General features: G+C 35.5%; 2 protein-coding genes and 1 long non-coding RNA gene across 3 annotated transcripts; 2 read left to right on the top strand and 1 right to left on the bottom strand.

Annotated features, from left to right (window-relative positions):
- Window positions 1–19,786: 19,786 nt before the first annotated feature.
- LOC18427582 (protein PLASTID REDOX INSENSITIVE 2, chloroplastic) lies at window positions 19,787–41,808 on the top strand. Its single transcript, XM_011622599.3, has 3 exons — window positions 19,787–20,027; window positions 23,628–23,726; window positions 41,370–41,808. Exons 1-3 carry the CDS (start codon window positions 19,800–19,802, stop codon window positions 41,562–41,564), a joined length of 522 nt encoding a protein of 173 aa, XP_011620901.1. The 5' UTR covers window positions 19,787–19,799; the 3' UTR covers window positions 41,565–41,808.
- Window positions 20,040–22,181, top strand: LOC148780201 (uncharacterized). Its single transcript, XR_016042970.1, has 2 exons — window positions 20,040–21,359; window positions 21,886–22,181. It is a non-coding gene; the product is annotated as an uncharacterized LOC148780201 (long non-coding RNA).
- A 7,864-nt stretch (window positions 41,809–49,672) lies between the features above and the next one.
- On the bottom strand, window positions 49,673–55,089 carry LOC18427585 (nucleobase-ascorbate transporter 6). Its single transcript, XM_006836634.4, has 14 exons — window positions 54,916–55,089; window positions 54,700–54,797; window positions 54,406–54,585; window positions 54,026–54,126; window positions 53,869–53,944; window positions 53,568–53,627; window positions 53,284–53,465; window positions 53,077–53,173; window positions 52,745–52,831; window positions 52,580–52,638; window positions 52,383–52,474; window positions 50,934–51,011; window positions 50,607–50,767; window positions 49,673–50,301 (listed from the first exon to the last, which is right to left on the bottom strand). The coding sequence occupies exons 1-14, from the start codon at window positions 55,034–55,036 to the stop codon at window positions 50,083–50,085; spliced, it is 1,611 nt and encodes a 536-aa protein (XP_006836697.1). The 5' UTR covers window positions 55,037–55,089; the 3' UTR covers window positions 49,673–50,082.
- Window positions 55,090–72,089: the final 17,000 nt, after the last annotated feature.

The raw sequence follows: 72,089 nt of genomic DNA, 5'->3' as shown, positions 1-72,089 counted from the left end.
GGATCCGTGAGATAACTTGCACCTGTATATCTGAATATCCAAGCAGCTAAAAGATACGTGGGAGTGTAGCAGCTCCCACTCAATTATTGTGCATATATATATATATATATATATATATATATATATATATATATATATATATATATATATATATTCTCAACATTCTTATACATATTACATGAGGTAGCATAGCAAGTTTCATGCTATATGTAATTTAGTGCCTGTTGGTTCACAATATGGAAAACCTTCCTGAACCACAAAGGCTCAACCACACTAGTCGTCTTAGTAGTAAATCCATACAAACCAACTTATCTAATCAATACAACATGTGTTAAGGAAGCCTAACAAGATGACATTCCTTCAACATTTCCTATGGTTCAAGGTCTTAGGTAATCGAGGATTCTAAATAATTAGAAACATGGGTTAAGGCATATAGGTATTTAAAAAAAATAGTATATGATAGTTTTTCTCCCAATTTTATAAATACCTTCAAGACACAATGTTTTTCTCTTTAATAAAAAAAATTGACTTGATATATATATATATATATAGGGTGCAGTTTCTATAAGGTTGCAACCTTAAACAATCCAATTAAGACACGCCTTAAATTTTATCATAACATATAATTTTGTTGTAAAAAATTTCTTAGTATTATCTCAAAATCTATTTTCATACTTAATTAGAAAATTTTAAATTTTAAAAATGGTCAAAATCAAATGGATCTATAAATATATGAAAATCTTGAAAATGGACGGTCCAGATAATGTGTTGCAAGATGCGTTATTTCCAGGTTTCAAAAACTTTTTTTTTTCATATTCAAAGAACTCAATGTCCCGATGATTGATTAGAGAGAATTTTCAATAGTAAAACAACATTTTCGATAGGTTTTTTAAAAAAATTATTCACAGAGTTAGGTTTTTCTTAAATCATCTATTTTAATTTTAAAATATATGCTTAGCCTTCATAAATCTGTTTTCCGCATTCACCTTTAATTTCCTACCAAATCAAATTCATGGCCACAAAAAAACAAATCATAAATACCATCTTATAATTTTATCAAAAAAAAAAGCGTGACTAAAGAATGGTTATTAAAAGCCTTGACAAAATATTTCTTTTTTGGCAAATATGGAGATTTTATTAAGAGATTATCATCGCATATAATAAATCATATTATAGACATTATTAAGAGGATGGTCACTAAAATTGAGTTCCATCAGAACACGTCATTCCTGCTTACATATTTGAATGAGCTATACCCATCTCTCGTGTAGGCTTAAAACCCTCGATCAAACCATATCTCCATGTGTATCACTACCTTAAGTAGTTCATACTCAATCACAAGGAAGCACAAAAAATACAGGATCTTCATAACTAGCTCTTTCAAATTTGTTGGCACCTATCACTTAATGTCCATACACTCCATACATATTCATAAAACAATTAGCCAAAAACTAAATAAATATATGAAACTTAAAATAAAATGGTTACTGAATCCTCTTTTCTTATATAATCTTACCATGTAATATAGGATAAATTTCACATCTCAAAACCGTGTAATGTGGTACCTGGGCTTTTTTTATTCTTTGCTCTTACTTGCTTTTGCAATCTTGGATGAGCATGCAACTAATGGAAAATATATTGATTATCTGTTTCACATGTCACGAAGTGTCCATCTCTTCAGCACTTGGATTCTTTCATTCTCACACCTCGAAGAAATAATCTTCTTCAGCCCATCATTTCAAACATCACAATTCAATTCTCCTATTGATTTTCAGCGTTTTTTTTGCGACCACCAAGTCTCTCTGTATATCCATTCATCTCGAAAAAACCAATATGCTTTTATAGGTAATGTTTTTTTTTTTTTTTCCTTCTTCTTTATTATATTCCCGGATCGAATATTCTTCATATAAAATGTCATATCTCGGCAACTCTATATTATATCTCTCTGAAGTTTTACTATAATAAATCATACTCATAGAACATTATAAAAAAGTTTTGAATGAGCCCAAAAAAGTTATCCATAATTAGGAATCCAAAGATGTGCATTAACATGTCACATCTTTTAATTTACTGCATAATAGAACATGAGCATCCCATGATAATGATATGATATTTGTCAACTCATAAAAAGTTTATTTCCGAATCCTTTGAAGTATTGAAATAGAGTCAAAAATATAAAATAGTGCTAAGTTCTATTCCTAAATCATACCATTTAGTGAGTCTTCGTTTTAATGACATTTAGGTCATAATGCAATTTATTCAGCAGAAAATCAGGTTGAACACCTCTCAATTAAAACTTTGTTTCTCTCAATTCTCAAAGAATTTCTTCTTGAAATCATTAGTGTTGAAAACTAAACTCAAAATCAAATCACAACATCATAGTTTGAATCCCAAATAATATTTTTCTTCAAAGAAATATATAAGTGACATTCACTTCACAAAATAAATTATATTGCAAAATTCTAGAATGAATACTATATAGTAAAATTGTCTTTTCGCTCTGCTCTCATGGAGTTTCCATTTCAAACTAATTTTGTTTGAAATTAGACATATAATGATACCACATATTCCCACAAGCTTCATATGACTCTGTTAAGTAAGCTTGATAAATATAATTATTCATGTTTCAATGAAGAACATACTAAATTGCAGAAAAATCAGGATGACCTTTCTTCAATCCAAATTTTTATTCCTCTCTTCCCGTAGATATTTCTCTTTCAAATAAATTTTATTACAAAATAGACTCAGAATGGATGTTTAAAATTTTAGTGTGGACCATAAAACATTATGTTAGTATAGAAATAAAATCATGACTTCCAAATCATGGAAATAGTTTTCGTTGCAGAATACAACACTTGTGCATCTTTCAATAAATCGATTATATCTTTCAAACATTAAGGACTTTATTGATGAAATTTTTTTTGTTTGAAAGTAAACTCAATTTTATGAATCATATTCCAATTTTAGCTAGAAATAAAATCATATGATTGGTGAGAAAACTAATGGAACTCAATGGACAGTTCTTGGATTTTGCAGGGTCAGAACTGACACCCTTCATTGTTGAGTCCATAACTCTCAATTCCTAGTGGATCTCCCACTGAAATTTTGTAGGTAGATCATGCTCTTAAAGACACACAATATCACTGAAATATGTAATAGAAAAATACATCATTATCTTCTTCATATCACAACTCCAATATAGTCCAGAATACCTATTATGCAAAGTGCCTTTTCGCTGTTGGAATATTTCAATAATTCTTTATTGTGGGTGCATTTATTGACCACAAAGGTCATTAGCTTACTTATATCTCATTTCCAAGCTTGATCTAAACTCAATAAAGAGAAAAGATAAATAATGACATCAAATATCAATAGCTATGATACCAATGAAAGAAAGACTTATGCGATCTTTTACGGGGGAATAATATTATTATCTTTTTAATTTCACCCCTTTTATTTTGGAAAAGATCACTTACAGGTAGTCTTATTACAACAATATATATTTCAAAATAAAATCAACATAACAATAAAACCAATATCTTAAAACTTGATGTCATTGAAATAACTATGCACGATGCTTGAGACTAAAAGATAATATTACAAGAAATAAAAGAGAAGAGTGTCGGAGATAACATCAACCGGGCTTATTACACCCACACCAAGTCACCATCATCCGATGGCACAGGATCGACAAGTTTGCTTCAATCTTAAACTGAGAAAGCAAGTTTAGGCCAAACCACACAAATGGAACATAAACCCCTTTGATCACAAACTCAAACCCTAAGTGAATTCCCTTAGCAACCTAGTTTGAGAGAGATGTATTATCTTTTGCTAACCCTAAAACCCCTAGTCATAAATCCATAGTTGAAAGATGGGAGAGAGAAGAACTTCATAGCCTAAACCCTTAGCCCATTTTTACAATGTGGGAGAGAGAGATCAAACATGAGAGAGAAATTTTCTTAAGAGAGAGATAAACTTTTTTTTAAGAGTGATAGATAGAAAGATAAGGCGTAGAGATTTTGGGTAGAGACAATCCTTTTTTATAGGTTTAAACAAGATTAGGGTTTTTTAGGGTTTTTTTTGGCTTGCCGTTGCTTGTGAGATTGAACATGGATCGTCGATCAAGGGTGACTTGTGGGGTGAGAGATCTGAGTCATCCATTTCATAGATGGGTCATCAACATTATGGAAGGTGCATGAACCCTTATCCCCCTTTCCTAAACCATTTTATCATAAATAGAAAATAAGTTAAATTAATTTTAATTAAATATTGTGTATTTCATAAAACAACACATCTCTACACATATTTTCCATAAAATCTATCATTGATATATCAAGTCAATATCTATTTCCATATTAAGTAAATATATGGTCAATACATACTCAGTCCATAATTTGACCACATGTCACAATTTAAAGTTACTAAAACATAAGATCACATGGACAACAAAAGAAAACTTTTCATAAAGTAGTAAGAGGTGGGGCATGCCACCCATGGGAGGTATATGTGGGGCCCACCTTCTAGAAACATGGTGAGCCCATGTGCATAATGGGCCCCCATGATTTTTATTTTTTACGGATTTAAAATTAACAAAATAATTTCTAGTTAATGTTAAAACATGGGAAAAGTTTATATAAGGTTGCAACCTTAAAATGTAGAATTACAGATGCACCTCAAAAATCCATTGGATAATCTTGCTTTAATATTGAAAAACCCTCTAATTGATCATCTCGACATCGAGATGTATGAATATGAAAAAAAATAGATTTTGAGTCCCAAAAATAGTGCCTCTTGCAATACATTATCTAGACCGTCCATTTTCTTTTCATATTTTTATGGATCTGCTTGATTTTAACCATTTTTTGAGTTTAAAATTTTATAATTAGATATGAAAATAAATTTTCAGATAACTTAAAAAACTTTTATACCAAAAAGTACATGTTATGATAAAATTTAAAGGTACTTCTTAATTGCATTGTTTAAGGTTGAAACCTTATAGAAACCACACCCTTAAAACATTGTAAAATCAATATATTTAATTTTATAAATCCTAAAATTATAAAATATCCAAAGGTTCATAAAAATTCAAATAATAATTCTAAAATAATCATTATCATAAAACAAACACAATTAAATTAATTTGATAGGAAATAGGTCCATATAGTTTAGGAATTGAATCAACAATCACGGGGCACTCCTCCTTCAACTGTAGACTACATACCACACTTGCTTTATCAGACCGACTTAGTGTTTCCGATGTTTCCCATAACCCACAGTCCAAACAGGGGCTCATTAGTGGGTCACCAAAATCTGGCTGATGAGCCAAGAGGTCGCAATCCCAATATGTGGATTAAAGGTCCTCCCCTAGAGACGAGTCAATGTCACCAAGACCTGATGCGACCGCAGCACTATGGCGCATAGGGGGATCTCTCGCATATGTATACGCTTCACCCTAAAAAGTGGATTTCTGGCTTTCCCGAACGATCTATCGATATGCATGCCGTATGATGACACATGGATGAGGTTTTGGCTCCTGCATCTGTAGGTCACCTTCACACACAAGGGTCACACAGTCCCTCAGCTTACTCATCCGGGAATGTTCTCCGACCTCATCAAATGCTAACCCATGAACCATCATCCGTTTATTCTTCATGCCTAGGTAACATGGGTTTTTTCTAACCGATTGGCCTAGATCGTCAAGCACGGTCCGGTATCTACAAACATCGTTTGCATGATATGGTCCACGAGGGACCACACTCCTACTGAGTTCACGTTCTACTCTATCATTTCATTTCACAAGCACCCATCAGGCTTTTAAAAGCCACATAAACCCAACAGCTCTGGCGTGGGTAAATAGTATTGTCTATTCCATCGCTCAGCTTACACAAAATACTGTTTTGGATAACTCAATTTTTTCTTTGTTTTGTAACACCCATGTTTTGACCCTCTTTTTTGGTTAAAGAAAATAACACCCATGTTTTGACCCTCTTTTTTGGTTAAAGAAAATATGGTTATGTATCCAAAAAAATGACAAACATATTTTTATGTAAGATAACATGGTTATACAAAACATGATTTTGAATATCCTATGATCCAAACGAGGCCTTAGGGGTGTAAGCTCATGGTCCCTTTTCCTTCAGGTTCCAAGTTGTTAAGATAAACAACTAACGTTTTGCCGATGCATGATGAACTAAGCCACAACCAGGCTTGTAACTCATCATCCAAGTTAACTAATTAATAATATTTTTAAACTTCAAATTAACAAGTGCCTTATCCAAAAAAAGATCATTTGCCTTCCGCCCATACAAGTCCTATGAAAAGTTTTTCCACAAACATTCTTAGCATCCTTATTCAATACATGGTCGAATATTCTATCATCTAGCCTTTGTTGAACATTTGGAATTTTTTATTTTTTTTTCTAATTCGGACCAATCTTTCCCTGACATCCCTTGATTTCTTGGTTTTGCAACCAATGGGAGAATACAAGTCCGTATATGTGTGTGTATATATATAAAAGATGAAACAACATGTATGTCCTATTAGGGCTCATCATATAGAAAAGGTGGCTTGATGTAGAGAGACATGTAGGGGTCAAGCTTGGGCTAAGGCAGTAGTAGTTGGGTTTTATTAGCACTACATCTCAAGTTCCATTCCTACATATCATCGTTTAAAAAGGAGAGAAATGAGCTTCTTATAGAGAGAAACATTGCCATAGGTAATTCCTACAGAGTGAGAATCTTGTTTTTTTTAAGAAAAGTGATTCCAATTGAGATTTTGGATGATCGAGAGAACCTAAGTTGCTCTCAAACTTCTCTTCTTAAATAATTGTTTAATAGTTGAATACATATGTGAGATCAATGGGCGATCTCGGTTGGGAGAGCCAGACTAAAATTCGCTAGGTTTTGTTACTCTAAGTCCCAAAACCTATGATATTGAATCTTACTGATATAATTAGTGTTACAAATAACGAACTGGGAACATAGCCCAGTAACTTGCCCTAAGTGGACAGGTCCTGGCCAGGCTAAAAAGGTTAAAAGAATCTTTAAAAAAAACTCAAAAAAATATGAGAATTATGTTTAAAACAATATTTTAAAAATCAATGCCCGTTCTAAAATCGGGCGATTCCAACCCATCCCGAATCTGGCCAAAAACTAGGATTGGGCATTTTATCTATACAAAAACGGTGGGTGATGTCACAACTTGACGTGTATTGCTTGTCGATATGGCATCGGCGTGACATTAACTCAACGTGTATTGCTTGTCGACATGGCATCGGCGTGACATTAACTCAACGTGTATTGCTTGTCGACATGGCATCGGCGTGACATTAATTCAACGTGTATTGCTTGTCGACATGACATCGGCATGACATCAAGAATGGCGCATGACATCAGTATAACATCAAGAAAGAATCGGCGTCATGTCATGACATCAAGAAAGAATCGGCATCATGTCGACATGACATCGGCGTTCGGCGAGTCAAAGAGTGCGCTTGGAAATTGTGGCGAGTCGAGTCAGATAGTGCGCTTGGAAATTGTTGGAAGTCAAAAATTGTTTGAAGTCGGAAATTATATAAAATTGATGGGAACTGTTTGAAGTCGAAAATTATATAAAAATATTGTTGGAAGTCAAAAATTGTTTGAAGTCGGAAATTATATAAAATTGATGGGAACTGTTTGAAGTCAAAAATTATATAAAATTGATGGACCGGTACATACACGTCACACCATTAATGAGTCATTGCCATGTAGCTCAATATTTCTTTTTCAAGAACAATTGATGATATTCAACTAAAGAAAGTAGAATTTATACACGTTGTACCTTTCCTCCACTGTTGATGTGGGACAAATCCTTGCCTTTCCTCCACTGTTGATGTGGGACAAATCCTTGTCTTTCTTCTTCCATTACAATATTGCTTGTTGTGGGTAAAACAAAAAGAGGTGTGTCCTTGCCTTTCCTCCGCTGTTGATGTGGGACAAATCCTTGTCTTTCTTCTTCCATTATAATATTGCTTGATGTGGGTAAAATAAAAAGAGAGAAAATTACGTACGAAACTATCGAATAGTTTTCATTATTATCTGTTTGTTTGTTTTTTTATATTAAAATAATTTTTTTAAAAAAAACAATATTATCTTTTTTTCGGTTGTTTAACAATAAAAAATAAAATAATTTCGATTTTTCAACCACAAAAGATTCACAATTTTTAATCGTTGAAAAACCAAACGACAATTTTCAATAATACTGGCTTAACAGGTGTTTCAGAATAAGAGGAGGCCTAGTGGGCACAATACCAGAGGCCCCATGGTCCAGGCCTCCTGTATGCCAGGTAGCAGACCCTTGCTTAACAGCATTGACCCCAACGCTCGCTAGAAACCCCTCTGCAAAAGCCCCACCTTTAACCTCTAAAAACGCATCAGAAAAACCCTTTTGTCACCAGAAAAGATGTCATTCTTCTCCTTTGGAGTGTTCTCTTTTCGATGGGGCCAAAGGGAAGAGGGACTTCTCGTCTAATTTCAAAGGGCAAAGCTCTGGATCTCTAACAGGAGTCCTCGAACCAGGAAGTCCAAGCCTTAACTCTGTCTCTTTTAGGTTTAGGGAGTCTTCTTTCTCCTCTAAAGGCCATGTTATTAGAGAAGAGGCATCCGATAGTCCCGTGTTCTCTCAACCCAGAGTTGTTATTGCCGCGATTTTCTGAAGACGCTGACGATATGAGAGGGAGAACCCCTTTTCCCAATCCCTCCTCGAGATGGCGAAGAGGTGGAGACATCGAGTTTTGCTGATAATGTTATACCTCTTTATGTTGATATATAATTACTCAAAATCTTTTACTTCAAAATCAACGCCTGATAAATAAACAAACACCCAACAAAATTCTTAATAGAACCCAAAACCTTTATCAGTTCAGTTCCAGAGAGAAGTTCGTTCAGTTTCCGTGCACAAACGATACATGAAAAACCTGAGGACCCTATATTGTAGAGAGAGAAACAAACTCTGAAACCCCAAAACAGTCCCTCCCTCTCCTAGCAGTGGCAAAAAACCCACAGAGCTCACTCAAAGAAAGCCTTCGTCGTCCTTTACAGCAACAAAATGCTACTGGATCGAAAATTCTTAATAGAACCCAAAAGCCTTCATCGTGAAAATTTCTCGTTTTTCAACGATCGAAAATTAATTGTGAATTTTCAAAAGCTGAAAAATCGAAATTATCTCATTTTCGATGGTTGAAAAACCGAAAAATACATTTAATTCGGTTGTTCAATAATCGAAAAGGGTAAAATTATCTTTTTTTTTTTATTTTCGAAAAAAAACGGATAAACACCTAATAACAGAAACTTTATTCGATAGTTTCGTAATAACGGAAACTATAACGGATATGCATGTAATTTTTCCATTAAAAAATGACGACGTAGTATTGGTTGGTGTGGGTAAAATAGGAAGATGCAGATGATGAATCTAATAAAGAGAGAGGAGAAGAGGTGAAACTGTCGAACCTTCCACATTTTCTTACACCCGCATCACTTTTCATTCATTAATAATTTCTCGTTAAATGGTACAGTTTTTAGGGTAAAAATATCTTATGAATTTTTTTTAATATCATAACATTAAAATTTATAAGATGTATTATTTTTGTTTTTAATCATATGATGTGGAAGGTTTTTCTAATAAATTTTTTATCATTTTTATTGTGATATTATAATTAATAATTATACAGTGATAACCAAAGTTTATATTTTATTTATTTATATTATAAATTATATAATATATTATTTTTTTTATAGTTGTAAATAGAAATATTTAAATTAGATGATATTAAAAGACATTTTAGATTTTTTTTATTTATAAATATTTTATAAAATATAAACTAACAATTTCAATTTCAGTAAATAATATTGTACTTAGTTAGGTTGTAATAATTTTGGATGAGTTAATTTCACGTTATATGATAAATTATTTTTTTAGTCTTATAATATGAAAGTATTTTCTAATATTTTTAAAGTATTTTGATGTAATATTATAATAATATATTGTCATTAATAATTATACAGACATCCAGATAGAAAAACATCTTAGTATTCACCTATTTTTGTAAAGTAATGAAAGTACATGATGCACTACACCTAATTTATTTTTAAAACTAAAAGAATACTATTTTTAGGGATTTATAGTGATTTTTTGAAAAAAAATTTGGAACAAAATTTGCTGATTCGACTAATTCTCCAATCCGATCCACCGATCCAACAAAGGTATAGGTGTGAATGGTTCAAGTGACCGATTCGTTTTTTAAACATTGGTTTAAAGTGTAATTAAGCAAAGTATATCCAAATAAGATTAAAAAAGTAGTGAACAAATGGATTTTGAAAAATAAAATTTTCTAGGGATATTTAAGAAATAATATAAAAAATATAAAAATGTAAAAATAAGTATCTATGGAAAAAAAAAAATACTTCTCGATCATTTCCAAAACAATAAAAAACATTAAAAAGCCTATTACAAACAAATTTCTTATTTCTTAAAATTATTTTAGTTTTTTATGTTAAGGGTTGAGCACCCTAATAGGCCAAAACCAGCCATGGCTAATGGTCTGTTCCGAGTAGCCAAGCTGGGTCGGGGTTCACTCAGGCCAATTTTGCAAACAGGGGGTATGGTAGAGTTTAATTTTCCATGCTCGTGTGATGCATATGTTTTATATTTTATTTTCCATGCTCAAACCGCCTTTGAAATGATGTCTGATATATTGTGTATTGAATTGCTTTACGATTTATAAAATGAAATATAATAAAAAGCCGATTCGACATTTACAACATAGAACCGCAGGCAGAAATAGAATATCAAATGAAGAAAATTTACGACCTCGGCATAAAATTTTGAAACTATAAGACCATCCGATAATTCTGCAAATTATCTCTAGTCCGTGCTATTTTTGCCTTATCTTATTGAAAGAAAAGCTATAATAAATACTATCTAAACTTAATTTTTCAAAAGAATATTTACTAGAATTTTTCTATTCAAAATGGAAAATTATCATGATGCTAAGAAAGAGATTGTATACTACAAGACTATTGATCTTTGGTACAATGATATCACAATAACTCCTCCCCATTGGATATCAAATTGAACATCTTGGGGTGTATCTCAAACTCTCTTTTTTTTTTTTTTTTTTTTTGAACTTTGAGTCTATTTAATGACACTATTACAACTACTTGCTTTGAAATTTAATGGATAAATGTGATTGTAACATTATTGTACCAAAAATAAATGTAATCCTTATATACTTTTCTTATAAAAATATTTATATGCTAGACTAGTGGCAAGAAAACTCGTAAAAATACATGCAAAGAAAACTTGTATAAATTGTTAAGTATGGTATAAATCAGTGATTAAAAAAATGAAAAATGGTTTAATAGGGATACAGCTCTATCAAACTAAGTAAAGCCTCACCTAATAACTCATTGAAAATTCGAATTGGAAAACCTTTACATTGAACCAATGGTTTAAAAACCGGATCGGTGACCCGGATCGGGCTTTTCAAAAACCGATCCGGATCGGCGAATCGGGGATCCTGATCGGCGAATCGGCGATCCGGATCGGAATCGGGTGAATCGGTCAGAATAAAGCTTCAAAAAAACCGAAAAAATTATTAAAATTCATTATAAATATTGTTTTTTAGGAATTCAATAAAAAATGAGGGTACTCCATTAAGAATTTTCATGTTTTTGAATGAATATGCGAATATTGATATGTTCTTCCCCTGCATGAACCGCCAGTCAACATTTAATTTACATCACACAAAAGGATAAACATAGAATTATCATGGAATAAGTATATCAACATACATGGACTGCAATAAAGCATAAAATTAGTAACATACGATCTAAATTAAGATGTAAAAAGTTTAAATTAACCTGACAGTTCAAAAAGAAAAATAATCACCATATGTAATAATAATATGTTACGGTAGTTCATGTAGTCATATTCGTTGTTATTTGTTATTGCAAAAGGACAATAATATTTTCGTACATATCAATTACAAACATTTAGAATAATACAAAATGCAAGCTCCAAACATGGCTACAACTCAATTATCAAGAACATACATTTTTTGCATTAAAAAATTAATAATAAAAACAATTCTTCAAAGAGCCGGCTAACATCAGTCATTCCAACTAAAAAATCCATGAACAACAGATAAAAAAAATACAGTTTTGTATTGAAAATATAATAACATGCATTTTTTTGCATAAATAATCCATCAACATACAATTTTTTCAACAAAAACTTTAACAATAAAATTTTAAAATATGGTTTAATACCTCATGATAATTAAAACCTTGTCACGATTTTCACATCTTTTCGGAAAATCATCATTTTTAAAAAAATTCGATCATGGAAAAAAAAAAAAAAAATTTACAGCAAACTCAAACAATAAAAATTAAAAATTGGGTTTAAATGTTTAATACATCATGATAATCAAAACTTTATCACGATTTTCACATCTTTTCGAAAAATCATCATTTTTCAAAAAATTCGATCATGGATAAAAAGAAATAAAAAAAAAAAGTACAGCAAATTTTCAAAAAATTCAATCATAGATTAAAAAAAAAAATTAACAAATTTTCAAAAAGTTCGATCATGGATTAAAAAAAAAAAATCATAAATTTTCTAAAAATTCGATCATGGATTACAAAAAATTCGATCATGGATTACAAAAAATTCGCTCATGGATTACATAAAATTCGATCATGGATTACATAAAATTCGATCATGGATTACAAAAAAAAAAAAAAAACATAAAAAAACAAAAAATTCGATCGTGGATTACAAGAACAGAAAAAAACAATTCGATCATGGATTACAAAAAATTCAATCATGGGTTACAAAAAAAAAAAAAACACAAAAAATTCGATCATGGATTACAAGTAAAAAAAACAAACATTTCGATCATGGATTACAAAAAAGTCGATCATGGATTACAGAAAATTCTATCATGGATTACAAAAAATTCGATCATGGATTACATAAAATTCGATCATGGATTACAAAAAAGTCGATCATGGATTACAGAAAATTCTATCATGGATTACAAAAAATTCGTTCATGGATTACATAAAATTCGATCATGCATTACAAAAAAAAAAAACAAAAAATTCGATCGTGGATTACAAAAAAAGAAAAAAACAATTACATCATGGATAACAAAAAATTCAATCATTGATTACAAAAAACTCTATCATGGGTTACATAAAAAACAAAAAACAAAAAATTCGATCATGGATTACAAAAAAAAACAAACATTTCGATCATGGATTACAAAACATTCGATCATGGATTACAAAAAATTCTATCATGGGTTACAAAAATAAAAAATAAAAAATAAAATTCGATCATGGATTACAAGAAAAAAAAACAAACATTTTGATCATGGATTACAAAAAATTCGATCATAGATTACAAAAAATTCTATCATGGGCTACACAAAAAAAAAAAAAAAAAAATAAAAAAAAAAAAAATAAAAAATTGTTCTTCACAGAGTCGTTTTACATAAGCGATTTTAACTCAAAAATTCACCTCCAAGTGAATAAATTACATCCAATTGACTATATTTTCTGATAAACAACAATATAAGGAATCAAAAACCTAAATTTTTAACACATTATTTCAAATATATCATGAAAACAAAATCAAAAGGCGGAAAAAAAAAAAAAAAAAAGCGGAATTTGGTTCCGCAGGCATCTCACTGTTCATATCAATTTCTTGCTGTAATTGATCAGATTACGTAAAATTGAAAATTTTAAATCATACTAGACACAATAAAGATTAAAAACCCTAATTATTGAACTCATTTTGTTCAAAATATGCCGTGAAATAAATCAAATGGCGGAAAAAAAAAAAAAAACCCAAAGTTCTTACCTGTTTTTGTGAACCGAAGCCTTCAATCTCCAAAAAACTCTGTTTTTCTCAACGATTATCACAAATTAGTAACAAAAGCTTTTGATTCACAGCTTTAAGATCAATATGCCTACAAATTTTGAAAGATTCATGCCCTATTTGGCATGAAATTTCAGAAATGGCGGAAACCCTAAACCCCGAATTTTTCTTGATCCAAAAACAACCAATTTTTCCACCATTTAATCCTTGAAAAATCTGAATAAAGCTGTTTACAGCCTGCAAAACAGATCACATGCCGAAAAAAACAAAAAAAATGATCAAAAAATGACAAATTTGAAAAAATCCGTGAAGAACACTGTGCAACCCGTGTTCTTCACGGACTCGCCGATTCCGCACAGTGAATCGGCGAGTCACTGTGCGGAATCGTCCGGTTCTCTCTAGAACTGAACGATTCCCGGTTTTTTAACCGATCCGGTACCTTTTTCGTGAATTCCGAGTCGAACCGGGCGAGTCCGGTTCGACTCGGCGATTTTTTAAACGCTGCATTGAACATTTCGACTTGAACATTATGATTGTGAAAAAAAAAATTTGGATTTCAAACCTAAAAAATAATGTATATTTTAACAAGTTATCTAAATTGTCCATTTCTACTTAAAAATAAATGTTCAAATATCCGCAAGATTTATACGATTTATTGAGTTTCAATATTTATTGTCGATGTTAACCATCATGAATATTTCCGTTGCTGAAAATACTTTCCAGACAAAGATTTGAGTGAGGCTTTTATTTAATTTTTATAAAGCTTAGGTCTTATAGAAACTTCATCCTTTAAAAAAAAAAAAGACTTGTTGATTGAATTGGTCACCAATGGGTTCCAAGCTCAGTTAAAATTCCCCAACCCAAATTGCTTCTTATAAGGGGTTATTTTTAATAAAAAAAAAAATGATTGTGACCTCCATGTACAAAAGATAAAAAGTGTGGTTTGTATAGAGCCGAGGCTCTAAACAATCAAATTAGAGTCCACCTTCAAATAGTATCGAGAAATATGGTTTCAATGCTAGGCATTTTTGTAATAGCCTTGACATATATTTGTATATTTAATTATAAAATTTAAAGATTAAAAAATAGTGTAGATCAAGCAAATCTATGAAACTTGATAATCTTGAAAATTGACGGTCAAAAAATGCATTACAATATGTACTATTTTCAAAACTTGAAATCCATTTTTTTCCCATGCCCATCCATCTTGATGTCGAGATGATCAATTTGATGATTTTGAGCATCAAAACGACTCCTTCGGATGAAATGTTTGAGGGAAGTTCTAATTTGATTGTTTAGAGCCTAGGCTCTATATAAACTTTTCCAAAAGATAAATGGTCTTTTTGTAGAGAAAACTTAAAAAATAATAAGTCGGGGAATGATTTCATGCAATGTTTGTATAGTAGTACAATGTAACCATCTTCAAAAACCTTGTTAGAGGTATTTGTTTGACACAAATTTTAAAATGTACACTCTTTTCATTATGAAAAACAATCACAAAAAAGAAAATTTCGAAAAAACGTTCTAGGAAATCTTCACTCTAGCCCAATTAATATAAGCCGTCCATTTTATTGAGATGGTTAGATATAGGCCTCAGAAGGATTTTTTTATTCCCAAAAATTTTATATAGAGTTATCATCATTAGATTAATAATGCTAAAAAAGAAAAAAGCGATTTTGAATTCGTTAAGGTCTAGATCTTGACATTCACCTAATGGATTGTCGAGATTCATTGTTGGATGGGTACTAATTTTGAGGGTGCAAATTGAATTCTTTTTCATAAGATTGATTATGAGGATGAAGATAATGTGTGTGCAAAATTTGAGGTCATATACATACCAAAAATATGATTTTCTAGATGTGTGGTTATATTATACTACCATACAACTCCTGCATTAGATCATTTCCCTAATAAACTGGCAAGAACTAATAATAAAAGTTTGAGGCTGACCATTTCTCCACGAGTTTCAAGCCCGCTCGGCGATTTCTCAAACTCGGGACTGTTATCTCGAGTCTACTCATGTCCGCAGGGGCTCTCAAGCATGAAGCAATTATATCAGCCATCTATGGCTGTCAATGGATGGCAGATGCCAGGTGGAGTATCACGAAATATGCACTTCAAAGAATTCTACGCTTTACTATGTTTTATACCAGTGGTTTAAAACTCGGCGATTTTTTGTTAGGATCATCGATTTGGATGTTGGATGGAAATCACCAAGGACAACCGATTCTAGTACGCCCTGGCTCATTTTCTCCCTTAAACTCTTCTTATGTATTTCTTGTTGAAGCTTGTTGATATTTTCTTGGGTCCCTTCTATATCTTACCTTATAAATCTTTATTTTAAATTTTATTTTTATCTTAGTTGTTTTCAAATATCTTTGGGCTCCCAAATTGGGATGGATCTAGAAGCAATCTATAATGCCGATTGAGTCCAACATGGATACGTAGATGAACCAAAGTTTTAAAAATCGTCGATCGGCCAATTTCGATCTGGATTAGAAATTGATGGGTACAGTCCAGTTCCTAGCATATATCAGAAACCAACTAGTTCTCTGACAAAACTGATTCTTTGACAAAATTGTCAGGAACTGACCGATTCTGTCATAATAGAATTGGCCAACAGGCCCCACCTTTACGTTTTGATTGTTTCTTTGCTATTTTTTTAAAAAAAAATCTCTCAAGGTCCCACGCCATTCCTTTTAATCATAGGTGAGGTCTGTAGAAGGTATCAACCGTATACGATTGAACTAAGGTGCACCTCAAAACTATGTTGAAAACGCAGTTTCGGTGCCACAAAGCCATGTGATGATATGAAAATCTATTGTTGCCCCCAATTATGAAATGAGAAAGTATAGAATGAGACCATTTATTTTTAGTACAAGGTGAGGCATTAATCATGACCATTGGATGTGAAATTGGGAAGCTGCAATTATTCCATTGACCAAACTCAAACTTCAAAAGAATTTTTTTCGAATTTTGTAACGCATCCAACCTATCAAACTTCACATTTGATGGTTGTAAATAATTGTGACCATCTTATATCAAAGGTAAATAATCTCATTGTATAAAATCTCGAAATGTAATTTAAAGTTTCAAAATTTGTGATGATCAAACAGATCTATAACCATTTGAAAATCTTAAAAATGGATGGTCCAGATAACGTATTAGAAGATGAACTATATTTAGGACTAGAACTCCCTTTTTTCATGTCTATGAATCTCAAAGATCTTCTAGCAAATAACCCTTTTTTAGTTGATTTTTTAAGTGCACTTTACTCGTAAGGCATAAGGTTGACACTTTATATAAACTTTTTCCTTTAACCATTGCGTAGGCAGCCCACACCCAAATCGATGACTCCTGAAGGCCTACCCCACCTTGCTAAACCCTCGGCAAGGCCTTGTACTGCCCGTTGTGGGACTAATTTGCAATAGCTACACAGAGAGAGTGAGTAATACTTAAGCGATAGGCTTTTGGAAACTAATAGCTTGAGTGAGTAATACCTACGCGGCGCATATAGGAACGAATATTATACGGAAAAGTATTTACTTTTGGTACAAGGTGATCACAATTAATCTTGACTATTATATGTAAAATTAGGTGACGGCATTTATTGTATTGACTAAGCTCAAAGTTCAAATGAATTTGTTTCGAACTTTGTGATACACTTAAGCTATTAGATATCACATTAGATGGTCAAAAAATAATTGTGACCACCTTGTACCAAAAATAAATGATCTTATAGTATACAAACCCATATTAACTTTTGCAAGTTAATTTTACAAGCATAAATAGTATTAGTGAGTAGATGTTAAAACCCGTTGATTTAAAAACTGTTGGGTCAGTACAGAATCACCCAGTTCAACCTGAGAACTGGTCACTCTATTCCGGTTCTACGTATATATAGGATAACATGCAAGTTTAAAAGGGCATCGCCAGTTTCACACAATAGAATGACGATTCTCTACAATAGAACAACGATTCCTTACAATAAAACGACAATTCAGACCGTCGATTCACCGATCTGGACTGGATTTTTACCGGTTCACTATGTTTTCAAGTGTTTTTTCACCTATTCAATGTTTTTTTTGCATAGTAAAATGGCGATATGGACCGTCGATTCACCAATTTGAACTGGCTTTTGGGGTGCCCAATCCAGGTCACCCATCCGTTTTTTAATCATTGGCTAAAAAAAATGAATATTACATAGTTTTAGCAACCTATTTTTAGGTAGCTACGTAGCTTTGGGAACTAATATTAGCAAGTGAAAGCTACGTAAATAAGCTTATATGGTGTAAGGAAAATTTCGCCAATAAAGTAAATTAAGAGTACCAAAAATCTCAAAAATTACTTTCTTCTTTGTTTCTTCACTGAAAAGCACAAAATGAGCATCAAATGTATAAAAATCATTTCCTCCCGCGTTTCTTCACTAAAAATCACAAAATGAATATCAATTTTTTTATTTATAAAAGTATTGTATCAAAATTAGTATCAATAAACCCATAGATAAGGGAATGATGTTTCAATATTTACTTATTTTTATAAAATAATGAATTTACATAATGCACCACCCTCAAATTTTTTTTAGAACTAAACACTTGTATTTAGGGATTTTTAATTTTTTTTTAAACTTGAAACTGGTTGATCCTATCGATTTTTTTTGATCTAGATCACGATGTATCCATTCGACCCGATTTTCAGAGTGGTTGATCTAGATCACAAATCCAATTTTTAAAGAATGTGGTTTGTATAAGGCTAAAGCCCTAAACAACGTAAGTGCACCTTCAAATAGTACTAAAATATTTTATTTCAGTAGTGGAAATCTTTGTGTTGATTTGAAAATTTATTTTCATATATGATTATAAAATTTAAATCTTCAAAAAATAGTGTGGATCGAGTGGATCTATAAACACTTGATAATCTTGAAAATTGATAGTTTATAACATGCATTACAAGACGCATTATTTTTAATACTTAGAGATCCATTTTTTCTCATGTCCATACATCTTGGGTACGATGGTTGTTTGAAGATTTTGAAAAGGGAAAAGTTTACATAGAGCCTAGGCTCTAAACAATCAAATTAAACCTTACCTCAAAACTTTTCCTAGAAGATGTTGTTTTGATGCCCAAATATCATTAAAATGATCATTTCGACATCAAGAGGAATTGACATGAGAAAAAAATGGATTTCAAGTTTGGAAATAGTGCATCTTGTAACACATTTTTCAACCGTTAATTTTTAAGATTTTCGAATTTTCATAAATATGCTTGATATACATTATTTTTGAAGCTTTAAATTTATAACCAAAGATAAAGATATAATTTAAGGCTATCACAAAACTTTCCATCATTGAAATTATATTTTTCGATACTATTTGAAGATGGGCTCTAATTTGATTGTTTAGAGCCTCGGCTCTATACAAGAAAATCAAAACAACCTCTTCTAATAAATTTTTGAGATGCGTGATTGTTTAGGCCCCAAACCAATCTAAACTTTTTCTATTTTTAAAACATGGACCTAGTTTTTATGCGGCCAAGCCTGTAGAAATGTGGGCTTCTTAATAAATCTATTTTGACATGGATTTTAAGGCATAACTTTAAAAAACATGTAATCTCTACCGGAGATCATCAATATGAATAAATAAATAAATTAAAAATCTAAAAATATTAATTCTAACGAAAAAACATTTTACACATTCCATTGTTCTAACCCGCATAAGTAGAAATGCTGTCCAGCCCACATGAAACAATTTCCCTTAAGAACGTCGTGAAGAACAATCCCTCTCACCGACCCAAGTTTTGAAACACTACTGTAAACCTCAGTTTAAAAGGAGAGAAGGAAACATCAAACGCGTGGAGGTGAGGTGAGGTGAGGTGCGATGGCCGTGTGTGCTTGTAAGGACGCATTCTCTCTCTTTGCTCCTGCTTCTGCTCCTGCTCCTACTATTTGTGCCCCTCTCTCTTTCTCTCTTATATCTCCTCCTTCCACCCTTTTCCCCTCTCTCTCCTCTTCTGCCAAGATATTGAAGAAGCCTATTCTCGCTATCTCTCTCGCTGTGCCTCAAAAGTATGTATATCCCGACCCCATACCCGAATTTGCAGACAAGGTAACTCTCTCTCTCTCTCTCTTTGATGACGTATTACTTGTTTTCTATTTGTAACTCTCTTTCTCTCTCTAATGAGTTCTTGGGTTTCTCCTTGTTTCTCTTTCTCCCCAATTTATCCATTTGATATTTGTATCTCTCTCTTTCTCTCTCTAAATGATCCATTTGCTTGATCTTCTAGTGTTTTAAGTATCTCTCTCACATTACCCTTTTACTTGGTTCTCTAAATTATCTCTCTCGTTACTGTTGTGCACGGGAACTCTAAGCTCGATGGATTGATTTTTAATTTTTTTTAGGAAACTTATCAATATCAATTTCAATCCCACATAATATAGGATTTCTTTGTGTGAGTGATTTTGGATAGCACCAAATCCAACAATCTCTATATTGATATCAAAATCACCGGCTTATCATGTCAATATCTATTGGATAGCTTTATAAAGTATTCATATTTTGGCAAATAAATTTCTTCATCATGCAGAAAAATAGTGTTTGGCGTCAAATTTCTCCACCTCAAACCTATTGAAAACCCCAAAGGCTCTGATACCACTTGTTGTTGTGTACGAAAGTTCTAAACCCGATGGGTTATTTGCCAAACCCGATGGGTTATTTTTTTGGCAAATAAAGCATATACCACAAGAACATAATAAATTTACATGGTTCACCCCAATAGAGCGACATCTACGGGTGAAGACGATTGATGTTTTTCACTAAATAAAAATAAAATAAAATTACAAAGTACGTACTTGGTTCAACACGAAGCTGAATCTCCCCATCAAGCCTTCTTCTCTCTCAAAAAAAACCTCCAAAAGTTTCCCTCTAATTTTCTAGATCTTTCTCTCTCTAAAATAACCTATATAAAGAAAAGTAACCTCCCAATATCAAGTACGTAGGCTCCAACATCTAATTTTTTGGATCTTTTTGTCTCCAAAATAACCTATGTAAAGAAAGAGTAACCTCCCAATATCAAGTACCTGAGGCTCGAACTTTTTCCAAACTTTTAGACAGTTAACTTTACCTTTATCTACTTGTAGACCCATATGTCTATCCTTATCTATATGGACTTACCTACAACTCCAAAATAATAAACACTACCCAATTAAATGGGAAACAAAAAGATAAGGAAACTAATCTCATAAAATAGGGATTCAAGGCAAACCATTATCAACAAATCTTCATCTTGGCTTGAATTTTATAAGAGATTCCCATCGATCGTCTTCTTCACAAGTGCCCTCCATAGGCACTCACCTTGGCAACACGTTAGTCAAGTCCAAATATAACTTGAACTTCTGTAATGGAATTGACTTTATAAACATATTTGCAGCATTCTTTTTAGTGTTAATCTTTAGTAACAAGATATCACCTTCAGCTATTATCTCACGGATAAAATGGTACCTGACATCAATATGCTTTGTACGTGCATGATATATCTGGTTCTTCGCCAAATGTATTGCACACTGACTATCATAATAAATAATAGTCCATCCTGTTGTAAGCCCAAATTACTTACAATCCCTTTAAGCCAGATGGCTTCTTTCACTGCCTCAGTAACTACCATGTATTCTGCTTCAGTCATAGACAAGGCAACCACGGTTTTGAGCTCCGATTAGTTGGAGGTCGATGCTATAAACCGTAGTTACCTTGTCTACGATTGAAGCAGAATACATGGTAGTTACTGAGGCAATGAAAGAAGCCATTTGGCTCAGTGGGCTTATAAGTAATTTGTGCTTACAACAGGATGAGACTATTATTTATTGTGATAGTCAGAGTGCACTACATTTGGCGAAGAACCAGGTATATCATGCAAAGACGAAGCATATTGATGTCAGGTACCATTTTATTCGTAAGATAATAGCTGAAGGTGATATCTTTTACTAAAGATTGACACTAAGAAGAATGCTGCAGATATATTGACAATGACGGTCCATTACAGAAGTTCAAGCTATTCTTGGACCTAACTAATGTGTTGTCAAGGTGAGCGCGTGTGGAGAAGACGGTCGATGGAAATCTCTTTTAGAAATCAAGTCAAGGTGGAAATTTGTTGATAATGGTTTGCCTTAAATCGCTATTTTATTGGATTAGTTGCCTTATCTTTTTGTTTCCTATTTAATTGGGCAGTGGCTATTATTTAGGAGTTGTGGGTAAGTCCATATAGGTTACGATAGAAATATGGGTCTACAAGTAGATAAGGATAAAGTTAACTTTCTAAAAGTTAAGAAGAAGTTGGAGCTTTACGTACTTGATATTGGGAGGTTACTTTTCTTATATAGGTTATTTTAGAGAGAGAAAAAGATCTAGACAATTAGAGGGAGACTTTTGGAGGGTTTTGTAGAGAGAAGAAGGTTTGGTGGGAGATTGAGCTCTGTGTATCTGGTTCTCTCAAGTAAATGGTTTGTAATTTTCGTCTTTGATTTAGTGAAAAACATCGATTGTCTTTGCCCGTGGATGTAACCCTTTTGGGGTGAACCACGTAAATTCTTTGTGTTCTTGTGGTATGTGTTTCATACATTATTTCTCGTACTTTATTTGCCTAAAATCAACTCATCGCGTTTAGAGCTTCCGCGCATAACAAGTGGCATCAGAACCTGGTTTAGGGTTTTTGATTTGGCAGTAAAGGTTTCGATTGCAAGGTTCGAGGTGGAGAAATTTGATGGCAAACACTAGTTTTCAGCAAGAATGATGAAGAAATTTATTTTGCAAAAAATGAATTTATAAAGCTGTCCAATGGATGTTAGCATGTTAAGCAGGTGATTTTGATATCAAGGTGGAGATTGTTGGATTTGGTGCTATCTAAAATTACTCATATAAGGAAATCCCATATTATGTGGGATTGATATTGATAAGTTTCATATAGGAAATAGAAATCCAATAAGATTAGGACTCTTGTATATATCTCATGGTTTTTTGAGATATATGTAATATCTATAGGAAGTTTCCTATTTAGTGTGAATTCCTAACCTTATATATATGAGATGAAAGAGCAGAGAATTCGTATGCCCTAGTTAGAGAAAAGAGAGCTTCCTATGGAGAGAAACATTGTGATGGTGTCTCATATTGACTCCTGTGGGTTGAGTGTCTTGTTTCTTGTAGAGAAGCTGTTCCAATAGAGATTTTGGGTGGTTTCCTTTTTTATTTAGAGAGAAAGTCAGTTTCTCGTTGCTCCTGCGTCTCTATCTGGTGTTGTCGGTAATGCTTGCAAGAAGTAAAGAGATGGAAGGGAGAGTGGTTTAAAAGGGTTTATTTGATTAAGTTTGGTTGAGGCTAGAGAAGTAACTCTATGTCCCAAAATCTATAATGTAACTTTCATTGGTATAGTGGATTTCGGTTTATTGTGTCCGTAGATGTCGTCACATCTGTGACGAACCACATAAATCACGATGTTTTTTTTTTTCTATTATTTATTTTTTATTTTATTTTTCTTGCTTGTTGTTTGTTTTTTTCGATTATTTTTTCTTGTACTTTATTTGCCAAAAATCAATCTATTGGGTTTAGAGCTTTTGCGCACAACAATTACCCCTTTGCTTGGTTCTCTCTCTCTTTCTCAGGTACACTTATTGCCTGGTTCCCTCTTTTTAAGCTATCTAGGCCTCACAACGTCTGCAGGAAACACAAAAGTTCAAGGCTGAGCTCTTGAAGAAGCTATCCAAGGACAAGGATACTTTTGGCAATGACTGTGAGAAGGTGGTCAACATATGTGCAGAGGTAAGCTTTAAGCTTTGTGGTGGCTTGATTGCCAATGTAAATTAGGGTTGATTCTTCACAGATCAGCACCTTAATTTGTAGAAACTTTGATAGATGTCAAGCCTTAAAGGGAAAAATAAAGTACAGATAGAAGAAAAATCACAAAAGCAAAGAGAATCCACCTACCAAATTTTATGCACTTAAAAGTTCTTCAGAAAATAATAACTGATCTCCTCTAAACCTTTTCTATATAACTCAAAAACCTTAAAAGGATCCTAAACGTCCATTATTAACTTAAAAATAAATTACTAAATTTTTCCCTTACATAATAAAAATAACAGCTGAAATAACAAAATAACAATATTTTTAAGGTTGCAACCTTAAACAAACAAAGTAAGGCGTACCTCCAAACTTTATCAACAGATGCAATTTTGTTGTAAAAAATTTCCAGGATGGCCCAATAATGAATTTTCATCTCTAACTATAAAAGCTTAAACTTGAAAAATGGCTCAAATCAAGTAGATCGATATATACATGAATGCATGAAAATCTTGAAAATAGACGGTTTAGATAAATTTGTTTCAAGATGTACTTTTTTGGGACCTCTAAGACTGAAGAACAAAATACCCGCTGAGGATTAGACATGCACACCTGTTTATGTACATGTAAAATGTCCACAAAACTGATATGCCCCTTGTGCTATATCACTAATAAAGATTAGCATTTTGTATTATTCAGTAATAGTTTTCCCAATGAAGGAAAGTAATGCATACCAACAAGTCTATTTAATGAAATAATTTTCGTCCTATGTGCGCTTGTAGCCTGCTCATTTTTCATTTATAAACAAGTAAAGGACAACTCATATTGTACTTGTATTATTTATATTAGTAGGTAAGTACTAAAGAGAAAGTTAACTCTATCAGTTTGTGGGAGTAAGCTTTACGTTCTACCTACGAAATTGACATGGAAATAGTCCATTATTTTCAAAATTATCATTAAAAAAGATTGTTCCAATAGGAAACACAAACTTGCAGTCCCATCTCCAGTCATCTCGAAATCTGGCCATTTTGCATCAGTTTATGTCATAAGACTTGGTGATGTTAAACATGAATAGCACAATATAGGATCATATCCTGATGTGATTATTTAGAGAGTTGTGCATTTAATGATGAAACATATGCGTCTTGAGCATTATTTGGGTTTCTCACAAATTTCAGATCTTGTGTCCATAGGATACAGGAGTGGCTCTCCCATAAACTCAAATACTTTTTGTTTCAATAGGCTAAATTTCTCGAGGACTTATTTTTGGCCGTATGGATGTCCCACTTCCTTTTTATCTATGAGATGTTCATCTTCAATAGAAAGCATACATGTCCAGTGATAGTAATTGTTTTTTTAAGTTCTGAAGAAGCCGCTTTCTGTTCCTAGAAAATATAAAAAACGCTCCAAAGCGGTCATATGGAATGTCAAATGGATGTGATTTCAACTGATTGGTGCCAGCTTTGTGAGAAGTAAAGAAGGGATTGTCAATGTAGTACGTACCATCGTGATATTATTTCACAGTATGCGAAAAAACAATTGAAGGACTGGAAGAGCACTTTCTGTTTTATGGATTGATGAATGATTGGAAGAGAATTGCAACTGCTTCTAGGAATTAAAAATTTTCCAAGCCAACTCCATGAATCTTGTTTAGACTTTGGAGTTTCTTGAAGTTTGCATATGAATATCACATCCATAAGATCTGCCCAAGAAAATGCATTCCTCACATATGCTTTACAGTGGAAACATGCCCTGTAGTTTGTATCATTTTCGTGCATATGAAAGTTCTAAATCTCTTACTGTAGTACTCATAGTAATTTGTGATACTGCAACTTTATTATTGCATATCCTATCAATATTATGTAACTAGATCCTATTATAAATTTTGTCCCATCACTCGTATCTTTCAACATAAAGTCGCACCATGCGTGTGTGCATAGACAACTCCTTAAGGTTTTAGGTTAGGTACATCTATACATGAAACCATAGTTGTTGTAACCTTGTAGGAAAGGTCACGGACCCGCCTTGGAACCTCGATCCCACGATTCCAGCTAGGGATCGTGGATGGAACATAGATCCCTATATTGTGATCCTCGTTCCCAGCAGGTTTCAACCGCGGTTCTCAAGTGTATGATTCATTGCATATGATGTTTTCTCTATTCGGCGCTGATTCATATGCCCTGATTCAGGTTTGTACCCAGTGGTACTGTGAACCCACACATCATTTACTATTCCTTAAAACTTTCTATTGCGATTCCTTCCTCATGGAATGGCACTTCCTTGTGCCAAGGATCGCACTCCCTTCCTATAGGATCGTACAAATACCTATCCTAACCATAAGGAGCTTCTAGCAATCCATGGTTTTGCGGACCCGAGCTAGCTCCTGCTCTCGGGAAGGCACCCGCACCTGACAACTATGCATGAAACGTAGTTGTTTGGTAATACAATTATTGAGGAATATAATATGAAAGAGGTGTAAATAGTTACAAAGGTTTACTTACATGAGCATAATATGTGCGTTATTGTTGTTGCTAATGTCCTGGGAAAAATCTCAAGAATAAAGAAATCAAAGATCTAATGAATAGATTGAAATAAGGCAAAGCTTACAACCTTTGCCCTCCTTATCTTCATTATTAAATATTGGTGATTTACTCCTGAACTGAGTTTATTTTATGATGATGATTGTATTTCATGTAGGTGTTATTTATCAATATGTTATTTTCTCTATGGCTTGTAAAGCTCTCATCAGCTTTAAGGTTAGGACCTCTCAAATTGATTTCTTATCCAGTTTGCTCAATTGCCTCTGGTAATGCCATTTCATGCGCTGTGTTTTACATCCAAGTTGGATCTGGCCCTGATTGATTGCTTCTTAATCTTCAAGTCTCTTTCTGTAGAACCCATATATGGGCTACATTGCAAAACATCAGGCGCCCGTGCATTCAGCAACAGACTAGCCTTCACAATGAGCTTTTAGTATTTCACTATTCAATCCACTACATCCATATGATTTGTTCATAGAGCATGTATGTACTGTTTAACCACATTAACGGTTGGTTATAATATCTTGGCATCCCATAGTTAAGTAAAATAGTTTTTTAACTACTTGTTATTACCTTCCAACATCTTCAAGGGGTACACCAGATCTTCAGGGAGGTTAAGAATGAAGCACACCTATTGTCAAGGGAGGACCATAGGGATGACATGTGGTGTTTTATGGTAGCTAATTGATGTTGGCTTCCACCTTTCTTGTAAATCTTGTAGCTTTTTAGGTTCTCTTCTCCCCCATCTTTATATATGTCTCAGTTTGTTTGTACTCTCTGTACAACTTGATGTATGCATTATATCAGCAATGAATGACACCCACCTATGAAAAGAAAAAAGAATAAACATCGTCAAGTGGCTAAGTAATTTTAGAAACGGGTATGGGCTTCCATGAGTGACTCAATAGGTTCGGCAAGTTCTCCCATCTCCTGACGGAGATCTATAAGTTACTTTTTGTTTGACCTTGCTACTTCCATACCAGAGTTATCTTTCAAAGTCTTTTTCATCAGTTGCCTTCACACGTATGGCTCTGAACCTCCATTCGTCACCCATGAGAATGATATCATCAGCATCTACGAAGGGGATTGTGGTTTTGGCCCCTCTACTTGATGAACATGAACTAATCCCTTTACTCCTTTGGAATCCAAGACTTACACTGCTCAACTGAATTTCTGAAACCATGCATGTGGATTTGTTTCAAGCATTGAATAAATACTCTTTTTGAGAAGAAAAACTCACCTTAGTCGACTTATCAAGTGGATTAGTTTTGTGTATGAAAAACTTCAGGTAGCATTGGAGTTTTTCCTTTTATATAATTTAATTGTTAATTTGCCTAATTGAATGTCTCTTCTAATGTCTGGCCATATGGTATGACTTGGGTTAAGTGCTAGGTTTGATCCCATTACAGACGCAGTCGTTTTTTTAAGTTCTTCACATTAAAATTTGAAATACTCATCAAGTTTTTCTATGTTAACTCCGTGTCTCATAAAGTTCATTCAGTTTTGGCAGTCACCAAGTCAGCCACTTAGTTTATTTTTTGAGCACTAGACTCAATTCATATATTGACTGCTTCAATTTGCATAGTCTAGCGCCCAAGAAAAGTTATAGAGAGTTGTCGTGGCCATCAGGATACCTTTGAAAATACTCTACAAATGGAAAAAAATTTAGAAAAATGGGAGTGATTGTTAAAAGTGTGATTTCGATCCTTGGAAGATGCTAAGGGACTTATTAATGATGCTGTGCGTTTATGAGCTTGTATAAACACGTGGGAAATGGAGTGTTCCCTTCCCACCAGTGTTCAAAAGAACGAGTTGGACGGACTAGTCAGTCATGGCCCAACTCGATTAGTCGAACCAACTCTGACTTAGTTGGCCTATTAGTGCCAAGTTTATACTTCAAAATGAAATGGGGTAAAAAATCCCAAAAACATTATAAAAAATTGTAAAAAATATTTTAAATTTACATGTATTTTTTTATTTTATATTGTCACATAAAATAAGCAAAACAAAAAAATATTTTAGGCATAATTGGGTTTTGGAGAAAAGTTTTAGGCACCTGAAGCGATACTTTTTCAGTAAACTTGTAATTGAAGGAGATTACATATTACAAAATAGTAAAAAACACTGCTCAAAAGTAGTAAGATTGATGATGGGGTTCAAGATTTTCTTGAGTTTCGCTATCAGGGTTGATAGCGGGAAAAATCGTCGTGAAGCCTGGTGGAGTCTGTAGGGCAGCACAGTACCTCCTTGCCAATTAGGATTACTACTTTGTGAAGTTCCTAGGCTATAGTTATTAGACTTTGAAACTGTTCATGCTCCTCACCCCCTTGACCTGTGTTTTGCCTCTCATCGTCGTTTTTATCGCCCTGAATAATTAGCCTACAGTGCCCTCGACCTGTGCATCGCTGTCCAGGGGTGTAGCTGCTAGGCCTGGGGCTCTTGACTTCTTCTTGAACTAACCTAAGTCCCTCTTCTTCCACAGTGGAGGTCCTAGTACCTTGCGACACCTCACACTCTATGACTGTTGGCTCACGCCAATCATCTCGCATTTCCCCATCATCACCGTCGTCATCCTCATCGATGCCCTCGTCAAAGTCGTCATAGTCTTCCTCTATGGATTATGCAGCTTCTGGTATGCTCTCCTTGTTAGTTGCCGGAATATAATGATTGTCATTCATGTTTGCAACCGATTATTTTAAGAACTCTTGATCTAGTATTGGTACCTTCGGTGATACCCACTTGTCAGCAAGGTCTCTACAAAAGATGTAATCCAGGTTGATCGGGGTATAGTTTGAGGGAGACCTCTCTATCTGGTGTGACCTGAATTTGGGGTTATATTAGACATAAACGAGGTTGTGCAGTGTCTAAGTCTTCAACTTGTTCCTTTTGGGAGTTTCTCTCACAACTTGAGGAAGAACATGTTTGACTCATAATTCGAATGGCAAGCTTTTGAAGGTGCGGTGTTCGAATACATTGCATTAACCACCAATTATTTGATACACAAAAAATTAAAAAATATTTAATAACAAATAAGTTATAGTGCTTTATAAAGTATTTTGAAAGCTTAAAATAGCAATAGTTATGTAGGTCTAGAACTAACTCGGAGGTAATCGACCTTATCGCATTGTTAAATGCGAATTCACCCTCACGATCCATGTACATATTAAGCTACACATATCAAGATGTACATACAAAAAATGTTAGTACTTCAAAGTACTATAATTTCTTGTACTGATATGGACACCATTTAAGAAGATTTACCTCTACCATACACTGCACTTGAGCATTAGGATTAGGCTCGGGAGTGTAAATGCAATTCCTTATGCCCATACTTATATCGACATTTCGTATCATATCCATCGCATAAAAATACCTATATATGGTATATAAAAGTTATAAGAACTTAACAATCCAAGAATTTCTTGGCAGGAAATGTGCATTTGACACTGATGAGTTAGAAAATATGTTGAAATTTAAATCACCTGCCGCATGGATATCGTGGTGCATCTGATTCTGTAACGTGCTATCGACAATCGGCAAGATCGCATCGACGAAGATGCCACTACATGCAATAGCTTCTCGAGCCCATCTCATTGCGTCGTATAGGAAACCCATAGCTGGCTTGAGATCTACGTCAACTAGCCTCAATACATGGACGAGAGGTTTAGTGACTATAACGACCTCTCTGCATCTCGTCCAGAACCCTTGGCGCAATAGGATGTCCTTAACTTCCTTCCCTTGAGGACTCCTTGCTCCTCTGTCTACCTGCCACTCTGATGACATCACCATTGACCTTAGCCTTGCCCTCTGCTCCAGGATGGACTGTATGGTTAAGAAGGCTGTGGCAAACCTGGTGGCCGCCTCTCTAATTATCTGTTAACTACAGTGGGCCCTCGTTATGGAGTGGAAGTAACTCTGGTTGTATATAAATTTTCGACTACAATGGGCTCTCATAAGGAAAACCATCTTCCTCAACTTCCCAATATCTTTTAGCATTAGATTTAAATATTGCGCAACACAAGGAGTCCAATAGATAGTTGGTATCCTTTCCATGAGCAGTGTTCCTAACCTTTTATATGCACCTGCATTATCAGTAACCACTTGCAATACCCCTTCCTCTATGACCTTCTCAATGTGGTTACATAGAAGTTTTCTAGTCCTTATTTTGTTCGAGAGGTCTAGACTAGAATGGTAGACTATACCCTTCAGGCTATTGATCAGAAAATTTACAATATGCCAGTGGGCTTTATCTTTCTAGCCATCCGTCATGATGGTCACATCGGTCCTTGACAAACTCTTCTTAAAATCTGCAATGTGTCATTGACAACATCTTGTAAGACTTGACTTGCAAGGTCCATCACAATCGGTGCTTTGAAACCCAGACACGCAGTTGCTATGGCAAATACTATCGTAGGGTTATTCTGAACTAGCCGCATTAAATGGCATGGCATTTGCGAAGAACCTGCCGACCACCTTATGAGCCTATTCTTTGAGTTTCTGCCCCCACGAAAGATTGAGCTTAGTCTGATGATATTGCGTCCTGTGAGGGTCCAGAATGGAAGGGTCGTGTGGTGATGCATGTTGTGTTTGGGTGGATGGCTCAGGAGGGACAGTAGTAGAAGGCCGACTCGGCCCATGAGGACGGCTTGATAAAGTCCGCCTTAGTCTGGTAGATGTGGACCTCATCAACGAAGGCCCACATCCTCCTATACCTGGCGGTACAAGTTCTGGATTGATGTGTCTACCAGATGCTCCAGCGGCTCCACTACGTCTACCATACACCTCTTCGATATGTGCTTGTCTGTAACGGAGATCTGCTAGAGTGGCAAGCCTAGCATGCTCCATCTGAGCTTCAAATTGGCCTTCCTCGTCCTTCACATTTATTGAATTGTAATATTCTCTACCTATCTCCTCGACTTCTCTATGTCTTTGTACTTTTATTCTCTTTTCGTCTTGTAGTTGTTTTAAAATTTGTTCTTTAACATTCGTTGGAGTGCTGGGGCATAATCGGACATTCCTTGGTACTCTAGCGAGGTGTTGTTTTAGGCGATATACACCGCCGCAAAACTCACCCCCACAAAAATGACATCTACTTTTACCTTGATCTAATTTATTGGCATACTACCGAGCGATGACCTCCCTTGTCATATTTCGTTGAGTTTTTTGAAAAACACCTAAATATAAGAAACTATCATCATCATCATAGCTTTTTCCCAATTAATTGGAGTCGGCTACACGAATCTTGATCTGTTATTCTGCTCTATTAAAGGTCATACTCTCAGTGAGGCCATAAGTACCCATATCTTTTTAGATTGCTTCCAACCACGTCCTTTTGGCCTACCCCTTACCCTTTTCAGTCCTTCCACTTGAACTAACTCGCACCTCCTAATAGGTGTTGTACTTGGTCGGCACTACACATGGCCAGCCCACCTAAGTCTATTCTTTCTCATCTTATCGCCTATTGGTCCCACACCGAAATTTTCTCGAATGGATTCATTTTGAGTTCTATCCCTTATTGTCTTGCCACTCATGCATCTCAACATCCTCATCTCTGCTACACTCATTCGATGGGTATATTGTTTTTTGTCCACGCAACATTCCACCGCATAGAGCAAAGTTGGTCTCACAGCTGTCCTATACAATTTGCCATTCAGCTTCATTGGTATGCAGCGATCACATAAAATTTCAGTTGAACATCTCCACTTTGCCCACTCAGCTTTAATTTTGTGTGCGACATCTTCATCAATTTCGTCATTTTCTTGGATTATCGACCCAAGATATTGAAAGCGCGGTCTTTTTTGTACTTCTTTGTCGTCGATCTTAACTACTTACTCGTCTCTACTCCTATTATTACTGAACTTGCATTCCAAATATAAGAAACTATATTTAATTATTTTTAAAATAAAATACAAAAAAAGTTAATATACATACAAGACTTATATTCAGATGACACTTCTTCGAGAGTAATATTCATATAAAAAAAAAATTTATACTAAAAAGCTAGTTTTAGACACTGAGAGAGAGAGTGGGGCAGGGAGAAAGAGGTTGGAGCTGGCCCAGAGAGAGAGATAGAGAGATTGGGGCAGGCCCCTACCCCAACCGAGAGAGAGAGAAAGAGAGGTTAGGGCAGGCCTTGCCCCAATAGATAGAGAGACAGGTTTTGGAAGGCCCCTGCCCCACTGAGAAAGAGAGGTTGGGGCACGCAGCCCCAATCAGAGAGAGAGAGAGAGAGAGAGAGAGAGCTGGAGAGAGACTTATTGTGCAGAGGAGAGAAAGAGGGAGACTGGCCTGTTGTTGGTGCAGAGAGCTTGGGGGTCTTATAGACCCCGTACGACGTAAAAATCTCCATCTACATGATGGAGGTTCTTCTTATTGTCTCTTCCCAACATTGGGAAGAGAAAAAGGCCAATAATAGAGCCCAAAACATTGAGACAAGATAGTAGAGGCTTGAAGAAAAAAGATAATAGGGGTCTGCAAAACGCCTGCACTGTAACAGTGCATGAATCTATCGATCTTTACAACAAATCTTCAATTAGTGCACAAATCGGTCGATTAGTGCACTGTATGAAAATTGCTCAATACATAACCTATTGAATTAGGCAAACTTGGGAGTGGCCGGCGACCGACTCCGAGTTAAATCGGCCATTTTTTAAAATAGGCCGACTTTTTTAACATTGGTTGTTTGGTTCCCACCTACTTAATCACTCATTTCAAAGCTTTAAGAATTTCTAGGGTTGTTGATTTTGACCCAAAAAACGAGATTTTAATTTGCCAAATACTTTCAGAATTCCATTAGCAGTTTCGTCATCTTTTACCCTGTTCAGAGCTCAAGCTTTCATATAAATTTTTCAAAAATACTCTTTTCATTCCTGATGATAATGTTTTTAAAACTCTCCCTTGAATTTTAACTTGAACTAGATTTCAAGTTTCTTTCAATTTGAATTGTATTATCTATGGCTTTTGGGGATCCTTCTCATGTCTTAATATGAACTGTGATTTAACTGACTGGTCTCCTCTTGACGTACTTATTCATATGGTTGTTATAACAAAATACATAAGGAATTTTTAAGAAAAATCAAAACTTTTATTGATAGATTTCATATCATTGCCTAGGTGCCAGGCTTGAGAATTTCTCAGCTCAAATATAACCTCGTACTTTTAGTTTTGAGCAGTGTTAAAAAAGTCGGTCGAATTTTGAAAAATCGGCCGACTAACTCAAAGTTGGTTATCGGCGAATCCCGAGTTCCCCGATTCCATAGGTTACGTATTGGGAAATTTTCATACAGTGCACTAATTGGGCTATTACTGTAAAAATCGGCACTAATCTACCGATTTGTGCACTAATCGGTGATTTGTTGTAAAGATTAGTGGATTTATGCACCGTTAAAGTACAGGCTTCTACAATTTTTTCTCTACAAGCCTTTACTATCTTTTCTCAATGTTTTGGGGTCTATTATTGGCCATTTTTCTCTTCCCAATGTTGGGAAGAGACATTGAGGAAAATCTCCATCATGTAGATAGAGATTTTTGTGCCTTAGGGGTCTATAAGACCTCCAAGGTCTCTGCATCAGCAACAGGCCAGTCTCTCTCTCTTTCCTCGGCATAGTAAGTCTCTTTCTCTCTCTCTCTCTCTCGGGTTGGGGCAAAGAGCCCCATCTCTTTCTCTCTCTCTGGTTGGGGCCGCGTGCCCCAACCTCTCTCTCTGTCTCTCACTCTCTCTTTGTCTCTTTATATCTGTTGGGCAGGGGCCTGCCCCAACCTCTTGCGCTCTCTCTCTCTCTGTTGGGGTAGGGACCTGCCCCAACGTCTCTCTCTCTCGTTCTCTATGTTGGGGCAGGCGCCTGCCCCAACCTCTCTCTCTTTCTCTTGTTGTTGTGACCTGGCCAAACCTCTCTCTCTATTGGGGCCTTCCCCAACATCTCTCTCACTATCTGTTGAGGCAGGGTCCTGCCCCAACCTCTCCCTCTCTCTCTTGCACTGTTGAGGTAGGGACCTGCCTCAACATCTCTCTCTCTCTCTCTCTCTCTCTCTCTCTCTCTCTCTGTTAGGGGCCTACCCTACCCTCTCTCTATCTGTTGGGGCAAGGGCCTGCTCCAACCTCTCTCTCTCGCGCTGTCGATGCAGGGACCTGCCCCGACATCTCTCTCTCTTTGTTGGGGTCCTGCCCCAACCTCTTTCTCTCGTTCTCTCAGGTTGGGGCTACGTGCCTCAACCTCTTTCTCTCTCTCTCGGTTGGGGCAGGGGTCTGCCCCAACCTCTCTATCTCTCTCTGGGTCAGCCTCACTCTCTCTCTCTCTCTCAGTGTCTAAAATTAGCTTTTTATGATAATTTTTTTTTTGCATTTATATTGCTCTCAAAGAAGTGCGATGTGAATTTAAGTCTTGTATATATTAATTTGTTTTTGTATTTTTATCTTAAAAATAATTAAATATATTTTCTTATATTTAGGTGTTTTCTAGAAAAATCAAAGTGATATGACGAGGGAGGACATCGGTTAGCAGTACGCCAAAAAATTAGATCATGGTAAAAGTAGATGTTATTTTTATGGGGGTGAGTTTTGTGGCGGTGTTTATCGCCTAAAACAATACCTCACTAGAGTATCAGTCAATGTCCGGTTGTGCCCCAGCGCTCCAACGAATGTTAGAGAATAGATCTTAAAACAACTACAAGATGCAAAGGGAAAAAAAGTACAGAGGCGTAGAGAAGACGAGGAAATAGGGAGAGAATATTACAATTCAATAGATGTATAGGACGAGGAGGGCCAATTTGAAGCTCAAATGGAGCAGGCTAGGCTTGATAGTCTAGCAGATCTCCATTACAGACCGCAATATCATCAGACTAAGCTCAATCTTTTGTGGGGCCAGAAACTCAAAGAAAGGGCTCGTAAGGCGGTCGACAAGTTCTTCTTCGCGAATGTTGTGCCATTTAATGCGGCTAGTTCAAAATACTACTCTGCGATGGTATCTACCATAGCAGATGCAGGTCTGGGTTTCAAAGCACTGCCTACGGTGGACCTTGCAGGTTAAGTCTTACAAGATGCCATCCATGGACGCATTGCATACTTTAAGTCTTACAAGATGCCAACACAAGAAGCTGGCCAAGGACCGGTTTGACCATCATGACAAATGGTTGGAAAGATAAAGCCTACCGGCATAAAGACTATGAAGGGTATAAGTCTACCATTCTAGTCTAAACCTCGAGAACAAAATAAGGATTGAAAGCCTTTTATGTAACCACATTGAGAAGGTTGTAGAGGATGTTGGGGTAGAGAATGTAGTGTAAGTGGTTACTGATAATGGAAGTGTATATAAAAGGGCAGGGACTCTGCTCATGGCAAGGATACTAACTCTCTATTGGACTCCTTGTGTTGCGCATTGTTTAAATCTAATGCTGATAGATGTTGGGAAGTTGAGGAAGGTGGTTTTCCTTATGAAGAAGTGCAAGGTTGTAACAAAATTTATATAACCACAGTTGCATCCCTTTTATAATGAGGGCCCATTGTAGTCGAGAGATAGTTAGAGAGGTTGCCGCCAGGTTTGCCACTGCCTTCTTGACCATACAGCCAATCCTGGAGCAGAGGGCAGGGCTGAGATCAATGCAATGTCATCATAAGTGGTTAGCAAATAGAGGGGCAAGGAGTCCTCAAGGGAAGGAAGTTGAGGACATCCTATCACACTGACGGTTCTGGACGAGATGCAGAGAGGTCTCTACAGTCACTAAACCTCTCGTCCAGGTGTTGAGGCTGGTTGACGCAGATCTCAAGCCAGCTATGGGTTTCCTGTATGAGGTGATGGGCTCGGTAGGCTATTGCACGTAGAGGCATGTTCTTCAATGAGATCTTGCCATTTGTCGATCGCAGGTGGCAGAATTAGATGCATCACGATATCCATGCGGCAGGTAATTTAAATTTCAACATCTTTTCCGACTTATCAGTGTCAAATGCCCATTTCTTGCCAAGAAACTCTTGGATTGTGAACTTCTTATAACTTTCATATACCATAAACATGTTATTTATTGAACCTAGAGTATTTTTATGCGTCGGATGCGATACAAGATGCCAATATAATTATGGGCAGAAGGAATTGCATTTATACCCTCAAGCCTAATCTTGATGCTCAAGTGTAGTGTATGGTTGAGGTAAATCTTCATAAATGTGTGTCCATATCTATATAATAAATTATTGTACTTTGATGTACTAACTTTTTTGGTATGTACATCTTGATATGTGTACCTTAACATGTACATGGATCGTGAGGGTGAATTCGCATTTAACAATGCGATACGGGCGATCGGATCATTGCTTCCAGGTTAGTTCTAGAACTACTACATAACTATCAGTATTTTAAGATTTCAAGTTACTTTATAAAGCACTATAACTAGTTTGTTATTAAATATATTTTTATTTTTTTATATTTTTTTTAAACAGTTAACAACATCAAAAGAAAATATTTTTCTATTTTTCTATATCAGATAATTGGTGGCTGATGCATGGTATTCGAATTCTGCACCTTCCAAAGCTTGCCATTCGAATTTGAGTAAAAAATTTCCTGCCTCAGGTTGTGAGAGCAATTGGTGTACATTTAAGTGGATATACACTCCCAAGCGGAACAAGTTGAAGACTCAGACACTGCAAAACCTCGTTTGTGTCCATTATAACTGCAAACTAAGGTCGCACCAGATATAGAGGTCTTCTTCTGACTATACCTCGATCAACCTGGATTACATCTATTGTAGAGACCTTGCTGACGAATGGATATCACCGAAGGTACCAATACTAGATCAAGAGTTCTTAGAAGAATCGGTTGGGGGCATGAATGACAATGATTACATTTTGGCAACCTATGAGGGGAACGTGGCGGAAGCCATGGAGGAAGATGATGACGACTACGATGAGGACAATGATGGCGATGATGGGGAAATGCGAGATGATTGGCATGAGCCAACAGGCATAGAGTGTGAGGTGCCGCAAGGTACTAGGACCTCATGCGGAAGAAGAGGGACTTAGGTTAGTTCTGGAAGAAGTCGAGAATGCCAAGCATAACAGCTACACCCCTAGACAAACGCACAGGTCATGGGTGCCATAGGCTAATTAGTCAAGACAATGACAACGACGATGGGGGGCAAACCCTAGACAAACGCACAGGTCATGGGTGCCATAGGCTAATTAATCAGGACAATGACAACGACGATGGGGGGCAAAACACAGGCTAAGGAGTTGAGGAGCATGAACAGTTCAAAGCCTAGGTGTCTATGGGCTAGGAACTTCACAAGGTAGTATTCCTACTTGGTAAGGAGGTATTGTTGTTGCCCTACAGATTCCACTAGGCCCCACATCAATGTTTCCCCTTGTCAACCCTGATAGCGAAATTCAAGAAAATCCCAAACTTCATCATCGATCTTACTACTTTTGAGTAATTTTTTTATTAATCTCCTTCAATTTCTAGTTCACTGAAAAAGTATTGCTTCAGGTGCCAAAAACTTTTCTCTGAAACCCAATTATGCCTATAATATTTTTGTTTTGCATATTTTATGTGACAATATACAAAAAAATACATGTAAATTTTAGACATTTTTGACAATTTTTTATATTTATTTTGGGATTTTTTACCCCCATATCATTTTACAGTATAAACTCAGCACTGATCCGCGGACTAAGTCGAAGTCAGTTCGACTAATCGGGTCAAGCCACGATCGACTAGTCGGTCTGACTCGTTCTTTAACACTGGTGGGAACACAAGCGCTTGGAAGTTTCTCTTCTCTCTTATAAATTTGGAAGGGTTATGGTATGATATCCAGAAGGTGATTGAGAATTCAGGGTAGAGCTATTTATAGAGTTTTGGAGGGGTAATACTTGATTGAAAGAGATATTTTCTTGATTTAAGAAAAAACTGGTGAAACTTTGAATTGTGCCTCAGGGTGCCATTTAAAGTTGCATCCTAGAGTGGGCCATGCGAAAGTGGGTCCCATAAATAGTGAGACATGTTGGGATGAACTCTCAAATTGTCATGTGGTCTACCAGTCATATTAGTCATTGAACAATTGGACACAAGATGCATTAGTTCCCTTAAGAGTGCCATTTGATCTAGTGCCCACTTTTCCCTTGTGTCACAATGCAATTCTTGCGCCCCAGCCACTTGCTAGAAGGGGCCTTCAAATGCAAGTCATGGGTCCCATAACAGTCCATGTCATCTAAAATACAAACTTCAAACAGTGTTTTGTAGATGCTTGAGAAGAAATGGGCGTCATTTGGAATACCATTGTTTTCTTAAATGCACTAGAAAGATGGATGATGCTTTAAGAAGCATTCATTTTCTTCAATGCTGCAAAAAGATGGATGCTACTTCAAATAGCATACATCTTTCCAAATAGTGGAGGAAATTGTGCGCTACTTCAAATAGTGCCTAGTTTCTTAGGTTTCTATCCTCATTTTGCATGTCTAGTAACTTTGCCATTATTCTTTGTCAAATTGATGCAAACTTTAATTTGTTGGGAAGCTTTAAGAGTCTAAGTTTATAAGGATATAAATTTGAAAATTTTTGAAGTCCATTTTTCATATGGAATGTTGGATCTTTGGCAACATATGAATGGTTTCCCTTCCTTTCAATATATGAGTCTATTGAGAAATCAAACTCTTGTATAAATCTTTAGGGGAAAACTTTCTATGTGGAGGGCTACATATAAAAGATCTTAAACTTTTGTTTCACAGCCATCTAATCTCGTCACATCTTGATCAGGTTGGGAATACTTAAACTCTTGGAATTTTTTTATTCGTTTTTTTATAGAAATCAGATCAACATGAAATTTCGGATGTGTGTAACTAATAAGGACACACATGTAAAAAAACAGGAAAATTAATTTGGTAGAAATAAAAATGACCAAACTTCCCCTGCAAATTTCATGGCCATTTTTGTAATTTTATTTCTATCAAATTATTTGTTTTATTTTTTTTAAAGCTGTGTGATTCTGAGAAGGGTAGATATCCAAAATATGGGCTAAATCCGATGCATAGAAAACAATAAAATTAGAATAGTTTACAACTTCTCAACCATTTGATCGGACAACTGAGAAACAATAGTCATAGATCTTTTATGTGGCTTGCCACATAGACAGTTTGCTCGATATTTAGACCGTAATTTAGTTCTTAATTTATGTGACATTGGTAATATTAGTTTTTTGTGATATGTGCTGCATTGCTTCAAAAGTCATGTATCTACACATGGTAGGCTAGCTCTCTCCCTGTCCTAACAGACTTGAATGAATATGCATAAGGGTGACAATGGACCAGGCGGCCCGGTCCGTCCCAGCCCCAAAATGCCCTCCCGGGACCACCAAATTTGGCCCACGGACCATCCAGGCCTGAAATCTGCACCCCATGGCCAAGCTGGGCCTTGGCCTTTGCCATGGTGCCTAACCGGCTTGTATTTTTGTTTTTTGTTTATCATCATCATCATCATCATAGCCTTTTCCCGATTAATTGGATTCGGCTACACGAATCCCGGTACTCCATTTTACTCTATTAAAGGCCATACCTTCAGGGAAGCCATAAGTCCCCATATCTTGCCGAACTACTTCCAACCATGTGCTTTTGGGCCTATCCGTTGCCCTTTTAAGTCATTCCACTTAAAGTAACTCGCACCTCCTAACAGGTGTTGTACTTGGTCAGCACCACACATGGCCAGCCCACCTAAGTCTACTCTCTCTCATCTTATCGCCTATTGATGCCACACCTAAATTCTCCCGAATGGATTTATTTCGAATTATATCCCCTCTTGTTTTGCCATCTCATCTTATCGCCTATTTGTTTTCTTTTTTGATATTATTTTTATTTGATTTTTATTAGGTTGGCCCAGCCCAACCCATTAATAGGGCTGGCTGGCTGGCTTACCTAGCCCAAGAGTAGGGCCCAGCGTGGCTCGGCCCAGCCCTAGACTGGCCTGTTGCCACCCTATCTGCTTCCAAGTTCATCCTCTTCTTCCAAGGTTTATGTGAGGAATTTTTGATGGCCTGCTTAAATAAATGCCACTCGTAACTGGCTACAATGGAAGCTATAGCTCTCACTATAGTCATTTTGGAAGATGCAAGAGTTTCTTGCAACCCCATATTTTTTAGTGAACTTCTATTATGCGAGACCCTAGCCGACAGGGTTGATGACTATGTGAAAAACCAGAGGAAAAACAATAATGAACGGTATCAATCACGAAGCCAAAGCTAACACAATGAAAAAGAAAGAGTACAAGCAAAGACAATGAGTTGAGCATCACAGCTCCAAAAGGTACAAGATGGCCTCTCATGATACATGAAAAGTCCCTCTCTAAGCAACAAACGCATACAGAACTTATAGATTGTCTCAAACCCTAACTTAACCTCTAAGAACCAAATTCATATGTCAAAAATATCCCCATAAGAGTCCCAATTTTGAGTTGGGGACTCCCCCCTGAAACCTCACCAAAGGGATTTGTAGTCCCCCTAGACCAATTAAAGCTGGGGTGCAAGAGGGCCTGTGGTCAACATAGGATTGATAGTGGGTTACACCATAGATTCACAGCATAGTTGCACAGCAACACTTTGGTTGCATGCCCATCTTTGTACAGACCCATCTGTTCCATCTAAAATAGTTTCAACTTGTATAAGCCATCCGCTGTCAAGTGCTTTTTTTGTGTGGTAATGCTGTGAAGTCCATTGTGCTGTGTTTTTAGAGCTCAAATGTCCTCTGATAGCTAGGTGAGATGAAAATCAACTCGTTAAATATATATATAATACATTTAACTTTCGACACTGCATTAGGCAAATCAATGAAAGAAGATGGTAGAACTGGGGAAGGGGAAGTAGCACAAGAATAACTTCATTGGGTAGGTCCTTCATCGGTCAATATTAATGAAAGCTCCAATTCTTGAAACGGTCTAGAAACCAGATTATTCGTTTGCTGACCTATTTTTATACTTATATATAACTTTGTTAGCTTCTCGGGTATTCTAATTTTTTTCCATATTTTTTGTTTCATTGTCAATCCTGCTCCTTGGTTGTCTATGTTTTTCTTCTTAATACGTGACGATCCACTAACAAATCAGGTGAAATTCTGTGACAGATATTCAATGATTTCTTGCACAAGGAATATGGCGGTCCTGGCACCCTCTTGGTGGAACCCTTTACTGATATGCTGGTTGTCCTCAAAGAAAAGAAATTGCCTGGAGCACCAGTAGCTGCAAGAGCTGCTCTCTTATGGGCCCAAAATTATGTTGATAGAGACTGGGAAAATTGGACCTTACAACCTGATAAATGACTAGGCTCTTCTCATTCTGTTCTTTCTCACTCCTTGCTATTATTGTTGGGAGTGCATGACCAGATGCAGCTGATTAATACTATCATTGAGAGAATAAGTTGCCATCCTCTGCTCTCAAGGACAGGGCTCTGAATTTTTAAGAGAGAAACAGCAGTCACACACATTGAATAACATTGATATGATTCTGTATTTTGGATGGATGTAGTTTATGACGGGCTCAATCAATAGCATGTGCATTTTGTCATTGTTAAGAGTTATTTCAAGAGGTTGCTGTCTACGTTAACTTCCTGTGTCTAATACTGCTTAAAGGTAGTGATCGAGAAACACGGGGAGACTTTGGTGATATGATCTTTTAGATCCTTAGGTTTTTGAATTCTACTGCCCTTGCTGGATACAAAGACATTGAGCACCAGCTGTTGAAGGATATTTTCCATTTCAAAAGGAGGTGGCCTCATCTAAATTCTTTTGTTCAGGGAATCTATAAAGGGTTAGTTGGCCCACTATTTGATATTTGCAACCGCTGTTCACCACAATCATATGATGGGATGGTGACAAACTACAAAGTTAGCCCTTGGTTCCCTTGCCTAAATTAGAATTTTGAAACCTTATTAACATTTCATCAAAACAAGCATGAAAAAAAAGAAAAAAAGAAAGAAGATAAATAAATGTACATGCTCATATTTTGTCAATGAGTGGGTTTGTGTTGTGCTCCGGAGAAGGCGCATGCACGAAAACCCCGCTTTCCATGAAAACCGCCACCCACCTTCAATCTTGTGTGTTTGCATTAGTTTTATATGTGTGCATGTTCTCTCGTTTACATGGAAGACTGGTTGCACAATGACATTCTAGTTATTGGTGAAGCTTGAGAAAATTCATTCTCCTCTCATTGGATATATGATCCACCTCTTTTTAAAAATCTAATCCACTTAGAGACCTAGATTTGTTCAAAGTATCAAATAATTAGGGAGAGCCGGTTGGCCTAGTCAGCCTAGCCCTAAAAAACAAGGGCCTAGGCCAGGGCCGGGTTACCTTATTATTTTCGTTTGGTTTACTTTTGTTTTTGGCCCTGCCCAGCCTAGATAGTGAGTCAAGCTAGGGCCTCTTGGTCCTGTGAGAGCCGGGCCAAGCTAGGCTCGGGCCGGTTTGGTTGGTGGTATAAGACCAATGGGTTAGAAATGTAATTTTTAAAAAAATTTCCATTGTATTAAAACCCGAGGGTTTAAATATATGAATATCTTAATATAAAATTATAATATATATATTCCAGCTTATAAACATGGTTTATGCACATTTAAATAATAAAAATTTCACCCTAATAGGTCCTTTACAAATCTCTTACTAAAAAATACAATTAAACTCAACATAATATTCAAATACTTACAATGTACATCTCTACAAAGTATTGCATGATTTTCACTTGCAATTCTTCATTATATCAAAATTATATGATAATTTCATCTTCATTCTTTATCCTCATCATATATCATAATGTCTCATATACATCATACACTTGATCATAATAATTCAATGAGATTTCAATTCACATAAACAATAAATAATAGCATCAAAGCTCATACCACAAAATTAAATAACAACCTTAATATTCATATAACATACTCAATTTAACCAATTATGAATAACTTAATAAATATAAATGCATTAAATTAACATACAAGCATACATGGGAAAGCCATGGTTCGAACCCCTTGTGCCCAGGCTACGAAAGGGCTTTTTGATGACTTAATTTTATCTCATCGTCTAAGGCACATGCGATAATAATAACTAAATGAGATCAATCCAATGAGAAGCAAATGATCACTTTTATTTCACTTTATGGGGATTAAATCTTGAGAGAGACATGTATCAAAATAGCCCTTCAAAGTTTGAGAGATATACTACACAAAATAAAGAAGTTATGGTGAAACTACATCATGTGATCCATAAGGGACTACACAAACTTTTCAACATTAGAAAAGGAACTCAATGGACTATTTCATATGCTCAAATATGATGAAATAAACCTCTCATTAGTTGTATATTATCAGTAAAAATTTCAGAAAAATAAGATCAAGAAAATCAATGTGAAACTACTTAAGATCATGGAGAAAACAAGTCAATCTACACATACCATGTGTATGGACTACACTATTATTTTGAGACTCTTCAAATATCAATTTTTTATTACCAAAATAAAGAAAGCTACTGTAAATTAAAAATTACAACAAGCTTTGATAATGAAAATGATGTAGGAATTAAAATATAAGAAGAAAAATCAATACCTTAGTGAAACAATAATATCGGCTCGATCACACAAATGACTTACTACTCTATGTCAGGGTTTCAAATGAAAGCTCAAGGAAGAAGATAGTTTCATAGGTAGCAACCTATTTGTCAAGGAGGACTCTCTTTCTTACTTTGAAGTGAATACACAAATAAGGGTTATAATTGTTCTGATTACTTAGATAACAAAGGTAGATTCGATCTTGATCTTTGATGCCTTAGATCAATGGCACATGAGAGGCTTTTATCCAAGTCACTCATCCATATCTTATTACTAAGATCAATGGATAAGTTTTTGACATCCCTCACTCTTTAAAACCTAGGTTTATAGTCATTTTAGCTTAAAACTCTTCGCTCCATATTTTATTTCTCATTAAATCCAAATTTATGTTTACACTTATGCCCATGATTTTTTAATAATTTGTGAGAGTCAATAAAAAGACAAGGACATGGACATAAAGATAATATGGGATATCCACACATGTGAATAAAATATCTTATGACACTATCAATAGGATTTCAACAACAATAAAGTTTCACATGGATCAAGCCCATAAGGTGGTGCCACATAAGATATACCCACATGCCACAAAATCATATGTGGATAATAATATTAAATCAAATTAATTCTCAAAATCCCATAACTTCACACATATCAAATAAACCACATGTGTGAACAAAACATCATGTGACAAAATAACTCACTTAAGTCACAACATTGTGAAATATAATGTTTCAAATAAACATAATATAACTAAACAAAAAAAAAACAATTCCCCCCATAAATGGGCATGATGTCAGCGCCCAAGGGGTGTGGGGGTCCCACGTGGCATCCCAATGGCCACTTGGGACCCACGTGGCATCCCCATGACTCATCCTCGATTGTCGTTTTGGCCAAACAATTTCAATAAAATAATTTTTGGTGTTTTAAAAATTTCAAAAAAATCTCCAAATGATATTGCAACATTATTACACAATTTCTCATCAATATAAAATCGTTTATCATCACTTTTAGATTAATTTGGGCCAAAAGTAAATAATATCTCTAGACTTATAACGATAGTCGAAATCTTCAATTGGGCTAACCCGAATGATGTTCCACCGGTGTCTCAAGCCGACCTAATGGATATATGTTCCACAGTCTATGACAGTAACACATAATTGATCACATCAAAGTCGCTCAGCAGAGCTTCCCGTCATTAGGGTTCAATGGATTACTCGTGCACTCCTGTGAGACATGTTTCTACTTAATTACATGAGTCATCTCAAAGCACATGTACATTAGCTCTTCTATATCGGATAATACTATAGAATAGTAGCTTCCCCATATGATTGTAGGCACATGTTTTATGGAACGGTCCCATGTCAGGATATGGGCTCATGTCCCATTAGCCGGCCTTTCCATACAAGGCAAATACTTTTTTAAATACTCGAGTCATATTATTCTCACATGGATTCTCAAAGCTCTAGCTTATCGTATTAACTATGAGGCATTCTAATCAATATTGTTTTGACTCGGAGGTGACCTTAACACCTCCTCGAGAGACCACTCTCTTAAAACTCAAGCTTTCAATACCTCATAAAACTCGGTGTATATGAATCAGTACGTCAAGCACCCAAATTCAATCTCTCTCGCTAGCTACCACTGAGTGAAATACTCTTGGCTTTAAGGCCTTGAAATGTCACATAGCCAATAGGCCCTGTATGGACTAAGGCTAGCCCGACTCATTGCGACCCCTAAAATATTCGACCTTTGGTAGAAGTAGACATCCAGCAAAATATTTGGACAAACCGGTGTATTCATTATGAGTTCTTGGTAACCACTAATTGTGTGTTGAAAAATAAGGCCTTGTCATGTGAAAACTGTAATTTGGGTAAATTTGACAATCATTCGCTCCATCGTGGGGCCTGCAATCCTTGAAATTGATGCAACTTCTTCTGGTTGAACTTTGAAAAGGATCATGGTCCACGAATCTCTTGTTCAGCTTTTATTGGGAATTTTTCCGTGGTCTTTAAGTTGTGCAATGCTCCACTGTCCATACACATGTTCCATAAGTTCATCTTTTTATGAACCTGGAATATAATTGGTGGGAGGGGTATGGCTTTGGACAAAAGATTCCCCCTATCTTTTCTTATGAATTTTTTTGTCTTTACTTGTGTTTTGAGAATTGGACCGGCCATCAAACCATGATGGTGTAGTTCCAACAAACTACTCCGACTGTCGGTCCAACTAGTAGGAATAGATTTTAAAAATAATTGTAAATATGAAGAATCTTTTAAAAATATCAAATACATACATTAATTTTATTTAATCAATTTAACAGGTCAAAATCGGTCAATTCGGTTAGATAAAACCAGTCAAATGTTAGTTTTGACTAGCTTTATTTTACCAAATTTGAGTCTTACTTTGAACCGACCAACCAATACATAAGGTCTGACCAACTGAACCAATTCAGTCTTGATCACATTGGTAGGGGGATATTATTGTGGTGGTCAACCGGTACGACCTTTATTGTGATGAACTTTCGTTGAAATGAAAAATTCACTAGGTTCATTCACTTTTAACTACAAATTTTCTGATAAATAATTTAAGCATTACTCTTTTGTTTCTCTGAGAACATTGGATGGATCTAAAAAGATGGAAACATCAAGCTGTCCAAGCATAAGGACACAAGAAAACCTAGACCATTTGAGTAATAGACCATTGTAGTCAGCAGCAACAAGTATTTGGGCTATTATTTGAGTGAGAAAGTGTCGTTAGAGATAAAGGTATGGAAAGTTCCGTAACACCACTAACAACTTTGGGATCCCTAAAGCTGTAAAATCTTACTAAACAAATGGGTGCAGTCTGTTGTTTGTTAAGAAACCTTAGATCCATTGTTATTTACTTTTTACTATGAGAAATGGTTTGATAGGGCTGCAGAAATATACATAAAGTATTTACTTTTTGTTATTTACCTTTTACAATGAGAAATGGTTTGATAGGCCTGCAGAAATATTATACAAAAAGTACTTACTTTTTACCATGAGAAATGGTTTGATAGGGCTGCAGAAAAATACATATGGTTTGATAGGGCTGCAGAAAAATACATAAAGTTGTACCTCAAAACTTTTAAAAACTGTAGTTTTTTCATCGGAAAACCGTCCAATTGGTTATCTCAGCCTTGACCACTACAGCTGAGAAGAAAAATTAGGATCGACTTAAAAGTAGTGTATTGTAACACATTATATAGATCATCTATTTCATCCTCAAAATAAGTGGCAACAGATCTGCAAGATCCGTACTAATTTTTTAGCTTTAAGTTTCGTAGTTGGGATTAGAAATTGATCTTAGAGTCATCATGGAGATTTCTGATAACCAAAATGTTTTCTGGACAAGAAATTAAGGTAAGGTTTTACTTTGGTTTTGTAAAACCCAGGCTTTACTTTGTTTTCATTGTACTTTTTCATATTGGAAAACCTTTGCTTTTGGTAGTTGTGAAGTTATATTGGATGAAATGAGTATTGTGAAACTCTCTAGTGCAGACAAGGTAATTCTCTTCACATTTAATTGCATGAATCGCTACAATTTCCTTCTCTGTAAAAAATACAAGCTTCCTTTGTACTCCAACATGATAGATGGCAGTGTTTGGAAAGGCAGACTCAAGTAGAACCGCTCCTGAGTCACTAAGTTTGATTTGGGCCAGGGAACTTTAATGTAGTTCCAATAGATAATGAGGAACGCCCGGGACCAGGAATCACCTGAGTATCCATCTAACTCGGGCATTCCCTGAGTGAAAATTCTTTGATGACTGATACATCCAACCAATTTATTCCTGTATGCTCTGTGTTGCTACATTGATCTTGAATGTTGTCCTGAACTTTTTAAAACTCTTTCTCTAGCTCCATCTTTGGTTTTGGCCCCATGGGGTTGCTTGTATCTGAATGAATCTCTCTCTCTCTCTCTCTCTCTCTCTCTCTCTCATACAAATTCAATCACTATCCATTACCATGCATGCATAAAGGGTGAAACTGATCATATGGGGCTCTCCCACTTTGTACAAAATTAGAAAGCGTACACTTTATTATTTTCAAAGCCCTTGGTTTGATTATACAGTGATTACAATGCCATTGTTTAGATTTCAGACTAGGAAAATGGTTGATAGGGCTGCAGCACTATCAAAATAAGTAAATCTTCACCGCATAACTCATCGAAAATTGCAAGTCAAGCATTGGAAAACCTTTACATCAATCGTCTCGACTTGAACATTATGGTCGTGAAAAAAAATAGGATTTCAAACTTTAAAGATAATGTATATTGTAACAAATTATCTAGACCGTTCATTTAACTTTAAAAATAAATGTTCAAAGATCTGCAAGATCTGCATCATATTTTAAGTTTAGAGCCATTATAGAGATTTGGTCGCCATTATAGGAGCAGTACTTTCGGGTTTTAAATCTCCAGGGATAGCTTACTGGGCTTTGAAGCCGTTTGCAATTGATTTGGTCATGGTGGCAAGCCCGTGGGCTTAGAATGGGATGGCCCACAAGATAAAGGATATATGGGAATCCATCTTAAAGTTGTGGTCCAAAGTGACCCACTTTGCTTGAAGATAAAGGAAAAGACATATAACAGTTGTAGAAGAATCCTCCTCTATTTTAAATGGGGAAAAAGTTTGCACAGAGCCGAGGCTTTAAACAATCAAATTAGAACCCATCTCAAAAATCAATAGGTTGTTTTAATGCTTAAATATCCTCAAATTGAACATTTCGATATCAAGATGCATTGACATGAGAAAAAAATAGATTTTAAGTTTTAAAAATAGCACATCTTGCAACGTATTTTTGGACGGTCAATTTTTAAGTTTTCATAGATCCGCTCGATTTACACTATTTTTTAAGCTTTATATTTATAATTAAAGATGAAAATGTATTTTAAAGCTATCACAAAAATTTTCACTATTGAAACCATATTTCTCGATACCATTTGAAGGTGTGCATTACTTTGATTGTTTAGAGCCTCAGCCCTATACAAACCGCGCCCTTCAAAGGTTGTTACCAAAGTTCCATATTTCAGCACTCAAAAACTGACCCCACAAACTTGAAAAAAAATTGTAAGACCACAAAATGGGAACTATGTAAACCAGTTAAAAACCTGAAAACTCTCTCTAAAAACCCTAAAAACTCTCTCTCTTATAAAGTGGTCACTGGCAATTTGGTCAATGCGTCGTATTGGCAGGGTGTGAAAGGGGGGGCGGGGGGGACAAAGAACAAATAAAGAAATGTCAGTGAGTTGTAGTACTCTCTAATTGGAAATAATCCTCTTAGTCAAACCTCATAATTACGAATATTCACATGGTTATTTTTGTTTTACCAGTGTTCATGGTTTCAAATCCACCCTTTTTAAACATGGATTACCTTGAATTCAGAAAAAATTTCAGTCCTATGCCACAGATTTATAATGGCACGAAACTTAAAATGTCTCTGCAAATATGAAACCTTGCAGCCATCTCTCTCTCTATCTCAACACACAATGTGGTCCAATCTCATAAAAAATACAACAAAATATGAAAACCCCATCCTCATTCTTCTCTCTTTAAAATGCAGCAAAATATGAAAACCCATCCCTGATTCTCTCTCTCTCTCTCCAACACAATGTGGTCCAATCTCACAAAAATTACAGCAAAACATGAAACCCCATCCTGATTCTCTCCCTTAAAAATGCAGCAAAATATGAAAACCCCATCCCTGATTCTCTCTCTCTCAATGCAACATCACAATGTGGTCCAATGTCACAAAAAATACATCAAAATATGATAACATAAGCACATAATCACGTATCCAAAAGCTAGAAGAAAAAAAAAAATGATTGAACATCTCTTACATCACGAGTCCAAGGATATGCCATCTTTAAAGTTAACAAAGTGCAAATTCATGCAAAATTGCAGGCACAATTGGGTTATCCACTACAAGAAAAACACAAGAGAAGTTTCTCCAGACTCTAATCCTCTCACATTAATGATATACAGAACGAAGCAAATAAGACATGATTAACAGCACTAGAGTAGAGAAAGAGATGCCATAACTAACAACGTCATAGAGGAACAGAGAGGTTCTTTTTCCGCCTTTCATCAATCGGGGTAGAGAGGTTTTTATGAATTGCGTATTTCCATTCTTATGACTTACCTCAGAATTTATCTCACCTGCCGGGTGAAAGTTTAGCTCATTCTTTGAGCTGCCGCAAAGGTTCATGGCTTTCTCACACTGAAGGGAAGAACTTGTTAAGTCTAAATGGCAAGGCGTAGAACTCTTCACTCCTCGTGTCCCCTTTAAAGGACCGGAACTTGTCCCACCAATGAAGACCCCTATCTTTCCTTGTTGCAGTGTCTCTTGGTGGCAAAGTGATGTCCAAAAACATAGCCACAATACTCCCAACAAAGGCTTCGGAAGAGAATGGGACATTGATGATGTCATTGAACTGCAAGTCGAGAGCAAGTTTCAGTAAATTCATCACTACCCAACTATGTTATTTTTATAGTTTGTTAGATGGTGAATGTCATTAACTGCAAAAAAGACAGACAATCAGTTCATATCAGGCCCCATTTTTGTTTTTTTGATAATTAAGCACCTTAGTTGTTCATCAACTATAACTAAGAAAAAAAGTCTATTTCAAACAACCAATGAAGAGAGTATCAGTTCCTTTCTCTTTCCATATTTGACCACTGCCTCTCTTTTAATTTAGTTGTTTGATGGTCTAGACAAGAAACAGATGTAGGTACGTACCCATCTGGCGGGAGTATGAACAGGACCATAACGAGCAGACACCGTGTACTCCTTAAAGTACTGAGGAACTGAGAAGCCCAAGAAGAGAGAGAAACCAAGGATGAACTTTACTCTGAAACTGTTGAGGTTGCAAAACTGAAGGAAGGTAAGGCCTCCAGCGCCTGTTAATATAAGATAAAGCCAACATTAGAACTTCCGCCTGAGAAGAAGATAAAACAAGTTTGTTTCACCACTTCCGGTGAGAGACAGGTAATCCAAACAACTCTTTTTTTTCTCTTCTTTTTTTTCCCCCTGGGCAGTCCATGCATCTTCTCTACAATTACATACCCACATAGCCAAAGAACAGACAGTAGAGAGCAGCTACGATTGGTAGCGGGATAGAAGCAAATAGTGCCCCGAACTTCCCTGGAATACCAACAAAAAAATGTGTTCAATGCTCGCTTTACTAGAGGGAGGAGGAAAAACATAAAACAATTCATTTACTTAAGTTCTTTCATCAATAACATGGTACTTAATGAGAAGCGAGTTTTAAGGCCCACTTGTTTCAGTTAATTCTCTCCTTTCCAATGCACAAGCTGCTTCAAGGCTCCTAACAACTTAATCCAAGAAAAATGGTAGATAAAGCCAATGTTGAGTTTCTTATAAAACAGATTAGTACATTTATCACGGGGATAAGATTTCAAGACCATATTATATCCTTGATGTTGAACTGGTAACCCCACTTAAGCACTTATAGTAAGCCCTGAGACAAAATCTCCAGATGACAGAGCTAAAGAAAACAAATAAATTGATGACAAATAAAGCGTGACAATCATAATATACTGCTTGAAGATCAAGAAACCCCATGTAAGTTGGACATGATTCAGGGATGAGAAAGGTGTAGGAAACTATTGGATGTTACAAGTTTAAAACCAATGAAAATGATGCACGGAATTGCAGAATTAATGCATGAATTAACCTAAAAAAGTTAAGCCAATAAAGGAAAACAACTCATGGGAATCCAGAAAAAGAGTAAAGGAAACTTTGTGGCGGACAAAAGAGATATTGGGGAAAAGGCAGGAAAGGGAAACAGACAAAACTCAGAATCTCCAGATGAAAGTTTGTGGAAACAAAAGTTTGCCCAAGCAGATGAAACTCAGTGAGACAGAACGCATGTACCATATCAATACACAGAACGACCATATTTCAGGGGAAACAGGCCTAATAAGTATACACTAAAGTGTCATAAAATCTACCTTTAAACAATTAAGGGCGTGTTTGATTGGTGGAAGATGCGGGTTTGTCTTCCACTAAGTTCTGGAGTGGCAGCTTCAATGAGAGAGTATGGAAACCTCTACATCCATTATTCAATGCTATTACAGAAGCTTCCAAATGGCAGAGCACTTTCACTTTTCAAACACAGTAATTGCTACAGTTGAAGACACGGCCTTGGAAGCCACATCTTCCACAAATCAAACGTGCCCTCAGTGGTTATATGAAGGTCCATTTAAACCCAAGAATAACAAAATTCTATCCAATGCAAAATCTCAATAAAAAGTAATTCATTTCTTCCCCAGATAGCATGACTACCTAAGTTTTTGGTCATCTATCTGAGCCGACCTGATGCACGGGCCCATATGTCTCACATTATGCCAATTTTGCAACTAAGTTGGTTAGAGGTGTACATTCTATGAGAAACACGTAGAGGTAAATTTTTGTACATTAAATTAAAAGTATCAAGGAGACAAATATGATGACATACGGAAAGGACCAATCTGACAATATATGATTCCTTACCTAGAATTGAGAAGAAAATCATGAAGCCAGCTGATATTTGAACAACTGTTCTGCTCCCGATACATGTTACTCCTATTAAGCCAGCATTTTCACTGGAAAAGTATATATTAATGTTAAATTACAGAGATGATAGGTTTTAGTAATAGTTAAGGTCCAACTCCCTCATAGAAAGAAACATGACCAAAGGGATATCTCACACTGATACAGTTGATCCATTCGCTGTTCCAAACAAACCATCCATCAAAATACCAACTCCCTGACATAAAATTTAACCCATCAATAACAAGAACAACAATCTTTTCCAGTAAGCAATAAGAACAATAATAGCATAAGACGATTATGTTTCATAAAACATTCATTACCAGCCAACCGGCACCGCGGCTGAGAATAGCAGGTGGCATTGGGGTGGCACTTGAAAATCTTGATATGGCTATTAAAGTTCCAGTAGACTGCATTATCATTCATACTTGACGGTTAGAAAAACATAAATCCTTACACTTTAAATCTTGATTACTAATCATTAAATCAGTAATCAAGGCAATCTCCCACCACACACATAATATGTCACTAAACATTATTATGATATAAAAAAGTAGTGGCTAAAACCACTAAGCAAAGGTAGCCCCAGAAGAAATAATGACATATGATATAAGTCATATTGACAGTTGCATATTGGCTTCACCCATATGCATACCTCCACAAGAGCAACAAAGGAGGCAGCCATCATGGCAAAAGCTTCGCCTGCATCAAATGTGGGCGCCCCCCATTGAAATGGATATGGAACTCTGATCCTGAACATAAAAAAAAGTTCATTCAGAAAACCGGCGTAATATTTTTGACAATAAAACAAGAAATTACTCAAACCATTGTTTTGCTTTTCGATAAGCAAGATAGGAATTACCATGGAGCCGCACTTATGAGTCCAGCTCTATCAGTGCGACAATGGGTTTGAGTCAATGTCGGCGAGTGTTTATATGCACCACCCACAGTGAGAAGATGTGCATAAACCCATATGATCGCTACGGAAAATATTACTCCAAAGAGTTTGGAAGTCTTCCTTCCATTTAAGGCATGCGGAACATACTGTAAATAAGAGTGCCCCAATAATGAATCAGATCAATATTCACAACAATTGCTAAAAATAATAAAATATAATAAACCTGGGGCAATAGGACCTTCACTTACTTGGGTGAAGAAGACCACTAGAAGCAATTGGGGAAGTCCAATTTCAATACATTTAGCCACCTGCAGCACCGGTAGACAATAAGAATAACATCTCTCTCTCTCTCTCTCTCTACACACACACACACATACACAAACAAATGAAATTAGATCCAACATAAGCATTTAAGAGATGCATTTCCAAGCGAAATTAACAAGAACGACATATGGCATTATCACGGAAACAAAAAGAAATCTCATGTATTTCAAAAAAAAAAAAACAAATCAGAGCAGATTTGACCCTATAGGAATAACAAATGCTTACCCCAGGGAACCCAAGCTGATAAAGTCCTAGACCAACCAGAGTTACAAGAGGAACAGCTGAAAGCGGGCTCAGAAACCTGAACCATCCAAACACCACAAAATGGAATCAAATAATGAAAACTATAAGAAATTCTCAAAGTGAGTAGCTAAAGGCCTACCTTGCAACATTGCGCCAAAGGCCACTGAACCCAATAATGATTTGGAGGGTCGAAGCCACAATTAGCGCCCCCTGAGTTCCCCGCATGGTTCGCTTAAATCTCTATATAGAAAAAAAAAAAGAGACTAAAAGTGAGAATAAAACACCAAAAAAACCAGAATTGTGTAAAGAGGAATCCACCCCATTACTCGACCACCGCTGAATCACACACAGAGAGAGAATAGCCCACTCCATTATATAACAGTTAATGAACCAGAGAGAGAGAGAGAGCACTCCATTATATAAGATAGCCACAGGTAGAGAAAGACAGAGTACTCTAGAATTAAAAAGCAAACAACACTCTGCATTATATGAAACAGTGAATGAATTACAGAAAGAGACCTCATGAGGATCAAGGTTGATGTCACTGTATCTACTAGCGAGAATTATCGAGATCGTGGGCACGACAAAGGTGTAAGAACCACCAACAACAGCAGGCAATCTTGTTCCAAAGGAGGTCTGGAAGAGGGTGTTCAAACCAGCAACAAAAAGAAGGGTCTGAATAACCCTAACTTTCTCTTCCTGCAACCATAACCATAGCCAGAAAAACACATTACTCCCCTGTTTATGTAACCAGATACTAGACCAAACCCAAAAAAATCAAAAACCAAGTATTGGGTCTTTCTCTCTCCTCACATTTCCACCGCCCATCTGAGGAACCAGAGCTGTTGGAATAATAACCGTGGTTCCAAGCATAACCAAATAGTGCTGGAAACCGAGTAGAATCGCCTCCGCTGCAAAACAAAAAAGCAAAGAAGAGAAGAACCCAAGTGAGAGAAACACCCAACAATGGTAAAATTGACGAGCGAGAGAGATAAAAACAGCGTTTCTCTCTCTAAAAACGGAACTTACGCCAATAAGGGCAACTGGCAACACAGTAATCAACGCCTGGAAGTTGGTCCTTTGATGGATGTGGCTGAGGCTCGTCTTGCTTTGGAGCAGGCCCCGCTCCCCCACCGCCACCACCCGCCATTACTGTTCCTTAAAACCTTGAGAGAAAGAGGAATAAGAAATAGGAAGGCCTGTAGACGAAGACGGGGAATGAACCTGAGTTTTATTCAAGGGGGGACTCTGGAGAGAGAAGGATTTAAAGAGAGAGAGAGAGAGAGGAATGTAGAGAGAGAAAAAGGTCGAGTTTTTACAGCGAAAACCCAGAAGAAGAGAGAGAAAAGCAAAGTTAGAGAGAGAAAGTGAAAGAGGAAAGGTTTCTCCACCGCCTGCAAAAAGGGAATCGATGTTGGGCGTCACAGTGAGAGAGTGGACAAAAGCGCTGCAACGCCCATTTTCTCTCTACACTGTAATTTCCAGATCTACCCCCCCTCATTGCGATGAGCGGCTCCTCCACAACAGACTGAACCGTAGGGGTGGAATCGGAATAAAAAATATTTCCCTCGCTTTTTTCTTTTCAAGAAGGTGTATGACTGAAATACCCCCAAACTTTAATTAAAATGACAGATGTATAAAAAATGACCGAATTACCCCTGGGGTTTGGTAAGATTTGCAGGGCGGGGGGCGTATCTTTCGGTGAAATCCCTGTTTAACTTGGCCCACTGCTCAGTTGAAATTTACTTTTGCATCCTCCTTCCATTCTTTTTGTTTGCCCCAACTAGGAGGTAATCACTGCCTTGAATCAACCAATCACCGACACCCACGTTTTTTTTGGCCTTTTTCGTTATTCTTCTAATTTTTTGCTTGCTTCCTTAGTCCCGAAGGACCTTGGGAACCTCTCTCTCCTCTCTTTCTCTCTCAAAACTTTGGGTAGCCTGTGTCTTCTCTAACTTTCTCTCTCTAAATATTTGGGAAATCTCTCTCCTCTCTCTCTAAAACCGAAACTTCATTCCTTAGCCTGTAAGTCCTTAAGGAGCTTTCTATGCACTCCCTATGTCTCTCTCTCTCTAAAATGTGTTGTCTCTCTCTCTCTAAAATGTGTTGCCTCTCTCTCTCTCACTCACTTTTTCCCTCAATGTTATGTTATCTTTCTCTATGTGTCGATAAGTATTTAAAGAATTAGTAATCCAAGAATCGTCGGTTTAAATCGAGAATTATTAAAAATTATTATATTTTTCTACATAGCTGAGAATCAATCTATTTACAGGTGTCACTTGGCCACACAAGTCTGTTAGGGAACTATTATAATTTTTAATTATTTTTATCATTTTTAATTTTTTAAAATATAAAAATATCACCAAAATTTCTTTTACCGATTCCTATACCAAAGAATCGGTCCAACATGGTCAAAGTCGACGATCCAGATTAACTCATCGGGTGGCTGGTCCAACTATCGAATCTAGTTTTTAAAACATTGATTTTGACATACATGCGAATAAACTTTTTCTCAAAAAAACTCACTTTTTTTTCTTTTTTAACATTAGAAACTGACTTTTTCCTTTTTCATGAAATTTTAATGGGGAACGGTTTGAGGCTCCCCTTTCTATGCGTATGCTCTACACGTCCATATAGGAATGCAGAGAGTATTAAAGCACAAGAGAGAGGGCCGTTGATCACTCGCTGGTTACAAAGCAAAGAAAGCATGAGATGGGGGTCCAACTTGGGGATCTTAAAAAGAAAAATTTTTAATTTTAATTTTTAAAAAATTAAAAAAATATATTTATAACATATTTATTTATTATGTTCAAATATTGAAAAATATTTTGACCATAAATACTTATTTTTACGGTTTCACGTAAGCTTGTGAAAATATGTCAGGTCACAAATTCATTTTTAAAATTTTCTCGACTGGGGCATGAGAGTAGTTGATCCGAGTCGACTTTTCTAACACTGAACGTACCCTCGATTCGTACTCACGGTCAAATTTGTAAGACCCCTAAATTTAGAGATGTAAACTCCTCGAGTTAGCCATCATTCTCATACAAAAGAAAAAAATGAATATAGAATGACCTCAGCAATCCATGCCCAAGTCGGTGTGATTTCGTACAAGAAAAGAGGTGATTTTGTGGATCACTCAAAGAAGGTTGAAGTCGACAAAACGAATAGCCTTGTTTTGTGGTTTTGACCCTTCAATTCATGCTTATCAGTAATGGTGGCAACGGGCAAGTTGTCCCAGGCCCGATTAGGACCGGTCCAACAAATAACAAAAAAAACAAAAGAAAAACAAGGGTACAAAAGAGAGCCAGATTAGGACCGATCCCTTGATCCACCGCTCATAATCTTAGTAGACATGGCAATGGGGCTGGGTCGTGTCTGAGTCCGATAGGATCCAAACCAAGACCCAAAATTTTTTCATGGAACCCAGAATCGTACCCGAAGTTGTCATACCCAGACCTAAGTGGACCAAAACCAAAAATAATTTATAAATATAAATTTAAATATATTTAAATATTATATTAAATATATACATGTATTATTTAAATATTATAACTAAATTATATAATTATAATTATTTAAATATTATATATTATGTAAATATTAACATTATTTGGGACGGGTCTAGGTCTGTTCTACGTAGACTCAAACCCAATCCGAATAGTATTTTTGCTCTAAGTTTTGGACCCCGACTCGACCCGTAAGTCTGATTTTTGGACCTATATCCAAATCCAAGTCAGGTCCGGGTCGAGGTCCAAATCCATTGCCATCCTGATAATCTAAGCCCAACTTTTCTAGGGCAGGCTGAACGGGCTGGACCATTGCCAGCCCTAATCAAACGCTATTTTTGTATGTCATGGAAGCCGCAAATGGTACGAAGGACGCATTACACGCTAAAACAACATATGTCCCCTAGAGAGAAAGTGACACATTTCAATGTCAACATTGTAAGGCTACTTTTATCAATTGTAGAGAGAGAAAATACATTTAAAAATTTTTTAGAGAAAAAAAATATAGTTAGCAACTCTTTAGAGAGAGAGAGAGAGAAATAATTTAGTGGCAGAGAGAGGAAGCGAAATGTGGGGACCAATTCAAGGTTTATAGCTGTGATGGTCCCATAGGAATTCAAGTTAAGAGGGGAAAGGAAGCTTTTTTTATTGTATATAATATTAACAAAATGAATAAATAGGGGACAAGGGATTGAATGATTGATTGCAATATTTCCATTACTCTACCCAATTCTTGTCCTTACTCTTTACTATAAAATCTTCTCTCTCTACAATTTTTTTTTTTTTTCTCTCTCTCTCTAGATCTTTCCCCTTATCTTAACCGAAATCTTGGTTTGCTTTTTTGTGTCTCTGTAACCCAAACCTAATCGCATACTCTATCTAGTACATGCATTTGGTTTTCTTTCATTGTCCAAAATCTAAATCAAATATGTGCACCTTTCTAATTGGTTTTCTCTCTCTATCTCTAATCTCTCTCCAATGAAATGAAGCCACCTATGGGTGAGACTAATGAAATGAAGCCACCTATTTATGAGTGACGTTAATGAAATGAATCCACCTGTTTATGGGTGAGGTTTGTATACAGCAGCGATTCAAAGAGCGGATAGGGACCTGAATTGGGCACCTCAAAAATCGATCGGTGACTCGGTAGTTCAGATGTTATTTTATTCTGTGAAAAAAATAATCGACTGTTGAAAAACAGTGAACTGGCGAAATATCAGTTTGGATTGATGAATTGGTAATTCGAATCGTCGTTTTACCATAGAAAATTGCTGTTGAACTGTACGGAGCCACCAGTTTCATTCTAGACTTGGTTATTTTCCTATATATACGTAGAACCACAACGGAGTGATCGGTTCCAAAATCGAACTGGGCGATTCCATGCCAACCATCCCAATGTTTTTTAAAATCAAATATAGTCACGCCTCAAAATTGTGCTGAAAAATATAGTATGTTGTATATATATATATATATATATATATATATATATATATATATATATATATATATATATATATATATATATATATATATATATGGGAAAGTATATAATGAAATTAAATAGGTTGCTAAAACATTTCTTAACAACATTTTTGGCGAAGTTTTAACAATTGTGTAAATTGGTATCGTTTGAATTTGCTGTAATTTTTGAAATTTGTTTTTTCTCTATTGTAAGGGGCAATTGGCTATCATGATGTAATTTGCCAAAAGATGATGTAATTTGCCAAAAGATGCAATAAAATTGTTATTTTTGCTAAAAAAGCATTTCTGAACTACAAATGTTAATGATTGAATAGATTAGAAACAAGGATAGCGAAATTAAGGTTCTAGTCTTTGACATACAGGTTGGAATCTCACAATTGACCAATAAAATAAAATAAAATAAAATAGTATCATTTATAATCTAAATAAAGAGGAAATAAAAATGTGAACAATTCGAAATTGGCTGCATTTTTATTGGGGGAAGGAAGGGTATTTTGGTTCTTAGAGTAATTAAATGGTACATGGCGGTTTAGAAAGAAGGGCATTTATATAAAAGTCTGGGGCATTTTGGTAAGAAGAAGGGTGGGGCATAGCAATGAATGGTCGAGGTTTCGATCCCGATGAACGGATGGTTCACAATTCCAGCACATATTTCCCGGCACTTCATGATATCTTTGGACCTTGGGGTATATAATATACAATGTATGATATACATCATTATTTCAGCTTGTGTGAACATTTTTAGGGTTTGTATGGATGATGCTTAATCTGTTAATCAAGAAAGAGATTATCTTATTTAAAATTTAATTTACTTTGTATTAATTGTTAGGCAAGCTTTTTATGTTTTTTCTACTGCATAAAATTTATATACAACCCTTTAAACCGTCTATTCTGAATGGAGGGTTAATATTGTCCCAATCACAATGTCACGTCTTTACACTATTTTATTTTTAATTTTTTTTTCTATAAATTATTTTGACATAAAATTTTGGACGTCCGATCCTCTATTAGATTTGCACTAGTGAAAAATATAAAAAAAAATATTTTCAATAAATAAAATGATCAAAATACCCTTGAAAGCTTCAAGGGGTATTTTAGTTATTATATTTTATCGAAAAATTATTTTTAATATTTTTTATAGGTGCGTCCCAATGAGAAAATCGCACGTACCAAATTTCATATTCATACAATTTCTATAAAAAAACTAAAAATAAAATACTTTAGACGTCGGATCTAAGATCAAACGGTGAGTGGCTCGCTTGATCAAAATTGGACGGTTGGATGGTAGGGGGAGGATAGTTCTTTTATGCTGTAGGGGAAGTATAGAAACCTTTCCCTTAATTGTTTAGTTAGTTGTCTGACAAATATTTTGTGTTATATATATTATTATTTAAATATATGATTTTCAGTAATTGTTTTGAATAAAGTAAAAATAGCATCTCAAAATGATGAAAAGTAGATATACCTATAAGTTTTTATCAGGTAATCTCATGAGAAACATTGCCGAAAAAAATTATTTATTATCAAGATGGTTAATTTTATTGAGACAGAGAATTATCAGCGATAACGAGTATATTCAAACAAACCTCAAGAATATTGAGTGACTACTGGTGTTTTTTACACACATACGGTTCTAAAAGGCTGCCTAGATGACCCATAATTGTTCAACTCGAAACCAGTGTGGGGTAATCCAATAGGGAACACTTGAATCACCCATTTTCCTGGTTATTCAAATTTTTTCTATTGTACTTGCACACCAATTCAACTCAGGAATATGGCGAATCGGAACAGTTCTGTCGCGATTCAAGGCCCGATTCTACAGTTTTAATTCTTGTTTCGATTTTCAAATTTCAATATGTGGAGTGAGTGAGAGGATTTGAGGTTAGGTGCTTGTAATAGTAGTACCAAGTATCCCATATTGACTCGAAGAAGAGAGATAGAGATTGTACTCTAGAACTAGGGTGACCTTGTGAAACAAGGACCTATGAATGGTGATAATTTGGGCTCTAATATTCACAAGTACTTTGGGTTTAGGAGGTTAAGATTGCATCTTGAAATCTCAACCGTCCATCCTAGTTCTAATCCACACATCCATGGCAGTAAAAATTGCAATGCTTTCTTGGAAGAGAGAATATAGTGACATAAGACTACTTCTGAGAGCACTTACTGCCACTTCCATTGTCCAAAGAGCTTTGAAAGAAGGGTTCAAGATGAAATAATTATTTTAGGGTTGCTTATACTCTACTTTACTGGGTTTTCATTTTTTTTAGACCTTGGATATTGACCTTCGACGAAGGTATGAAGTCTTTTTAAGTAATTGATTATTTGGTGCCCTCCTTTCTTGGGGAAAATTTTCCCAAAAGTTACTATTGTTTTATTGCATTTCTCACTATTTTATCATGCAAAAGGAACAGCCCCACACAGCCCATGTGCACAATTATTGATGGGAAACTTTATGAAAGAGATAGACATGCATCATGCATGCATTGTTGAAAAGTTGTTGATGAAATGGTTGAAAGAGAGGGTGTTCAAATTCTTTTGAGTGCCTAAAGTTGGTACTCATGTCTTGAAATATAAAATTATGGAGATTCCTGTTTGCCATTATTTTGCTAATTGACCTATGTTGTCCTTGAGGAGGATAAGGTCTAATGACATTTTTATATGAGAAAATGAATGTGTTGGGCATGTATTTTAAGGGTGGGGTTAGCATAAGGCATAAAAATGTAGTTTGAAAATTGAAAAATACAGCTGGAAAATAAAATTTTGGTATTGGCTACAAACACCTATAATGACTTGAAAATACAATCCTCTCGTAATTATGAAGTACGAATTTTTTAAAAAAAGGTGTGGTTTGCACAAGGTGACAACCTAAAACAATCAAAATAAGGTGCACCTCTAAATTATGCTTTAAGATGTAATTCTTGCATCAGAAACCCGTGTAATGGCAAAGTCCATTTTCATTACTGGCCTTTATAAACTCAAAATCAAAATTTTTCTTTTTTAACATTGTTAATCTAATAATAATAAAATTATCTAAAGAAATTGGAGAGGAAATATATCCTTCTAAGGCCTAGATCTATGCAACTCATCAAAATGGATGGCCTATGTTAATTGGGCTAAAAAAAACACTTTCTAGATTGTGTTTTCAAGTTTTTCTTTTTTGTGATTGTTTAGAAGAATGAAGATAATGTATATTTTAAAATTTGGGTCAAACAAATGACCCTAATATGATTTTTGAAATCGTTTCGTTATATTACTATAGAACCGTTGCATGAAATATATATATATGTATATATATAATACATGACTAGTAAAAGGCCCTAATATGGGTCTTATATGTGCATTTACTTATATTTTAGGCATCTATAAGTGAGAGTGAATGCAAATATCCTCGTTTTTTTTCTGTTCTTTTTTTTTTTTAAATGATAACTGGATGCAAACATCATAGAGGTATTTCATAGGCCATGCAACTTTTGAAAGAAATACTACTAATTTTTCACATATGCCACTGCCTCTTTGATACAGGGACTTAATTCCATGTAAATTTAACTTTAAGAAATCACAATATTACTTATGTCAATACGATGCAAAATTAATATCTCGTAACAACGGTCCTTGTGTTTTAAAAACTAATTAAAGGGGATAAAAGTTATGCTTATTAGTGGTAATTTGACGATTTCGAATCATACAAACACAATCATTTGCACTTCAGTCAAACTCAGATGATGAATATCCAGATTACATTTCTAATTATCGCTCCATCTCCATCTCAATTCTCAATCGGGAAAAGTTTATATAAGGTTGCAACCTTAAAATGTAGAACTACGGATGCACCTAAAAAATCCATTAGTAAAGGTTCTTTTAATGGTGAAAAACCTTCTAATTGATCATCTCGACATCGAGATGTATGACCATAAAAAAAAAAAGATTTTGAGTCTCAGAAATGGTGCATCTTACAACACATTATCTAGACCGCCCATTTTCAAGAGTTTCATATATTTATAGATCTACTTGATTTTAATCATTTTTGGAGTTTAAAATTTTATAATTAGATTTGAATATAGGTTTTGAGATAATCTTAAGAATATTTTACATCAAAATTATATGTTATGATAAAATTTGAAGGCGTGCCTTAAATGGATTGTTTAAGGTTGCAATCTTATGGAAACCACACCCTTCTCAATCAAGGTGTTGGTCTTCTACTGTGAAACTCATTGGGTTTTTTTACTGTGCTATCAAAATAAGTAAATCCTTACTTCATGGCCCATCGAAAATTGCAAGTCAAGCATTGGAAAACCTTTACCTCAATCGTCTCGATTTGAACATTATGGTTGTGAAAAGAAATTAAGATTTTAAGCTATTTAAAAAAAAATATTGCAACAAATTATCTAGATCATCGATTTTGCCTTAAAAATTAGTGTTCATGGATCCACATGATCTGTACCATTTTTTGAGTTTCAAATTTTATTATTGGTATTGAAAATTGATTTTAGAAACGCCAAAAATACTTTCCGGATCAGGATATAAGGTGAGGCTTTATTTTGTTTTTGTGAAGTCTAAGCCTTATAGAAACGTCATCCTTACTTTTAATACAAAAAGGCCACCATCAATGGTCCATCTTCAAATTAAGTGGAGTGTGTCATTGATTAGCTTCAAAATTTGAAAGAAAATTAATTCGCGAAATTTGTGTACCCCTAACCATGGAATTTGGCATCTAATGTCTCGAAAAAGTTTTGACCTCCTTGTAATAAAAATAAATAGTCTCATTGTCAACAATTCCTAAATATCATATATATATTATTGACCTAATTTATACGGTACTAGCCATGGGCCCAAAACTCCTGAACAAGTGCATGTATAAAAAGATTCAGAAATATAATTCCTCTTGAGAATATAGAAAATGTGGTGAAAACACTGTCCATTGTAGAAGACGAAAAAACATGTTAGATTTGATATTTCAAGGGGTTTTGTTTGGCCCTTCTACATGTTCTCAAGATAATGAACAATTTAAAGTAAAAAAAAATTTGAATTTGAGCTTTCAAAGGCTTATAAAGTGGAAGACCTATGTTCTCCGGATTTTCTATCTTAAGGAAATTAATTATCTAGGCTTTTTTTTTTGGGAAATTATCGCTAATATACCTTAATTTTAACAAGATTGAAAAAAAAATTTCAAACTTCCCAAAACATCGCCCACACCTTTGCTCTCAATTTTCATGATTTTTTGGACAAAAATGACCTTTACATTAGTCTTTTTACCATAATGAGCATTAAGGTACTCTTAGTACCGTAATGGTTATTAAGACCATTACGGTCATAAAAAGACCGTAATGGTTCAAAGTCTACTGAAATTCCAACGAACTTTGGACCATTACGGTCTTTTTATGATCGTAAAGAAGTTTAAGAACATTACAGTACTAAGAGTACTGTAATGAGAGAACCTCAGTAAATTTCTGGCCAATTGCATAAATTTGGTTGGATTTTGTTAGATATAGGGTTTTTGGGCCGGATTTTGAAAGGACCTTAACCGGTTTTATTTGAGGTCTGGTTCGTTTGTGCCGGAATTTGGTTGGAATTTGAAGCGGTTTTTGCTGAAAAAGGTTTTTTTTTTTTTTTTGTTGGATTTGAGGCAGAAATGGGATTCATTTCATTCGCAGGGAGAGTTTTGCTCCCGTCAATTTTTATACTTGCTGCATGGCAAAGGTTCAATGAATTCGGTGATGACGGTGGAGCTGCTGTAAAGCTATTGGAACCCAAATATGCGCTCTTAAAAAGTCATGTGACATCTTCCCTTGGGTTTCAAGTGCCAGAAATTGAGATTAAGCATTTGGTTGCTGCAGAAATTGGTTTGAAGGGAATTGTTGATCGCTGTGTTGACGGGAATTGTTGATCGCTCTGTTGAATCTGTGTACACAGAGTTGCCTCCGTTTTGACGGGAATTGTTGATGGCTCTGTTGAATATGCCGCTATGGGAGGAGGAAAAGAAAGTGTCGAGCGGAAGACTCTAAAGAGTCATTCGCTCGACTCTCTTGCAGTTAAATCCCTCAAATCTCAACACAAGCATACACCCCAAATCTCATGCATACATGTGTGTGCGTAGTGGATGCATACACCCCGATAAATATTAGAATTAAAAAAAAAAAAAAAAAACAAAAAAATTTGAGTAAGTTCTATTCTACGCTCAAATCCCACTCTCTGTGGTTTCATTTTACTCCTCTTTGGCAGGTCCAAAGTCTGGATTGCGCTCTTTATTTTATTGCTTTAAATTAGAAAGCAGGCCATTGAATATTTGAATCTGATTGGGGTGGTCAAATCACTATTTCACTACACCTATTATATCGTTTGTGGTTCTGGCATCGAACCTCCAAACCCCCCACACTTGTCTTTTAGGGTAATTCGGTTATTTTATTTTTAAAATTATTTATTTTGTAATTTTAACGAGTACTCATGGTTAAAGTATGGATGTCCAAAATTGAGCTTAACTTGATTTATAAAAAAAATAAGACTAAAATACAATACGTTAATGTCTAGTAAAAAATGCGCGACTAATTTTTTTTGTTTTGTTTTGTTTTTCAGTTCTTGCAGTGAAAAAGCGCCCCAAACATCCATAATCTGACCTGCTTATTAAAGTTAATAATAAAAAGCAAGTGTGTGGATGGTTAAGACATTAGATGTATAAACCGCCAATACTTGTCATTATGTTAGGTGAAGTGAGGTTCATAACTACTCTTCACACTTTAGATGTCTACACTGTAGGAAAATCGGACTGGAATGGTTAACCGCACATGGGGAAGGAAGCGGTTAGATCGGAACCGGGCTAGCTGGACGGTTAACGGAACCGGTAGAACTTTTTTTATGATAAAAAATCCCAAAAAAAAAATAATATATAGATTAAGTGTATATTATCTTATTACCTACATTTATCTTAAAATAAAAAAATTTAAACAACTTATTATATAAATTAATATATGGAAACTATGGATATATGCAAGATAACTTAGAATTTGATATCAGTTCAATTGAGGGACGTACAAAATCGAATTAATAATGGCTAACAGTAATGAGGTAGTGGTGGTAGCTTCTCCACACCTAGTTTCCACATCATGGTATCCAATCCTACCTCTAACACCCTCAATTAATACTTTCAAAATGTAACTCCTCAATCTATTGAAAAAACAGGTAGGGGCCTATCTTCCTCTCTTAATTACCAAAAAAAGAAATAGTAATGAAAGTGGCGACGGGGTCAGGATGTTGTTGGGTCTTACTATTAGGATTCATTGGGTGAAAATTTTGAGTAAGCCCTGGTGGAGTCTGTAGTGCTTCAACTATGTCGCCTCCCCAGTCAGGAACATTTCCCATGGTACCCCTTTGGCCAAAGTTTCTTAGTTTCGTCGAACCTTTGTGGTCTCATCCACCCTTCTTTGGCCAAAGTTTCCTAGTTTCGTCTAGCCTTTGTAGTCTCTTCCACCCTGTTTTGTGTTATGGCCCTCAACAACTTCCACATTGTCGTCATAAAAAACAACCTGGTTACGGTACTGGCTACAACTTCGTCTCTTCCTTGTCGAGTAACTGCTATGCCATGATGTCTAGACTTCTCTTGCTAAGTAGCTGCCATGCCACGATGTCTGGACTTGCAAACTAAATTTTCTTTGAATTTGGATAAACTAATGCACCCGTGTCAGTTCAGTTATTCATTGGAACTGCATTACTTGCTTTAAGTCACAAAATATAATCTAAAGTTTATGTATAATAATCATAGGCCCCATGTAAGCAAGTGATACATAGAGATGAATAGTCAACATGCCATGATCATGTGAGAACTAAATTAAATAATGGAAAATAAATTAAAATATCTTCATCCAGATTCAAAACATTACGATCATCTCAAACAATTTGATATGTAACTTTACTATAGAAAATTTTGTGGCTTTTGAGAATCACTAGCTTTTTCTTCATGTTCTTGGAGCATTGATTAACATCAGATTTTATAACATGTCCCAAAACTGATTCTCTTCTATTCTAGAGTTCATTGGTTTTCCCATCATTTTCTTGGAATATTTTACTATATCCTATTGAGCTTCATGCTTGAAGTGTAAGGCGTAAAATGTTCTAACATTTAAAATAAGTTTCTATACTTTCCCCTACAACATTTAAGATCTATGCTTTCCCTACCATCCAGCCGTCCAATTTTCATCAAAACACCTAATACTTTATGTTATTACATGCATGTCAGTTTTTTTAATATTTTTTGAGAAAGATCTTTTACCCTTTTTCGGTTTTTCAAAAACCGAAATATTTTGCTCGAAAACCACCCATTTAACCCATCATACGAGCATATCTAAGCGTTTTTCTTGACATTTTAGGGTTCCAAAAAATTTATATCCCCCAATAGAGTATTCCACGAACTTGAACATATTTTTTCAGTCTCGTCGTTATTGTTACATTTCTTACTCTTGCCTTATACTATTGATTAATTTTGTGTGAATTAATATAATATTTTATTTTTGTATTAATATTTGTTGTGTATTGTTGAAGTGGACCTTTTTTTGGGTAAATATTGTTGAAATTATTTATTTGTATTAATATTTGTTGTTTATTTTGTGTTTGTATTAATATTTGTTGTTTATTTTGTGTTTGTATTAATATTTGTTATTTATTTTGTGTTTGTATTAATATTGGTTGTGTGTTGTTGTTTTGGGTAAATGTTGTTAAAGCCTCTTCGGCGGAAACGAAGTGAATTTGATAACATTGCATAAAACATCTTGAAAATGGAAAGCATCTTAAACGGAATATATCTTTAAAAGGGAAAAGTTTAAATAGAGCTGAAGCTCTAAACAATCAAATTAAAGCCCACCTCAAAATTTCGCTCGAAGAGGCTGTTTTGATGCCCGCATATCATCAAATTAATCATCTCGATATCATGATACGTGGACATGAGAAAAAAATATATTTCTAGTTTTAGAAATAGTGCATCTTTCTATGCAGTCAATGTTGGACCCATACTCGAACCCGTGTGGGGTATACCTGACGAGTCCTAGGTTGGGTCCGGGTCCATTGTCACCCGTGCTTATAATCATAGAACATCTTGAAAATAGAAAGCATCTTAAACATAGTTTATCTTAAAAAGATACTTGAATGAGCTTCCCAAATAGAGTTCCTGCAAAATACAAACCACCGGGGCTACGGGCTAACAAGCAGGCAGTACGGTCACAGGAAGAGAAACGTGCCTTATCTAGGTTTCAAAATTGGCAAAAAGGACTATATCCCACAAACCGAGCTCTTTGAATAGGGTTCCTACCCTAACACCATTAGGCGATTTTCTAGATAAGCGACGCATGTCCTGCCCCTAATTATGACTTAATATATGTTGCATGGTATCGCATTATCACTTGTTAATTTGTAGATCCATGGAAACCAAAAGATCTAATCTTCTAAAATGAAATTCATTGCAACTAAGTATAGGACAACTCTTAATTTTTAATTGAATATTTCCTAATTATCCTAAACTCAACTCTAGGAAAACTCATAATTTTTAATTGAATATTTCCTAATTATCCTAAATTCAGTTCAAAACTAAAAAGCCAAAAAACACTAATACTGACTCCATCATCATTCTTGAGCCAAATGGTTTGTTGTCTTAATGATTTGATCAAATTGTTGGGTTTTATGGCCTTTAAAGCCCTTAGCTCCAAGTTTATTTCATGACATATCGCACTGCCCAGTATTGAGTGGGAGTGGATTTATGGACCAGTGAAGATTTGTATTAATCAAAGCAGGGTGATTTTATACTCATGCTTTATGATTACTCCCGGGATGAGTGGGATTCTTCCACTCCATTAATGAAAGTGGCCATTTGAGTGTTGGACTTACTTGGATGGAACAGATCAATAAAGCAAGGCTCTACTTAGATGAAAGAGACCATTACAGTAGGCATGAGTAGGCTCTACTTGGATGAAAGAAGCCATTAGAGTACGTCTCTACATTGACAAAAGAGGCCATTAGAGCTGGTTGGAGCCAGTTCCATTTGGGAAATACTGGGTTCCAATGCACCAGCCATGGCATGTAAAGGGGCCCTTGCTGGATGGAATGGACCCGCACCCTGGGCTAGATAAAACTTGGTCCATATAATGCACATCATCAAAGAAGGTTTGCAGGCACATTGTTGAGGTTTCTATTAGCCCATTAATGGATGTTGAGCCAAGAGGTAACTAGGACACTTCTGAGTGAAGTGGGACAAGAGAAACCATCTCGGTATGGTCAGGAGATAAAATAGGCTTCTATGGTGTAGGATGGTGGCTTGTGAGTATAAGTACCTGAAAACCTCGACATGGTATCCACATAGTATATGTGCTGCTCATTGCCTTGGGGTCTTTGTGATCCTTGAGAGTTTTCTATGTGGTCGACGAGCAGCATGCTCTTAAGAGAGGACTCCCCACGTCTTTGTGATGCAGTGTCTTCATGAGTTGACTGACTCTTTGTAACCACAAACTTGTTCCTGTGGAGTTTACTTGGGATCTATGGCAATATAGTGATTCCTCAATGCTTTGACTAGCTATGATAGGCCAATCATGAATACATGCATTTTTTTTTAGTTAATTTAAGGTTAAGAGTGTAGTCATGGGTAGTTAGGAAATACCTTGTTAGATTTCTGTTCCATTGCTAGCATAAACTTCCAAGGGTTTCTATGTGGCTTTTTCAACAAGAAAACTAAATATGATTTAGTTTTCTAACTAGTCACTTCATTTTTGTGTATGACTTATATTTTCAGAGCATGAGTATTTTAGGAATAAAAAATTTATTCTGAAATTTTTTTATTTTGTAGAAAGGTCAATTCAAAGAGAAATTGGAAACACATAGGACATAATACAAACAAGTGTCCCATGAATTGGGGCCTTGTAGGTGTCGCACTAGCCAGTGGTCACGTGGCACACCTCTTTGGCAGGTGTGTGAAGGACAAGCTTGTTCGAGGCCATAAGTCGTTATATCTTGTCTGACTACTTACAATCATATACTTTTGAGCCTATCCCTTCTCTTTTTGAGCCTTTCACTTAAACCAACTTGTACCTTTTAATAGGTGTTGTATTGGGTCTGCGCTGTATATAGTTAGCTTATCTAAGTCTACTCTTTCATCTTATCATCTTATCACCTATTAGAGCTACACCTAAGTTCTCTCGAATGCATTCATTTTAAATTCTATCCCTTCTTGTCTTGTCACTCGTCCATCTCAATATTCTCATCTCACATACACTCATCGTTTCTCTCATCTTATCATCTTATCACCATGCATTCATTTTAAATTCTATCCCTACTTGTCTTGCCACTCATCCATCTCAATATCCTCATCTCACATACACTCATCTTGTAGGTATGTTGTTTCTTGACCGCCCAATATTCTACCATATAAAGTAAAGCTGGTCTTACATTTGTTTTATAGAACTCTCCTTTCAGCTTCATTAGTATGCAGCGATCACATAAAACTCCGGTTGCACATCTCCACACGCCCAACCAGCTCTAATTCTATATGAGACATCTTTAATTCTTTATATCAATAAAAACTATATAGAAGTCTTTTCCCTTCACCCTAAACTTCTCAATCAGTTGCCTGAGTAGGAAAATAGCCTCAATTGTTGACCTTCTTAGCACAAAACCGAATTGATTTTCTGATACACTCGTTTTGTGCCTTAATCGTTACTCAATCACTCTCTCTCTCATTGCTTTATAGTAAGGTTCATAAGTTTGATCCCTTGATAGTTCACATAGTTTTGTATGTCTCATTTGTTCTTGTAAATAGGTATCACAATATTTTTCCTCCATTTGTCTGACATTTTCTTTGTTCTCATCTTGTTGAACATCTTGGTTAGTTAGTCATTGTTGACCTCTCCCATGCACTTCCAAACATCAATTGGGATACTATCTGATCGTAAAGCCTTTTTTATCTTCATCCTCTTTAAAGCTTCATTCACTTATGATATCCTAATCCTACGAATGTATTTATGACCTCTGCCTTCATTTATGCTAACAGTTCCTTCTACTGTTGTGTTTCCATTGTGTTCGTCATTTAATAATTTTTAAAATAAACTCTCCACATTTCATTGACATCTTCATCTGTCACCAAGAGCCTTTGATTCTCACTTTTAATGCATTTAATATGGTCTAGATCCCTACATTTTCTTTCTCATTTTTTACTAATTTGATGATACCTTTTTCACTTTTTCTTATTCCCAATTTACCGTATAGACTATCATCTGCCTTAAGTTAACATTGTTCTTAGCATTTATATATTCTTTTAAGTTTTGATAATTTTTATTACATCGTCAAGTTTTATAACATAATAATTTTTCGTTAATGTCCTTCTGAACCTCATCACTCCACCACCAAATTCTTTATCAGGATTTCTTTTCCCTCTAGTTTTTGTTAAAACTTCTTTTGCCATTTTCGTAATAATGTCATTTATCTCATTCCACACAACATTGACCTCATATTCAAAGTTCCATTTTTCTTCTTTAACTAATTTATCCTAAATAAGTCTATTTTACTATTTTTAAATTCCACACCTAGTTCTTAGACACTTATTAATCTCTCCCATTCTCTTCCATCTCTTTATGCAAATATCCATACTTATTAGTTGATCATCTCGATGTATAGATGGATAAACATAAATAATGAGATCTCAAGTCCTAAATTTGTGCATCTTATAATACATTATCTAGATTATCTATTTTCAATAGTGCATTACTATTGGAGCTTTAAATTTCATAATTAGGGATAGAAATAGATTTACAGGCTATAGTAGGGATTTTGACACTGAAACTACATCTTCTGTTAGGGTTTAAAGGTGCTACTTAGACTGATTAAGGTTACTACCTTATACCATGCCCAATATTCTTTTGGGGTGTTTCTGCTAGGATTGAGTAGTAATAGCGAGGACCCCAGAGACCCTAAAAACCCCTCATTGTCCCTAGAACCTAATTTTTTGATGAAATGCAGAATCAAAGCAAACCACGAAATAAAATAAAAATTGCACAAAATAAAACCATTATATACAATTTCAAAAGGTTCTTTACAATTCTGTCCAAGGCACTACTGGCCTGACAACAAAATGTCAATATTACATCAAAATCACATTGTGGCACTGCCAACTAATATATACTATCAAAAGTTCCTTACCAAATCCTAAACTTTAGCCACCTGCCACAATTGTCCAGCTGCCCACTC

Source organism: Amborella trichopoda, chromosome 10 (assembly GCF_054954075.1).
Source record: "Amborella trichopoda isolate Santa Cruz 75 chromosome 10, AtrichopodaSantaCruz75HAP2 v2.0, whole genome shotgun sequence".
NCBI classification, from domain to species: Eukaryota; Viridiplantae; Streptophyta; class Magnoliopsida; order Amborellales; family Amborellaceae; genus Amborella; species Amborella trichopoda.
The sequence above is the reverse complement of the archived record's forward strand: the minus strand, read 5'-3'. Positions and strand labels throughout refer to the sequence as shown.

What these genes read in the sequence shown, in the direction of transcription:
- LOC18427582 (XM_011622599.3), top strand. Translation starts at nt 19,800, where the DNA reads ATGGCCGTGTGTGCTTGTAAGGACGCATTCTCTCTCTTTGCTCCTGCT. An exon ending in TACCCGAATTTGCAGACAAG is followed by an intron (nt 20,028 to 23,627) that starts GTAACTCTCTCT and finishes CAACGTCTGCAG; the next exon opens with GAAACACAAAAGTTCAAGGC. An exon ending in TGGTCAACATATGTGCAGAG is followed by an intron (nt 23,727 to 41,369) that starts GTAAGCTTTAAG and finishes ATTCTGTGACAG; the next exon opens with ATATTCAATGATTTCTTGCA.
- LOC18427585 (XM_006836634.4), bottom strand. Translation starts at nt 55,036, where the DNA reads ATGGCGGGTGGTGGCGGTGGGGGAGCGGGGCCTGCTCCAAAGCAAGAC. An exon ending in TGCCAGTTGCCCTTATTGGC is followed by an intron (nt 54,798 to 54,915) that starts GTAAGTTCCGTT and finishes TTTGTTTTGCAG; the next exon opens with CGGAGGCGATTCTACTCGGT. An exon ending in GCCGCGGTGCCGGTTGGCTG is followed by an intron (nt 52,639 to 52,744) that starts GTAATGAATGTT and finishes ATTTTATGTCAG; the next exon opens with GGAGTTGGTATTTTGATGGA.